Below are 51,092 nucleotides of genomic sequence, written 5' to 3'. Positions count from 1 at the left end.
GAAGTTGCTGCGGTGGAGGTCAAGGAGGTTGTTTCCTGCTTTCTCCTCTAGGGTGTTGATAGTTTCCTGTCTCACGTTCAGGTCCTTGATCCATTTTGAGTTTATTTTTGTGCATGGTGTGAGAAAATGATCTAGTTTCATTCTTCTGCATGTTGCTGTCCAGTTCTCCCAACACCATCTGTTAAAAAGGCTGTCTTTTTTCCATTGGATATTCTTTCCTGCTTTGTCAAAGATCAGTTGGCTGTATACTTTTGGGTCCACTTCTAAGTTCTCGATTCTGTTCCATTGGTCTATGTGTCTGTTTTTGTGCCAATACCATACTGTCTTGAGGATGACAGCTTTGTAGTAGAGGCTCCTTATAGCCTTTCTTGATATCTGAATTTATGATATTTTTAAGTTCAGTTCTTTAATGGTGTGTCTCTCCTAACTAAATGTAAGCTTCATGAAGGCCAAGACTATGTCCAGGTCCTAGAATGGGACCTGGCATATGGTACATGTTCGAAACATAGCTGTTGAGAATAATGACACCTGGTTAAGTCAGAGTCCTACTGGTCTTAGGAAAGCAGATGAAAATGTCTAGACTCTCCCTGCGTAGAATAGTTCCTCAATTATTTCTCTTCAGAGTCCACACTTATGTATCAAAATTCTGGTTGCTAATTAAATTTCCTAAGTGTTTGAAACTGGAAAATTAACCTTGAAGAGATGACTCAAATCTCTTGGTCAATAGATACATCTCCCATCATAAACTAATAAGCTGCCATTGTAGTTTATAAGTGATTAGGAGGCATAGCTTTGGAGGTGGGCAGACAAAAGTAGGGGCAGTCATTTTGTCATGTACAGAAGTTGAACTGGACTAGTTACATAAATTTACTAAGCTTTAATTTCCTCATCTGTAAAAACTGGGACTGCCAATGCCTGAATTTCGGGACTGATATAAGGACCAAGTAAGACACTGCATTCAAGAAATTGAACAATTTGCTCAGAGAGTTTGAAAGCAGGGAAGCCAAGTTTTAAATCCAATTCGTTATGATGCTGGATTCTTAGCCCCTAACCTCTACTTTTAAAAAGGCCCCTGTGGCTATACTTGTCAATCTTATAGTCCTAATGTGTTAGAACATCCCCCCAACTAACTTAGAAAGAATACTAGCATTCATCCATTCAATTTATTTATGCCAGACATCTAAGCTTTATTTGGTGAAGCAAGACTCAGCATTTAGGAACTAGAGTGCTGTTAAGTCGTAGAATTAGAGTATTTGGTAGGAAGACTAGCTTTGGGGTTGGAAGGAGTACTGACAGACTCAGTAATTCAGGTTCTAGTCCACCCTTAACAGTAGAACAATTTGGCCCTGAGTGGAGTACTTTAGCTTTCATCTTGAAAAGTTAAAAAATGGGCTTCATTGAGAAATTCACTTATTTAAAATATATACAACACCATATGTCAATTACACCTCAACCATCACTACAAGCAATTTTAGAACATTTCACTATCCCAAAAAGAAATTGCATACCCATTAGCAGTCACTCATTTCTCTGTTCCTTTCCCACAACTTACCAACCTGGCCATAGACAACCATAATCTACCTTCTACAGGTTTTCCCATTCTGGGTATTTCATATAAATGGATTCATAAATTGCAAATAGAACTGTAACTGGCTTTTTTCACTTAGCATAATGTTTTCAAGGTTCATCCGTGTAGCAGTACTACACTTCTCTCCATGGCTGAATAATATTCCATTATGCATATATGGATATACTATATTTTGTTTATCTACTCATTGGTTGATGGCCATTTAGGTTGTTTCCATTTTTTGGCTATTATGAATAATGCTGGTATGAACATTTGTTTTTGTATGGGCATATGTTCTAATTTCTCTGATATATACCTAGGAGTGGAATTGCTAAGTCATATGTTAACTCTGTTTATCCTTTTGAGGAACTTTCAGACAGCTTTGTGAATTAGTAATGCCATTTTACATTCTCACCAGCAAGGGTAAGGCTTCCAATTTCTCCACATCCTTGTCAATACTTATTACTATCTGCCGTTTTGATTATAACCATCCTAGTGAGTATAAAGTGAAATCTCATTGTTGTTTTGATTTGCATTTACCTGATGGTTTCTTTGTTGCTAATCATGCTAAGCTTCTTTTCAGGTGTTTATTGGCCATTCTATATATCTTCTTTGGATAAATGTCTATTCAAATCCTTTTCCTAGTTGGGTTTTTTTTTTTTTTAAATTTTAGAGAAAGAGAGAGAACGTGAGTGGGGAAGAGGGACAGTGGGAGAGACAGAGAGAATCCTAAGCAGGCTCGATGCTAAGCATGGAGCCCAATGTGGGGTTCAACCCAATAACCCTAGGATCATGACCTGACCCAAAATCAAGAGTTGGAGGCTCAACCAACTGAGCCACCCAGGTGCCCTCTCCTTTTCCTGTTTTTAAATTGGGTTAATTTTTTATTATTGAATTTTGGTTCTATATATGCTAGAATACAAGTCCCTTATCAAGTGTATAACTTGCAAGTATTTTTTCCCATTCTGTGAGTTGTCTTTTCATTTACTTGGTGGTATCTTTTGTAGCTCAAATGTTTTCAATTTTGGTGGAGTCCAATTTATCTATTTCTTCTTTTGTTGCTTGTGCTTTTATATCACATCTAAGAAACCGTTGTCTAATCCAAAGTTATGAAGATTTACATCCCCTATGTTCTTAAAAGAGTTTCATGGTTTTAGCTCTTAAATTTACATCTTTGATCTGTTTCAAGTTATTTTCTGTATATGGTGAGATGCAGTCAGGGAATTTAACCTTTTGAATGAAGAATATCACAACTAAAATAGCAACTAAAACTATAGCTTATACACACTAAGTGCCTATGAGATTTTTTTTTATTTTAAAAATCATTTAATTACCTAGTTTTAAAACTATAATCCTTCTATTGGAAAGCAACTGCAATGGTGAATTAGGTCAAAACCTAATAGATTTGGAAATGAGAAATTGTGGGTCAGGCAAACTGTACTTGACTGTTTTCTGGTCCAATTAGGCAACAATCATTGATGACTGCTTAAACTGTTAAGTGACAAACTCCTGGGGAACTCTGTAATAGATCGATCATTCAATAAAGCCAAAATCTGCCGAGTAATGTTAATATCACTAACTGTGGGACATCCATACATTGTGTTTCTTCAAATATGATGTGATAGAAAGTACCTATCACTGCCTAGAAATACTTTCACCAAAATAGTTGAACCTAGATCTAATCAATCTCCTAGACCTACCGGTTTATAGAAAGTATGGAGGCTAGAGGAACAAGAAAAACAGCATTGCGTGGATACAATCAGCCAAATCCAGAAGGAAGAAATTCCAGAGGACAAATGATCCAGTTTCTTCACCCAAAATATGTCATGAGAAAAGAGAGGGAAATGTCGTGAACTAAAATAGTCTTAAGAGACATAGCAACTGAATGTAATGTGCAGGCATTATTGAGATCTTGATTGAAAAAACCAAATGAAAGAGGACATTTTGGAGATGACTGGAAAAAGCTAAATATGGATTGAGTATTAGCAGATAATAAGAATTTGTTAATTTTGTTGTCTATAATAATGGTATTGTGCTTATGTTTTTCAAGTCTTTATCTGTTAGAAACACATACCAAACTACTTAAAGGAGGCAAAATATGACGCCTGAGATTTGTTTTAAAATACTCCAGCAAACAAGGACAGCTAAATTGTGTGTGGAGGGAAATAGATGAAACAAGAAGAGCAGAAGGCTGATCACTGCTGAAGTGATTAGCTGCTGGGCTCATAGGGTTCATTTACTATACTTCTATGTGTGCTTGAAAATTTCCACACTAAAAGCCAAAAATAGTAATCAAATTGATTATTAAAAAATAACGTAAAGCATTAAGTCATAAAACACATAAATTCTTCAGAATTATTTCCCTCCATTCCTGAGATGTACTTATGTTATACAGAGAATCCAAACACAAGTAAGAGGCTAAATGAAAATGGAGCTTGGCTAGCTCAGTCAGTAGAACATGTGACTCTTGATCTGAGGGGCATGAGTTCAAGCCTCACATTGGGCAGAGAGCATAATATAAACAGACAAACTAACAGACAAAGTAAGGGAATTGGATAGTAAAGCATTCAGTTTATTAACTTTTATATTTATTCCCTCCCCCAACAAAGATATGTAATCACAGATCAGAGACCCCTACTTGTGTGTGTGTATGTATGTGTGTGTGTGTGTTTGTGTGTGTGCGTGTACGCACGCATGCGTATGTGTGTTCATAATAATTGTGCTCATCCTAGGCTAAATCAAGGCATTAGCTATTGTACTCTTTATAGGCTAAATCAAGACAATAGCACTATTTACAGTATTGCAAGATTTTCACTTGGTACTGATATAAATACAAAGCAAAGAATATCCATGCACCACACCTTGTCTATAACAACATTATGTATAAACATCACTTAAATTTTAATCAACCATGAGAAAGCAATCAGACAAATCCAGAACACGAGACATTTCTATAGCTAAATGATCTGACTCCTTCAAAAAGTTAATTTCATGAAGGAAAAATGTGAGCCTATTCTTGATTAAGAGATTAAAGAGATGTAACAACAAAAACAATATATGAAGCCTGATTGGATCTTGGTTTAGAAAGAAAAACAGAGGCGCCTGGGTGGCTTAGTCGGTTAAGCGTCCGACTTTCGCTTAGGTCATGATCTCGCGGTTCGTGGGTTCGAGCCCCACGTCGGGCTCTGTGCTGACTGCCAGCTCAGAGCCTGGACCCTGTTTCAGTCTGTGACTCCCTCTCTCTGAGCCTCCCATGCTCACGCTGTCTCTCTCTCTCTCTCTCCTAGAAATAAATAAAAAACATTTTTAAAAAAATAAAAAGAAAAAATAAAAAAAAGAAAGAAAAACAGCTGTAAACACTGTAGGGACAACTGGGAAAATATGAATAGGCACTGAAATCATATGCTTCCATATGATATGGAATCTAATTGATTGCTAGTTTTTCCTAGATATGATGATACCATGGTTTTGTAAGAGATTGCATTTATTCTTTATGGGAATGCTGAAGAATTTAGGAATATAGTGATATGATGTCTGAAACACTTTCAAATGGATTAACTTACTTGCATCTAATTTGATTTGACACTTCTAACATAAACATTTCTCTTAGCAACACAAATGGGAATGACCTGGAAATGTTAGATAATTGACAAGATGGAGAAATACTTTTCTGGAATAAATACAAATATTTTGACTTAGTGACTTTTTAAACTAAATAATTAAATAAGTGGCATGGATGTCCTCTCCCTGAGTTCTTCAGGTACAGAATATGGTGTAATATATGATGGTAACACTACGAGTTTCAAAATGAGTAAACATCTTTGGAGTGAATTAAAGTTCTGTTCAAAACATTCCTAAGGAGATTTTATGCTCATTAGTTTAGGTACTGCAGATACTAATAACAGCATTTTTAAGGAAATCATTCTTGTGAAAAAAAGTTTTTGAAAATTTCAATTCCAGTATAAGTAACATATGGTGTTATATTAGTTTCAGGTGTACAGTACAGTGGTCCAACAATTCCATGCATCATCCATCCAGTGCTCATCATGACAAGCACACTCCTTGATCCCCATCACCAGTTTCACCGGTTTCCTCACTCATCTCCCCTCTGGTAACCATCATTTTGTTTTCTATAGTTAAGAGTCTGGTGTGGGTTTTTTTTTTTTTTTGTCTTTTTTTCCTTTGTTCATTTGTTTTGTTTCTAAAATTCCACATGTGGGTGAAATCATATGATATTTGTCTTTCTTTGACTGACTTATTTCACTTGGCATGATACCCTCTAGATCCATTTATGTTGTTGCAATGGCAAGATTTCATTCTTTTTTATGGCTGAGTACTATTCATATCTATATCTATCTATCTATTTATATATGTATGTATGTGTTTGTGCCTGTGTCTGTCTGTGTATATATCACATCTTATTTATCCATTCATCTATTGATGGATACTTGGATTGCTTCCATAACTGGCTATTGCAAATAATGCTGCAATAAAATAGGGGTGGATGTATCTTTTCAAATTAGTGTTTCATATTTTTTGAGTAAATAGTTAGTAGTGGAATTACTGGATCATATGATAATTCTATTTTAAATTTTTTGAGGAAACTCTATACAGTGGAAATCATTCTTATCTATAAATTCTGGAGAAAAAAGAATTCAGTATTTTTATTATTTTACTTCAATTCGTAGAAGACATTGTTTTCCTTTTCAATTCAACTATGATACATACTTGAATACAAGAATACAAACACTTGTATTTTAACAGTCATTATTTTACTCTACAACCATAAAATCATACTAATCCATTTCCACTTAAGCACAGAAGATAAATCAGGTCCAAGTGAAATGCTAGAATGACTCCAAGAAAGTCATTCTCCACTGGGATGCCAAGTGGGGCTTCAGGTTTTCATGACAGACACGGAGTTTCCAAAAATCCTCATGTAGATGAACAGCATACCCACAGGTGTGTCCCAAAAGGAAGCTGAAGTGAACAAGGATCCTCTTTGATGAGATCTGCTAGGTACACATTTGCAAAGAGGATGGACAGCATTACTATAGCTTGTTTGGAAGTATCTAAAAACCATATCTTCTTTCATGCTTTGGTTCTTTGGTTTGAGCTTCAGTGTGCTGAAGGCCACTGCCTCGAGTAGCCTCGCAGGAAGATGCTGAAACTGTGCAAGCGTGGAAGACTCTTGCCTGGCAGCTCCCACCAAATGGCAGGGCCACCTGCCCTGCAGTCCCAGCTGTTCCTGGTGGGGCAGCTCCAGGCAGGGCCCTGTATTGCCTGCCTGGCGGAGGGGCACCAAAGCCAGCCTACCCGTGGCTTGCTGCCTGCAGGCCACCATTCTCATTATGGTTTTAATTTATATTTCCCCAGTGATTAATGATGTCGAGCCTCTCTCCGTGTGCTTGTTAGCCATTCATAAAACTTGTTGGGTGAACTGTCTATTCGAATCTTTCACCCACTTTAAAATTAGATAATTTATCTTCTTATTATTAGTGTTCTTAATTTATTCTGGATAGGAGTCCTTTGTTGGATATATGATTGCAAATATTTTCTCCTAGTCTGTGGCTTCTTTTTTTCTTTTCTTTTTCTTAATACATCAATTAAAAGCTTTAAATTTCTATTAAGTCCAGTTTATCATTTTTTTCTTTTATGAATCATGATTTTGGTGTTATATCTAAGCAATCTTTGCTTAACTCAACATCAAAAGATTTTTCTTGTCTTTTCTTCCAGAATTTATAGAGTTTTAGTTCTTCTAAATTTAAATCTATGATCCGTTTGAATTAATTTTTGTGTATAGTGTGAGGTGAGGGTCAGAGTTCTTTTTTCCTCCACATACAAGAATATCCAATTGTCCCAGCACTATTTGTGGAAAAAAAAAAAAAAAAGATTACCCTTTTGCCACGGAATTGTTTAAGCAGACTCATTGAAAATCAATTGGCCATAAATGCAAGAGTTTTCTTCTGGGCTGTCTATTCTGTACCATCGATCTACATGTCCATCCTTGTGCTAATACCACATTGTCTTCATTACCATAGCTTTATAATAAATTTTGAAATCAGTGGAAGTCTGATTTTGCTTTTCTTTTTCAAAATTGTTTTGGCTATTCTGATTCTTTTACCTTTCTGTATAAATTTTAGGATCAAACTTGTCAGTTTCTAAAAAGAAAGAAAGTCTGCTGGGATTTTGATAGAGACTGCATTTGAATTTATAGATCGGTTTGGAGAGAACCATCATCAATGAATCTATGGACATGGTGTATTTACTTATCTAGATCTTCTTTGATTTCTCTCAACCATGTTTCATAGTTTTCAGTATATAAGCCTTGCATTTATTTGGATTTTTCTGATGTTCTTGGAAATGGAATTGTTTTCTTAATTTCATTTTCAGATTGTTCACTAATGACATATGAAAATATATTGATTTCTGTTATGTAAGCTTCTATCCTACCACCTTGCTGCACTTAATTTTTTAAAGCTCCCATTTCTCATGTGTAAAACAGGGATACTTACCTAGTAAGATTTGTATATGGGATAATATATGTAAAATAACAACAGCAGGCTAGAAATGAAGTCTCCCTACTCTCCCCCCTCCCAAAATAATTGCCTTAAAATGTGTGGTCACATTATTTTTAGGAAAGTGAAATGACCAGGTTGTGCCTGGTGTAGAAGGCAGGTGCCAGCTATCAATAGTACTGAATCTGGATTTGCATAATAAGGGGTTTGCTGCATTTTCATTAGTGTAGTGAACAGATGTTTGTAGATATTTTCTACAGTCTGCATGTATTGTTTCTATAAATGTAAGAAAACAAAACTGACAATTTCTTTAAAAGTAAAAAAAAGTATGAAATTTAATTTCATAGAGAGGAAAATTAAAAGGACACAGAAATGCTTGAGTTCAATTTGCTGAGACCAAATCAATATACTTTCAGGAAAATGGTGCAGTGTCAGGCACTGGGGCCTCAAAAAGGAAGACGTGTAGTTTGTGAACTAATGAACTGTTTAGCAGGCTGAGGTACCTCAACAACTACTGAAGCAGGTGTGGGGAAGACATATTTCCCTGAGACCTCCTATCCAACCTAATTTCTCAAACTTCCAACAATTATGGTAGCTTTATTTTAATCTATTTTATATGTTGTTTCCATATAAGATTAAATTAGAATAAAGTCGCCTATGCCTTTGTAAAAGGTTGAAAACCACTTGTCTAAGAACCGAACAAAGTGAAAATTGAGAGGCAGCCAGACTGAGGGGTTCATGATCCAGGCTTTATTCTAGTCACTGTGCATGTACAGCCATATGAAAGGCACAATTCTAGTTCTCACCTCTCAAAAACGATGGCGTATTTCCTAGATAAATTTTAATATCACTTATCCAGTATTTGTTGAGAATAGTAAGCACAAAAGTGTTATTCACATATCCACATTAAACTAATAGTGAAGAAAGAGAGTAAAGAGCATCTTGAGGGTTATTAGCCAAGTCTTCATAGATGTGACAGCTGGGTTTCGAGCATGAGCAGAAGTCTCCTGATTAAAAAGGTAAAGGCATTATAAGTAGAAAGAACTGTATATTTAAAAGTATGTAATTAATAATAAATAGCCACCACTGAAAGGATACTTTATGCATTTTATCCTCCCAACCACTCAGGGAAGTAGAGGTTAGTATTTGCATAAGCAAGGAGATGTCCAAAATCACAAAACTCTTGAGTGGCATGGCCATATCTGAAACTGGGGCTGTCTGATTTCAAACCCAAGGCTCTGGGTTCAAAGAGGTACATACACTGAAGAAGAGTTAAGCAACGTGGTACTGCCGGAAGGGAAGTGGTGAGCGAGGACGCTGAAAAGGTAGGCTCCCACTCCTGCTCGCTCGACTAAGAGCAAAGTGGGTAAAAAAGGTTGGGCTGGAATTGGGAGATATCAAATATAAACGCATGATTTCACGTGTATGTATCAATTACCGCTCTGTTCATTAAAAAGGCCTAAAAGCAATGCCACACCAAGCCATTTTCATTGGTGGGGTCAGCAGGGAAGTCCAGGTTTGCTTCCCATGCCCTCCGCCCTCCCGGCTGTCTCCCCTCGCCACACTCCACTGCCATGTCGCCACAATTCCAGGGTCCTTCTCCTGCCTGCCCCTTTTTGCAGACCAGTAAGCAGCCCCCTCAACTCCTGCGACGCCTTTGGCCAAAGCGTCCGCCAGATCTGCCGCCATTAAGGCCAGGAGAAGATCCAGGAACTATAAGCAGTCAGGAAGAACCTGGGAGGGCGGTAACCGGCACGCCTGAGCTGGAACTGAAGCTGAAGCCGGGGTTGTAGGCGGGGCCCCAGCAGTTCTCTATTCTTATTGGAGCTCACTGCTGCCAGTCTCGGCCTCCTCCCTCCCACCTCCTCTCCTTCCGTGCAGACTGTATCTTAAATAGCGGGTGGGGCCGGGCGGTGACTTCCGGTTGGGGGAAGAAAGTTGGGCTGAAGGAGGGGCTGTGAAGGAGGAGGAAGAGGAAAGGGCCGGGCGGCAGGGGCTGTAGGTCGTTCGGCGGTGGCGGCGGCTCTCTTCCGGGCAGACGATGGACAGCCAGGGCAGGAAGGTGGTGGTGTGCGACAACGGCACCGGGGTAAGCGCCTGGCGGGGAAGCCGTGGCCACAGGCCCGGGTGGGGATGTGCTAGTGGCGCTCTGGCCCTCGGCGTCCCGGGTTGCACCCCTGGGCCCTCGCGCCGCAGGGGATGAGGGGCGCGGGGCAGCGCTTCCGGCCTCTGCGGGCGTGGGGAGCTAGCGGACCCAGTCCAGCGCTGGTCTCCCCGAGCCTGCCCGCCCCGCGGCTCGGGGTCAGGGCGGCGGGCGAGGCCGACGCTGGAGGGGCATTCAGTCAGCTGCCCGGCAGGGGCCGGCTCTGCGCCCGAGCGGGGACAATTTGGCCAAAGGGCTGGAAGGGTAAAAGGCTGGGTGGGTTTGTTCGATGAAGGGTCCATTCCCCAGGGTCGCTGGTTGTGTAGAAAAGAAAGAACCAAGAGGCCTTCCTCTTCCTGGTTAGTTGAAGATACCGAACGGGAGGCAGGAAACGGGTTTAAGAAAAAAAAAAAAAAAGGGAAGTGCTGTCATGCAATGAGCCGCAGCCCTTTCGCAGTTTTGGGAGGGGGGGCGGGGGAGTTTAGCAGAGCATCATTTACTTTTTGTTCTGCATGCTGGGAGTTTGGCCAGCGCCTGGTGCAGCCCCTCAGAGTCAATATGTTCCATTGATATTGGGAGCTCTAGGACCTTTCAAGGCCCAAGTGTTAATTTTGGACCTTAGAGGAAGTGATCAGTTTTGGTATTCTCTCCAACTTCATTTTTTTTCCTTAGGTGCAGAACACAGATTATGTTAGACTTTAAGATTCTAAAAGGGAAATGATTATAAAAATCTGGCTAAAACACTGATTTAGAAATCATTTGGAAGTTGTTACTTTCAACCCCCCACCTAAAAGAAAACTTACTTAGGACAGCACACTAGGAGACAGAAATGTTACTTATTCGGGTTGAGTTCGGTAGTGAGCATTTCCCCCTACATTACAGTGATTTCTAACCATTTTGGAGTTGAAATATTTTGTGACTTTTCTTCTCGTTTTTCCATGAATGTGACATAGGAATTGAAAAAATAGGCTTCCACTTACGGAATGAGTAAATCACGGGGATGACAGGTACTGCACAGGGAATATAGTCATTGGTATTGTGATAGCATTAGACAGTAATGAATGGTAGCTACACTTGTGGTGAGTGTAGCATAACCTATAGAGTTGTCAAATCACTATGTTGTGCCCTGAAAAAAAAAAGATTTACTTGAAAGCATTTTGGAAACTGGATTGTTGAGGGCGAAAAAGGAGCTGATATTTACTGCTGTAATATTGCCCTTACGGTGCTACAGACTTTTATAAGCAATAACTATACTAGTTTTATATGAACTAAGTTGAAAACACGAGAGTAAGAAGAGTTATCATATAATGGTACATCCATACAAAATGGCATACTTAAAAAAAAAGATCCACTGCTATGCAAACATGTCTAAGATTTAAGTTGAGAGAAAGTTTTAGAATGATCCCATTTGTGTGTTGTTTATTAAATATGTTTATGTAAGACCACAGACTTCTACATGAAAGTTTTAGAGGGAAAGGTATGTTCGTAGTGGTTACTTGTGAGACTGGGTTTAAGTGTTTATTACTTTCACAGTTGAAGGTGCTTTTATTTAAAAAATATAGTAACCTGATTCCCCCTGTAGTCTCAAATTGACCTCTAACTAAATTTAAAGCTTTATTTTATTTTTTTAAATAATTTTTAAAATTTATTTTTTGAGAGAGACAGAGACAGAGAATGAGCAGGGAAGGGGCAGAGAGAGGGAGACAAAGAATCAGAAGTAGGCTCCAGACTCTGAGCTGTCAGCACAGAGCCTGAGCGGGGCTTGTACCCACGAACCGTGATTTCATGACCTGAGCTGAAGTCAGAGGCTTTACCGACTGAGCCACCCAGGCGCCCCACATTTAAAGCTTTAAAGATTGAATTTAAAAGATTTTGTTTTGTAAATACGTCTGATAATTCTCTTTAGAAATCATGGGGTGCCTGGGTGGCTCAGTCGGTTAAGGGTCCGATTTGGGTTCAGGTCATGATCTCGTGGTCCTTGGGTTCCAGCCTTGTGTTGGGCTCGGTGCTGACAGCTCGGAGCCTGAAGCCTGCTTCAGATTCTGTGTCTCCCTCTCTCTCTGCCCTTCGCCTGCTTGTGCTCTGTCTCTCTCCATCTCTCAAAAATGAATAAACATTAAAAAAGTTTTTAGAAATCAGAGCAGTTGTATTTCAATAGATTCCTCCTCTTTGAAGGGTAATAAACCCTGTATTTGTAGTGTATGAGTTTTTCCGTTATTCAATTAGAATAGAAATGTTAGCTCTGAGTTCATTTATGTTACTATTTGACTAGTTTACCTTTGTTAGAATGCTGATTGTATGGTATTGATTAATCTTATGGCTAATCCATAATTTAAGAATCTTGTACTAGGGCGCTTGGGTGGCTCAGTTGGTTAAGCATCCGACTTCGTCTTAGGTCATGATCTCATGGTTCTCGGGTTTGAGCCCTGCATTGGGCTCTGTCCTGACAGCTAGCTCAGAGCCTGGAGCCTGTTTTAGATTCTGTGTCTCCCTCTCTCTCTGACCCTCCCCTGCTTATGCGGTCTCTCTCTCTCTCTCTCTCTCTCTCTCTCTCTCTCGGAAATAAATAAAATGTTAAAAAAAAAAAAAAGAATCTTGTACCTTAAAAGAGAAGATAAATTACTATGACAAAAAGGAAAAATGTAGTTAATTTGAACAAAAATTTATGTACTTGGTGTTATATTTCTAGTTATTTAAAATGTTTTTTCCAGATTTTCCATAGACATGATTGTCTTCAAATGAGGAAACAGTTCTGGTGTGATATGTAGCTAGGAATGCTGTGATATTTCTGACAATTTAAAGGATTCTAAATTATTTAAAAATGTTTGTTTATTTTTGAAGGAGAGAGAAGGACAGAGTATGAGCTGGGGAGGGGCAGAAAGAGAGGGAGACACAGAATCTGAAACAGGCTCCAGGATCTAGGCTCTGAGTTGTCAGCACAGGGCCTGATGCAGGACTTGAACTCAGGAGTCATGAGATCATGACCTCAGCTGAAGTCAGATGCTTAACTGACTGAGATACCCAGGTGTCCCATAGAGGATTCTAAATACAGAAATTTTAGATTTCTTACTGCTTATACTTCATAGTCATCTTGATTTTGTTTAGGTACCTGAAGTTATAGTGAGTTATCTACAATTAAACATTAAAGAAGGAATTCAAATTTGATTTCCAAAAACTTATGTGAACAGTTATTATCCTAAAGCAACTTGCTTCTTACACATTTTAGTTTTTAACTTAGGCTGTTTGAGAAGTTGATTTTTTTTAACCCCTCTGGTCGGCCCTAATTCGAATGCCCCCAGAGTGGATGAGTTCTTAGGATCACATGCCAGATGTTGGTCCTGCCTCTTTTCCTCACTAGCTCCCAACTAGACCAGGGTCTCCCTCATTAGGGTAGCCTAGAGGAGGAAAGAAAACTCATCTGATTCCAATAACTTATGCATTTCATCTTTATAACCATTCAGACCTAAACTAGACCTCCCATCTAAATAGAGCCACTGAAAACGGCCAGATAGGTGAAAGCCTGGAGATCTGCTTAGGTTTAGATGTCTTTCATGAGTTGGCCCAGACCCCTGATGTGCCTTGTTCCAGAAGTTGGGTGATTTCATCAGCACTGAGATAGCTCACTGACAGGGAAGACTTCTGTGCCTACTGTGTGACTGGTACAGGTTTTAGAGTCTAGTGATACAAAGTAGCTTATAGTGCTGGAATAATTATGCTTTCATTTATAACTCTCAGATTTTTTATTGTTTATGAACTGCTTTATCAGATTTATGCTAATTTATATGTTGAACTTAGGAGTGCTTGAAGTGGAAACAAACCAAAAGCAAATTTGTCTTCACTCTGCAAAATGCTTTGGAACAGAATAAGTATTTTGGTGGTTTAAGATCAAAATAATCACTAGGCAGTTAAATTAATGGATATATCAACACCATCAAATTAAATTAATAAAGGAAAAATACACATTAAATAAGCCCAAGTGAGGCTTTGTAAATCCCAGCTTATTTTTTGAGGGAATAAAAGTACTGTTAGAGCAAATGTAGATGGATTTTTTTCTTCCTTTTTGCTTGAAAGAACATTATACTGTTCGTGTTCTTACCATTTGATGACTCAGTAGCAAGTAAGGGAGCCAGTTCAAACCACAGTGCTATGAAGAGGAAACTATATATGGTAAAATCTATTTCTTAAACACAGCCTATTGCACACAATGAGAGAACTAAGTGCAAGTCTTAAAAAGATTAGAGTAGGAGAGGTATTTCAAGGATTAAAAGGATACCAATTGAGTAGTCTAGAAAAAAATATTTTCTTTGCATTTTATCACATCATGAATTAGATTTTTTTTAAAGTACTGACTTTTTGCAAGAAGGGAAACGCTGGATTGTCTGTTCATTTTATGTTATTAAGAAATTGATTATTTTAATTAAGTTCTTTTATTACAGCTATTAATGCTTTCACATTTGAAATAATGCGAAGGAGTGCAGCTATTCCCGTTTTGACCAAGTATCTAATACATTGTAGGAACGCTGTAGCTGGGTTGCTATGGCAGCATCTGTTTCCAGTAAGCTACTGCTTAAGCTGAATAAGTAATTTCATTAATAAGTGATTGATATCTTTGAATTAAAGCCATATTTCCTTTTTCTTGTAAAGCAAAATTAAGTAGGTTTACAATCTTTTTTATAGTTTGAGAAGGTCTCAGATTTCAGGGAGGTCTCCTTATATTAGTCACTTGGCAGCTATTTTATCCCTTAAAATAAGCTCAAAAAAGAATTTTAAGATATAAACCACCCATCTGAATATTTATAATCAGTAAACGTTGACTAATGTGATTATTTATGGTTTTGCCACATTGCATGTTTCTGAGTATGTGTAGCTCAGAGAGGGGAGGCATGTCAACCTTCACAGCCTCCCCCCTGCACCAGGACTTGATTTATTTCCCATGCCAGGCTCATTCTCCCTCCTCCAGTTTTTAATGATTTCTCTCTTAAATCATTTGTTTATATTTAACATGCTGAAGATGGCCCTTAAAAACTTGTTGATTCTTTTTTCAGTCATTCTATAATTTCTTTAAAAACATACCTATATAAGTGAGCATTTTCTGTGAAAATGAATGGACGCTTTTGGCCCACCCAGTGTCCTTTACCTGTTTGTTACTCTGAGGTAAACATAAGAATTTAATATCTGCATAGTATTTATTTTCTATATTTGAAATATAAGGTAAATTATGACCAGTGCAGGTACTGGGCTGATCTGATGCTCATGACAAATTTTATTTATATAGAAATTGGGTATGGTTGGAATAATAATGAGAAGAGATTCTCTATCCTTCCATATCGTTTCAGTTCATATCTAGTGAACTGAATTTTGACTTAAGGACAAAAGAGTTTATGATTTAGAAGAGTGTGAGAGGTTTTATTTTTTTTCCTCTTAATTTGAATATACTTGAAAATACTAGATATTATTCATTTCCTCTGTGGCAGTTGTCTCTCCAATTCCTTCTGGGTCACATTGATAAATATTTGAGAAGACGTTGTGGAAAAATGGATTAGTACTACTGAATTCTGTTTAACACTCTTTTAGGGTAAGAATGTATTGTAGTTCTTCACTGTCAACCACTGTTCAAGAGGAGAAGTAGGTATGAGCAAACAAGTAATCTGTTCCTTCGGCCATCATATGGTACCACTGCCTTGAAAGATAATCCTAATAAGGAGTTATAGAAATGGGTATCTGTTTCCAGTGAGTTTTCACTCATGTGGATCAGAAGAAACTTGACAGAGGACCGTAGGGGAAGGGAAGCGGGGGGAAAATAATTAAGGAGAGGGAGGGAGGCAAACCATAAGAGACTCTTAAATACTTAGAACAAATTGAGGGTTGATGGGGGGGTGGGGCAGAAGGGAAAATGGGTGATGGGCATGGAGGAGGGCACTTAATGGGATGAGCACTGGGTGTTATATGGAAACCAACTTGACAATAAACTATATTAAAAAGAAAAAAAGAAATGGGTATCTATAACTGAAAAATACCCCAGCCTTGGTGGCTCAGAGTTAAACTGACCAGGACTAGGTTTTGTGGGTTTGGAAGAAAATGTATATGGAGAGTATGTTTTCTGTAGATTCTAGAGTGTCAATGTGAACTGAGATGATAGGAATTCAGGTGGTGTTTCAGACAGATTTTTCATAGCTTTCATTTGCATAAGTCATGACTTTAACATATTTTAAAAGCTCTATTTATAAATGTCTTGCAATTCACTTGAAATTCTGGATGGCAGAATGTTCTAGGCTATTTATAATTAAATGTGGTTCATCAAAATTTCCAACAAGGTTGTTGTAGAGATTTTGAAATATGAAAATTCTGTATTTTGGGGAGTTAGTCAAAAGTCAGTAAGTTTAAGTTGCTAACTTTTACCACCATCAAATAAAACTGTTCCTTGTAGAAGGGCGCCTGGGTGGCTCAGTTGGTTGAGCGTCCGACTTTGGCTCAGGTCATGATCTCACAGTTCGTGGGTTTGAGCCCTGCATCAGGCTCTGTGCTGACAGCCAGCTCAGAGCCTGGAGCCTGTCTTCGGATTCTGTGTCTCCTTCTCTCTCTGACCTTCCCCTGCTCATGCTGTCTCTATTTCTCTCTCAAAAATAAACAAAAAAACATTAAAAAAAGAAACTGTTCCTTGTAGATAGTAGCTTTCTGTCAAGGGGTAGGTTAAAAGTTTCTGTCAGTCTTTTTGTTATTGCTGTCATGTGTCACATTCAGATACTGTTTTTCTCTTTAATTCTTCTCAGAGAATATAGTGCCTGGAGCCATGAACATTGCTCTTTTTCTCAATATGAAACATATGCTCTGTATTAAAAAGTAATCACATGGGGCACCTGAGTGTCTTAGTCAGTTAAGCATCCAACTCTTGGTTTTGGCTCAGGTCATGATCTCATGGTTCATGAGATTGAGCCCTGCTTTGGGCTCTGTGCATGGGGTTCTCTCTCTCTCTCTACCTCTGTCCCTCCCCTGCTTGGCTCTCTCTCAAAATAAATAAATAAACATTAAAAAAAAAAATCACAGTGTCATTCTCTCAAAACAACAGCAAAACTTCTAACTTTTATTGATCAGTTATATAGTATGCACTTACCTATATGCCAGACACTGTTCTAGGCACTTGGGATTCATCAATAGACACAAAAGATCCTTGTACAAGGGTGCCTGGGTGGTTCAGTCGATTGAATGTCCGACTTCGGCTCAGGTCGTGATCTCACCGGTTTGTGGGTTTGAGCCCCGTGTTGGGCTCTGTGCTGACAGCTCAGAGTCTGAAGCCTGCTTACTTCTTAAAAGTAAGACTGTGCTGACTATATTATTGGTGTAAGAATTAAAAACCCTTGGTTCAGGGTGCTGGGTGGCTCAGTCGAGCGTCTGACTCTGGATTTCGTCTCAGGTCATGATCCCAGGGTCGTGGGATTGAGGCTTGGGTCAGGCTCTGCACCGAGTGTGGACAGCCTGCTTAAGATTCTCTCTCTCTCTTCCTCTGCCCCTCTCCCTGCTTGCACTCACTCTCTCTAAAATAAAAAACAGGGGCACCTGGGTGGCTTAGTCGGTTAAGCGTCCGACTTTCGCTTAGGTCATGATCTCGCGGTTCGTGGGTTCGAGCCCCGCGTCGGGCTCTGTGCTGACTGCCAGCTCAGAGCCTGGAGCCTATTTCAGAGTCTGTGTCTCCCTCTCTCTCTGACCCTCCCCTGCTCACACTGTCTCTCTCTCAATCTCCTAGAAATAAATAAAAACATTTAAAAAAAAAGGAAAGAAAATAAAAACAATTAAGAAAATCAACAAAGCTATTGACCTTGGAGAAGATCAATAAACCTTGTAAACTCGGTGATAGCAGTATAGATTGTACANTCGAGCCCCGCGTCGGGCTCTGTGCTGACTGCCAGCTCAGAGCCTGGAGCCTATTTCAGAGTCTGTGTCTCCCTCTCTCTCTGACCCTCCCCTGTTCATGCTGTCTCTCTCTCTCTCCTAGAAATAAATTAAAAAAAAAATAAATAAATAAAATAAAATAAAATAAAAAACAAAACAACAAAAAACCTTGGTTCTATTTTCAGTTTTACTGTAGTTGGTAAATCTCCTAGTATATCAGTTTCTTATGAAGCATTATCAGAGTCAGTGTAATGCCTTCATTGAAGGGGTACATTGCCTGAATATAAAACTATGTTACCTGGTATTACTAACCATCTAAATATGACAATATAAATGGTAAAAAAAAAAAATGCCTAATGTTAATTTTAACATGATGCTAGTCCAGATACCATTCCCCCCCACCCCATTTTGATAAATATTGCTTAAGTGAATTGCCAAAGATGAATGAAAGCCTGCTTTAGAATTGTAGCGTCAGGGGGCACCTTGGTGGCTAGTCGGCGTCCGACTCTTGAATTCAGCTCAGTTCATGGTCTCACAGTTTGTGACATTGAGCCCTGAGGTGGGCTCTGTGCTGACAGTTCATAGCCTGCTTAGGATTCTCTCTCTCCTTCTCTCTCTGTACCCTCACCCCTTACACTCTCTCTCAACATAAATAAACTAAAAAAAAAAAAAAAAAAAGAATTGAAGGTTTAGTTCTGTTCAGTTTCTAATATTTCTCTTTAAAAAAAATTCTTAGCATTTGTTGAGTCAATCTGTCCCATTTCCCGCTTGTGTGCCCACTGTGTGCTGAGATATCTTTGAGTCATTGGGCTCTACCATGAACTCCTCACCTTAAGCTCCCTGCTTTCCTGAGACTTTCCCTGTACTAGGGAGACATAAGCGCTAATTAAGCAGTTAACTGGTAAATAAACATGAGCTCTGGAAGTAGTTACTGCCATAAAGGAAATAAAAGGAAGATATGATAGATTGGGTGACTATTTTGGATAATTTGAAAGCACCAAAAGTTTAAAATATTGTATAAGTGCAAAGTGATATTTTTCAGATGCGATACTGTTTTTATTTTTGTTCTTTATTCTTTTTTAATTTTTTAATATTTATTTTTGAGAGAGAGAGTGTGGGGGAGGGTCAGAGAGAAGAGGGAGACACAGAATCAGAAGCAGCCTCTAGGCTCTGAGCTGTCAGCACAGAGCCCAACTCGGGGCTTGAACCCACAAACTGTGAGATCATGCCCTGAGCCAAAGTCAGACGCTTAAGGGACTGAGTCACCCAGGCGTCCCTCAGATGCTGTTTTAAATGGACATAGTAAGTACCTTGATACTAACCCACTTTTACTGTTCTCTTCCAGTTTGTGAAGTGTGGATATGCAGGCTCTAACTTTCCAGAACACATCTTCCCAGCTTTGGTTGGCAGACCTATTATCAGATCAACCACCAAAGTGGGAAACATTGAAATCAAGGTAATATTTGATTTATTGATAAATGAGGATAAAAACTTGTGAGGGGTTCTTTGAATTAAGTAGTTTTAAGATATGATGCCATGAAAAGCAAAGAAGAAGGGCTGAGTTTCTTGTATTTTTAATTTATATCAACACTTGAAGAAAGGCACAAAACCTGAATGCTGACTTTAAGTATCGCTGATGCCATTACTCTGAATGGAGTAAACTCTTAATAAGATTCTTATATTGATGTGAGTATTATATTAGTGACTTATAGTTCCATTACATATAATGTCTAAAAGAAATCAGCCTGGTATTTTTATGTCTTTCAGTTCCATATATTTTTCATTATATGTTAGTGTCTATTTGGGACCTAAGACTTTTCATGTTCTCATGGCCTGATCTTCCTACTTATTAATCTAGCTAGTCTGGAAAACATAGCATATCAATTTTTCACTTTTTCACTGATAAAATAACTGACTTCCATAATGTGCAGGAGGAAGCCCTGCAAGTCTTTATTTGGCCTTGCATTATTTATCTTCCCATGAGGAGAGAGGAGGAAAAGTTGTCATTGCCTACTCACTGTACTTAACATGAGAGACTGGACATTAAGGATGATAGACTTTTCTCCGTATTCAAAGGATTGGAAATCAAGGGGAGTTAACAATATTTAAAAAAAGAAAGCAAAATAGAACAATCAGAAGGTCATTGGTCACCAATACTTAAATTCTTAAGGTGGCCTAAGGATCTGATTATAAAAAATGCAGTCAAATTTAGGGGCCCATTTACTGAATGATTTATGAACAAGGTAGCATTGTTGGTCCTGTCTGGGCAGTCTTTGGCAAAACTTCAGTTAGATTATGAGTCATTTGAAATAGGAGTTAGGGTGTACCTCTTTGGGACATTTGTTTGAGGTATCGAGGAAGGTGGTAATAGCTAGTAGAGATTAGCTACTTGGTAGCTCTCTGCCCTTGTTACTAGAGAATTGAGTTACACAGTAAATAAAAATACCAACTGAAACTTAGGTTCTGTGTTAAATTTTTAAAGGCTTAAAATAATGAATGATTCTGGCCTCTTGTTTTGTTATTTTCGGAACATTCAATATGATAATTTTTTTTTTCCAAGGTCTTTTCTTTTGGGAAATTTAGGGTATACCTTATTCTCTTTTGGGGAGTGCCTTTCATTCTGATTGCATTTAATCTTAAATGAACCACTTAAAATTTAACTGATAACAGCGATAAGGACAAACTTTTTTAATGAAGTTGGAAGTCACGCTTTTTATTCAGTATTAGGCTTTTAAAGAAGGTCTTTTTATATACTCTATGGATAATAACATTTTTGAGGTGTAAAGATACATCATGTATAACTATGTTTATTCTCTAACATGGCAGACATAATTACATATCTTTTCACTCCCACTTTCTTGCTTTTTAAGGCCAAGTGATAGAAATGAAACTAGTCTGTATTCTATGACATTTTTGCTAAGGAATTCCCCAGTAGCATTTGCTTGTATGGTTTGTTATTCTGTGTTCTGTTGGCTCAGTTTGGTTCAATCTGCTCAGTCTTTTAAGTCTCTCAAGTTAATTTGTTCTTCCAGTAGAAAATAGTAAAAGAAATCCGTGTCAGATTTAACTGGACTACTAGAGCTTGGTAAAAGCATTCTAAACTCACCTTTTACCTACTCAGCTAGACCTTTTCTGTTATCATTTATTTTCCTTATTTAAGATTCTTAAATTCAGTAAAGAATTAAAGAAACTTGACTTTTTGGAAATCCTATGCCTAGTGGATTGACTTATACTTTCTGTGTTTTGTTAGCTAAAATGTGGTGATAGACTAAAAACTGGAAATTTAAATTGTTTATTGAGTTAATTTTCATTCAGGAGTGATAACTGTCCATGTTACTTTGGCCCTAATTATTAACTCCGTAAAATATAGTACTGCATCTGACCTCTACCTAATTTGTCTCTATTGCTTGTTATGTTTAAAAATTTCAGTGAGGATTTTATTTAGGCCTTTTCTGACTCTTACTTCTACCTTCTCTCTCTTCACCTTTCTTGACCTGTTGAAGTAGAATAACAAAAAGATGGTAAGTGAGGTTACACACATGCTCTCTGTTTGTTTTCCACTTTTGCTTGATGGGACAGTAGTTGTTGTTTTGTGTCCCTGTAGTATTGGGGAGGGGGGTAATTCCATATTTTAATTTTAAGTACTTTGATTTTTAACCTTTTTCATTGCTTCAATTGGGTAGCAACTAATTAAGTCCTGTACTTTCCTGATTGCATACAATGGTCCAAACCAGAACTAATTACTAACATAGTTTTGAATTGTTTTCCTTGTGTTTCTTGTAGATGAATGTTATAATTAAAATGGAATGTGGTGTGCATAATATTAGAAGCCAAGTCGCTTTATTTAGGATATGTATGATCCAGAGACTTGGGGTGAAGTTGTTACATTTGGATAAATCTATTTTATTGGTCAGTGTTAAATTGAACATTGCCTATCATAGTCTCTATATATTTGCATCCAGTTTGGTAGCATATATTTAATAAACTGAGTACAGTTTTAATATGCAAATGAACTATAAATAGTAAAAGAGGAGGTAAAGAGATTGACTTGTTTCCTATACCATTTTATCGATGAGCAGATTTTCCAACGTTACCTCAGGATAAATAAGAAAAATGTGAAAGTCTTATAAGACTTTTCCATAAACAATGGATCCTCCCCCTAAATAAATATCATTGTGTGGCTCCTTTTTCTTTTGAACTCGAGCTGGGCGCATCCCAGACGATTCACTCTTTTAATACATTTTTCTGTGATAGTTCTTAAGTGCATCAGTAGTAGGTATTTTCAGGTTTGTCTGTTTTTGATATTATTTGTGAGCAGCTTTGACAAAGACTTTGGTTTTAAAGTGTGTTCACTCTGTTTTCCAATTTGAAGTGACATTGTTCAAAATAATTCTTGGCAAATATAAACTACACTGCCTGCTTTTCGTAAAATATAAATGCCTTTGAAACAGCATCTCTGACAGTTACTGTGGTTTCTCATTCTTTCAGGTAATAGGTGATAGTTTAGGCTTGAAGTCCAGTGAGGAGATGGGTGGTCAAAATCTAAGGGTCTGAGGTATGAGAGCAAGTTATATAAAGCTCTTGGCATTTGTAGTTTTTGGAAGTACTTTTTGGAAATGTTCTAGGGATGATTATACGTTTTAGGATATTTTTAATTAAAATTTTTAGATAGAGATAAATTTTGAATTAGGTACTTGATCTACTTAAAAATTTGTGTACTAATTTAATTGGTTAACACCTGTTTTCCATTTTAACTGTCCCATTTCTTTGTTCAGAAGAATGGTAAAATGTTCAATGCCAGATGTTTCAGTTAATTCTTTATAGTGTATAGGTTCTAGAAGTAGATAGATGAGGCTTTAATTTTGAGTTGGTGTTGGGTCAGACATATGTAAATCCCTATTCCTACATGGAAAAAAAAGTAAATATTCTGATGAAATCAGATCAGACCTATTCTAAATTTTTTCAACTATAATTGTGAATGTATACTGATTATGTAAGCCATCTAATTAATTTATTAACTTTGTACACTACGTAGAAAGATATATTCTAGAGGAAAGTACGAAAATTGTGTATTATATTTGTTAATGGTCAATAGTAACATATGTTCTTGTAGGTACAGATTTCCCCCTTAACGTTTTATTAAGAAGTGTTGAGAATGTATAGGAAAGTTGAAAGAATTTACAGTGAAACCCGTATACCCATCGCCTAGATTCTGACATTAATATTTACTTTACTGACATATCACATATTTAGTCATCTCTCCATCAGTCTATCTCGTTTTTTGATGTATTTCAAAGTATCCATGTACTTCTCCCTAATTAATTCAACATATGCATGTCATTGACTAGAATTCACAGATACAGATTTTTAGTTTTGCATTTTCCTATCAGATGATTTAAACAGTTAATATTTAAGAAATTTGATTAAGTTATGGTAAATTAACTTTATAAGAAATTAGTTGCAACAGAGAAGTTTTAGTGAACATTTCTAGCATCTGCTTTAACTCTGTTTTTCCTTTTTATTGTTGCTTTCAGTGGATTTTCCAGAAATCTTTTTTCGAGACTTCACCTCTTTTTCTTTAATTATTATTTTAAAAAATTTTAAACTTCTATATATTTAAACCTCATTTTGAGACATTTATGTTAATTTTAATGTTTCCTTTCATTTCCTCATGTTTTAAACTTAAGGTGTTGTAGCAAATAGTAGCTATTTCTGAGGTTATTTTTATTGGATTCATCAGTATATGTAGAAATCAGGATTATTTAATATCTTGACCAGCTGATTTCTAAAATAAGCTTAAATTCTAGGACATCACTAGCTTTATTATGCATACAAAACTTGACTTTTCAAATGTGGGTCATCTTAAGTTTGCTCTCATTGGAGACAAGACTTGTGAGTACTCCGCTTCATGTGTGATTGCATAGTTTTCCAGTATTATACTTTAAGACTGAAAATATTGCTCATGAGATAACTTTTAAAAATTGTTTCCCCCATGTTAATTTTTTTATATCTCTGCAAATTTTCATTGATCTTGGTGAGGCATATATAGAAACTTGATTTCAGTTCTAACTAAGGTATATGGAGGTAGAAATTTGTGAAATTTGCAAGTTATGTGGTGCATATCTGCATTATTACAGTATAGTAAAGAATCATTTAATTTTTAACTTCTTTCATTATGCTTTATAGTCCATTAAAACATATCATTTACCCATACCATTTCGATATTTAGTACGAAGAACTGTGCTGCATGCATTGAGCATTTTTCTACACGTCTTTTTTCCCTGATGTGCTATTTCACATATCACAGGCCTTATTTTTTGAACATTTGAGCAAAAGAAACAGATGAAACCTCATACAAAACCCTCCAAAATATGAAAATATGGGGTTTATTTGTGCTAATGCTCTTCTTTTGGAAACATATGTATTAAAGGTAAGGTCCATTTATTGATTTAAACCACGTTGTACATAAAAATTTATTATTCATGATTAAACTTTCCAAGGCATTGTTCTTGAAAGAAAAGATTTTTTAAACTTGTGGAATGAAGAACTTTATCTGAAAGTGCCAGAAAGATTAAAATTAATTATTCCCAAGTTTTCCAAAATATCATGGGAATGTAATTTTCTGAAGATATTTTATGCAAAAATTTGGACTAAAGCTTTGATATTATAATTTTCTAGGATCTTATGGTTGGTGATGAGGCAAGTGAATTACGCTCAATGTTAGAAGTTAACTACCCCATGGAAAATGGCATAGTGCGAAATTGGGATGATATGAAACACCTGTGGGACTATACATTTGGACCAGAGAAACTTAACATAGATACCAGAAATTGTAAAATCTTACTCACAGAACCTCCCATGAACCCAACCAAAAACAGAGAGAAGATTGTAGAGGTAAGTTTAGATTGGATGTGTATATATGTGTTTCTGTGATGTGGTGTTAAAGCAAATGCTCTTTCTTTTATCTTACCATTGTAGTTAAAGGATAAAAGAAATAGGGGCGCCTGGGTGGCTCAGTTGGTTGAATGCCCAACTTCGGCTCAGGTGGTGATTTCGTGGTTTGTAGTTCAAGCCCCACATCAGGCTCTGTGCTTACAGCTTGCCCTCTCTTTCTTTCTCGCTCTCTCCCCCAAAAATAAACATGATAAAAAAGATTTTTTAATACAGGATAAAGGGAATAAAAATAATTGTTTACCCCAGATCCTATTTATTGAGCACCTAACTAGTCATTATTTCTAAGTAGGATGTATCAGTAAACAAAACCCTGCTGCCATGGAACTTCTATTCTGGCAGGGGACTACCCCCCCCCCCCCCACCAAAGTGAGTTAATTGAATGGTTTGTTAGAAATAATAGATACTAAATGTGGGGAAGTTGTGGGAGGTTACATTTTTCACAGGGTGTGGGAGTAGGCTTCCCTGAAAAGCTGATGTTTAAAACAAAGAGTAAGGGAATCAGCCAGCATATGGGGGTGGGGGGGGGGGGAGGCATTCCAGCAAAGGAAGTAGCCAATGTGAAGGTCTTAAAATGGGAATAAGCCTGGTATTTTAGAGAGTCAGCAAAGAAGCCCGTATGGTAGAGCAACAGGGGATGAGGTCAGAGAAGTAATGGGGCCAGATCATATAGGTCCTTGCAGGCCCTTAAAGGGAATCATTCTTTTATTCCAAGTGAAATGAAGGGCTGTTACACTGAAGGGACATGCTCAGATTTAGGTTTCTGTGGGTGCTGGGTTATGAGTAGACCCATAAGGAGAATAGAGTGGAAGACAGACCAGTTTAAAGGCTTTCAGTTATCTAGGCAGAAGACAGTGATGGTTAGGATTAGGGTATGAGCAGTGAAAGTCATGAGAAGTGGCCAGATTATGTATCTTTTTTGAAGGTAGGGCCAAAGCATGTTCTAATGCAATTAATAAATATGGGTAATAGGAGAATCAGGGATGACTTCAAAGGTTTTGTCTTGGGCACCTGGAGGATGATGTTACCATCAACTGACGTAGGAGAAGATGAAATAAGTAGAACAGGATTTGGGGGAGAAGGATCAAGAGTTCAGTTTTGGACATGCTGGGCCTTCATTAGACATCTGGTCAGAAATGTCAGTCAGGTAGATAATTAGAGGTATCCCCCACTTTTCAAAAGCTCATGTTATGCCACTTTGCTTTTTAACAAAGAGATATGTTAGTACCTGTTTTTGCTAACTGAACGAAGTCTGAAGATTTTCACTTCTATGAAAAAGAGGGAAAAGCGAAAATTGGATTCAGCATTGATTTTGCACCAAGCTGTTACAGAGGCAGTGTGTACCTGGAGCACGTGAGTGGTGCTGCCAAGCTGGGTCCCCAGGACCAAACTCAGCATCTGAGTATGAAGGTGCCAGGGCTTTGAACTGTGCCTGTGAGCGTCTGTGCTTTATCTCATTTTATTTTGTGCATCCATTAGGAAGATGTGCCCTGAGCTAGCAGAAAAGCCTAAAAGAGGTTATTTTGGGGTCTGGGAGCACTCATATAAATTAATTTCCATATAAATTAATGGTCCTTGCTTCTTTGATACACAACATTTCAGCTTTACCAAATATTTTCATAGGAATGCTCTACTTTCATATAGGAGAAGTCTATAAAAAAGATCAAGTTCAGAAAAAAAGTCTGAGGCTAGACTAGAAACCTGGAAGTCATCAGGATATAGATAATCCATTCACCAGGGAAGAGAGATCAGACAGTGGTGAGAAGTCTAAGTACTAAGGAGAGGGAAGCTAGTGGGAGCAGACTGAAGGTCTCTGAAGGAGCAGACATCGAGAGCAAGAAGTCTGCATTCTTCATAGTTTAGATAAGTAACTTTTCAAGGCTGTCTCATTATAGTTGCTTATATATGAGGTAGAAATTGTCTTTGTTTTTTGTTGTATATGAGATAGAAACTGGCAATAATTATTTCTGTTTTAGGAGCTTTGCAGACACTGCTTACTGTAAATATTTTGTTTTGCTCCATGACCATGTTTAGATGTTGTTGGAAATTTTGGAAGGATTTCAAAAGAGATTGTTGTAACACAGTATTTTTAAATTCTGGATAGAAATTTAAGTCTCATATTAAGTGCTTTAAAATTTTAAGATCCTGGTTTTTAGTTACGGAATCCCTCTCATTTCTTTATGGCTTACAACTGTTAATACTTTGTGATGTATAAGTAGTCATGTGTCATTGGTATTTATTTTTAGCAGTGCATTGTAAAATCAGAGTAGAGGTATTTTTGCATTAAACCGAATGATTCCTAAACATGAAAACCTCTTTAGGAAAGCAACACAGGGGCACCTGGGTGGCTTAGTCGGTTGGGCGTCTGACTTTTGCTTAGGTCATGATCTCACTGTTCGTGGGTTCGAGCCCCATGTCGGGCTTGTGCTGACTGCCAGCTCAGAGCCTGGAGCCTGTTTCAGTCTGTGACTCCCTCTCTCTCTGACCCTCCCCTGCTCACGCTGTCTCTCTCTCTCTCCTAGAAATAAAAAAAAAAAAAAAAAAAAGGAAAGCAACACAATGTCAGAATGAAAACCAAGTTTTTGTTCAGATCAGATGAAAAATTAGGGAGATGACATTATACCTGGATGCCTCTTGCACTAGCTAGCTATTTGACCAGGACATGTAGTTTTGTTTTTGTTTTTGTTTAAATCTGCAAGAATGACAAGAATTGGTCTCACTGTGCTGTAAGGTCTCACCTATTTTAATATTCTTTTTTAATTGTTGGTGCAAATTTAGCTGTGACTGATAATGCCTACTTTAATCCCATCCGGAAAGCTGATTTAGTACTACAAATACTTTTTCATCATCCTTCTGATAAAAACAAATTCTAATGGACTTTCAGGGTGACAAATGCAAATACAATTTCACTCTTCCACTTTCTTCTCTGTGGAGGGGAATAAAGGATGATGGAATAGAATACTGTTTAGAATATCTAGTTGCTTAATTGATGAATATGTGTTTCAGAGTTACAGCATTTAAATCCTGTATAAGTCTCATAGCGATCAGTTATAAAATTTCGGAGTATCTAGATTTGCAGACTGGTAGTCAGCCGTGCCAGTCAAGGAGTGCTCATGGTAGATGACAAGTCTGCAGGGTATTCCCAGCCCACCTGGACTACAGAGAATGAGCATGGTTGTGACCAGAGGAAGTGAGGAAGCTCCTCCCCGCAGCATAGCTCTGCGGAGAGGCGCCACAGCCAGGGCTCAAGCTGGGAGGGTGGGCGTACCAGCTGGGCAGTTCCTGTATCTGCCAGCACTCAGAAATTCTGCAGACAGTTGTGTCTCTCTGCCCTACTGTTTTACTACCTACCTTCTTCTGCTTTTTTTCTTTTTTTTAACTGCTGGAGGTAGAGCCACAGTCTTGGATCAGCTTAGAGGAGAGAAATCAAGGGGGAGGTTCAGCAGTTAAGCAATTTCTGTAGTTTGTCTTTGAATTAAAAGATATTTCCATGATGAATCACTGAATTCTACTCCTGAAACCAGTATTGCACTGTATGTTAACTAACTAAAGTCTAAATAAAAATTTTAAAAATAAAATATACTTCCACTAAGGGACATTAAGAAAGGCTTGTTTAAGTGCAGAACTCTTTCTTCCACTCTAATTAGCCATTAACTAAAACACTCAAAATTCTTTGCTTTGGGGCTCCTGGGTGCCTCAGTGGGTTAAGTGCCTGACTCTTGATTTCAGCTCAGGGCATGATCTCATGGTTTGTGGGTTCGAACCCCATGTCAAATGGCTCACTGTGGAGGATTGCCTCTCTCTCTCCCTCTCTTTGTGCCCCTCCCCCATCTGTGCTCTTTCTCTCTTTCAAATAAAATTTTTTTTTTAATTTTTTTTTTAATATTTTTAATTATTTCTAGGAGAGAGAGAGAAAGACAGCGTGAGCAGGGGAGGGTCAGAGAGAGAGGGAGTCACAGACTCTGAAACAGGCTCCAGGCTCTGAGCTGGCAGTCAGCACAGAGCCCGACGCGGGGCTCGAACCCACGAACCGCGAGATCATGACCTAAGCGAAAGTCGGACGCTTAACCGACTAAGCCACCCAGGCGCCCCTCTCTCTTTCAAATAAAATTTTTAAAAACCTTTGCTTTGTTGCACTTTTGAAATGCTTGAGGACTCAGTATTTATCCAGACATCTGTTCCCAGCATTGGAGCTCTGTGATACCTGAGGAGAATGGACTCTTCTCGGTCCCTTGATTCTATTTTGGCAACTAATCCACTCTATGACAGTCAAGAAAGCACAAATATTCATTACGTAACTTCTAAATACCATGATTTCTTTCTTTTTTTCTTTTTGCATTTTCAGGTAATGTTTGAAACTTACCAGTTTTCTGGTGTGTATGTAGCTATCCAGGCGGTTCTGACTTTGTATGCTCAAGGTAAGTGAAACTTAATTTTTAGAACAACAATTCAGACATTAAGTGCATTTTATGTCACAGGAATTTGATTTTTCAATAAGTTTGGAATCCCAGAAAAGCCCAATATTTATAGATTTATTCAATTATTTTCAAATATTCAAATATTTTCATAATTTCTAAAATTTGTCAAAATATCACATACATTGTTATTTTCTCCATTAAACAATGAAGGACCTGAGGTAAAAAGAGAACTCAATTTTTAAGAAATAGGAGGTTCCCTCTTTTAGACTATATTAAAATAACATCTTTTTGTGCAGTGGAAAAAGAACATGGAGTTTGTCCTTAGAATTGGTAGAGTTAAAAAAAAAAAATACAGAGATCCAAAAAAGTGAGTAAAGACCACGCTTGCCTTATCCATGGTAGATTAAATACAAAGTAGAGAGTAGACACTTGGCAGTGCCTTCCTAACTTTTATGTTTTCTTGGTGCTGCCGTTAGTAACTGACTTCCTTTTTATTGAGAATAAAAGTTGGCCATGTGTGGAGAGCTCTTTGATGTTCTGATGTTCTTACGAAGAATTTGTGGGACTGTCAAATATGTGCCACGCAGTCTGTTAGCTACTTAAAATGTGAAGATGCCTGCAAAGAAAATGGAGTCTAATGGGGAAAAAGATAGTGAGACAGATTTTAATTCGGCATGTCAGAGAAGGTTTCTGAAGAAGACACCTGAGCTAAGTCTCCAGCCTTAATAGCTAGCTGTGTATATGACATAGTACTTAGAAAACTCTTTTTAATATCATGGTGTTCCATCTAATTTTATACATATTTAGTAAAAATCAGCTTGTGAAAATACATATTGGCTTATTAACCTGTCTTCTGTACTACATAGAGATTCTTAGAAAATAGTTACTTAGGGGAATTAAATTTTTAAAGAAGCTTTGTTCATTCACTAAGTGTAATGTACCTTGCACTCTGTTTACTGCAGAGGATATAGCAGTGAGTAAGCTGGACATGGTCTTCTTGACCTTTTGTTTTTTGGGGTTTTTTAAGATTATTTTCTTAATATTTATTTATTTTTGAGAGACACAGAGTACAAGCTGGGGAGGGGCAGAGAGAGAGGGAGACAGAATCTGAAGCAGGCTTCAGGCTCCAAGCTGTCAGCACAGAGCCCTACATGGGGCTCTAACTCAGGAACTGTGAGATCTTGACCTGAGCCCAGGTCGGATGCTCAGCTGACTGAGCCACTCAGGTGTCCCAGTCTTCTTGACCTTAAGGTGATTACAGTCCAGCTGTGAATAATTTTTCCTTTGAGGAAGAAATTAAAAATTACTTGATACTTTACAAGGAGTGTTTATATCCAGGTAATTTTATTTCATTTTTAGAAAAATAAATTTTAGAAAATATATTGGAAAAAATAGATACTAAAAATTTTGAATCTAAGCTTTGAAACTGGTGATAATAGTTTCATTGAGGGGGTGAGGATGGGACAATTCTGCTGAAATGAATTTTTGTTTGAACTGTATTTGAATAAATACAATTGACCTTAATGGATTTTTCTAGCAATATTCATAAATTTGTTTGCGTCCAATCAGAAGATGCCCTCACTTAATTCCTGATACTTAACCATTTTTGTTTAACTGTTGACTCCTTAGTTTGAGAAATGATAGTCCAGTACTGATCAAAAGAACTCTTGAGCCACAGTAAAATTCTCCTTCAAGGTGGCTAGTGCTGCCAGTTACAAAAGCGAAGGTAGGAAGAAGCATTCAGAGCCTTGGAAGGGTTGTGAATAAGAGAAGTGACGCTATAAGTTAGGAAGCTATGTTGGACTACGCGGTACACATAGGACTAAGCAGAATAAAGGGAATTAGGGAATCTGAAGGTTAGAGTTGTCAGGAAAGGTGTAAATTAAAAGGTATGAACTAGATTGAACCTTAAAGAATCCATGGGAATTGAAGTGGAAGGAATGGGTAATCCAGTGACAAAATGCTGTGCCACTGAAAATGGGTCAGATTGTACAGGAAAGGTCTAGTGTGTAACCTGGTGGGAGTGTGAAAAACTAAGTAGAAGTTGGATGGGAAGGTCTGTTTGGAAAATATAATGTAAATCCCTGCTTTAGTTGATGCTACTGGGAGTATTTTTGAATTAATGATGTAGATTCCTCTTTTTTTCAATGAGAATTTTCTTGTTGAAAGGAATGCAGCGTTAAAAGGTAATAGATGATTTTTTTTGAACCTTTTTATGAAGATTTATGTCCACCGTCAATCAAGGAGAGACATTATATCAGCCTCCAAAGGAGGTAGATTAAATAAATGTACTCAAAGACAAATCATTATGATGAAATTTTATAGCACATTCAAGTTTGTATTAAGAAAGAGGGATGGGGCACATGGGTGGCTCAGTTGGTTAAGCATCTGACTCTGGATTTCAACTCAGGTCATGATCTCACAGTTTGTGCAATCTATGCTGACAGCATGGAGCCTGCTTGGGATTCTGTCTCTCCCTCTCTCTCCCCCTTCCCCACTAATGCTCTCCCGCTCTCAAAATAAATAAACAAACATTTAAAAAAAGAGAGAGGGAGAGAGGCTTCTGGGTGGTTCAGTCATTTGAGCCACTGACTCTTAATATTGGCTCAGGTCTAAGAATGAACCGTGTGGGGCTCTGCACTGGGCATGGAGCCTGCTTAAGATTCTCTGTCTCCCTCTGCCCATCCCTTGTTTATGCACACGCATGCGCATGCTTCCTCTCTCTTACTCTCAAAAAAATAAAAATGGAGAGAGCCTCTTCAGGGATAAGAAAAGGATAATATAATGGTTAAGAACGTTATAAACATTGCATATTCTATAGTTAGGAAAAGGGGTATTTTTTTGGTTAAAAACATTATTGAATGGTCTATTAACTATTAGAAAATTTGAATTAGAAAAAGTTATATATATTTTTTTCCTGCATTAACCCTAGTGCAGAAGGTAACTTGTGTAGTCATTTGTACTAAATAGTATATACGGAAACATGGCAGCTTCTTTACTGTTCTTTTATTGTAAGGTTTAACTGATGTTGGCTTTCTGGTTTCTGGTGAATACTTGAAGTGATTCTTTGGCTAGCCAAGATTAATTGTTCTAGCTATCCAGTATCAATAGGAATTTTTCCAAAACACAGTTTTGAATGTATGACAAAAATAATAATTAAATGTGTGAGAAAAAATAATACATTATTTTCAACAGATTCACTATCAACTTGTGTAGTATTTACCTCTCACAAAGGTTTTCATAAAAGTTACCATGGTGCTTTAGAAAATTGCACTTGAAGGGAATTCAGGGATGAAGATTAAATAGGAAAGAAAAAGAATTGTGCTTAGCTTTAAGAACATATTGTGTTTTTCATTCCTAGGTCTCAGAGTCATTTCTTCCCATCTCCTGGGAGGGCACATAATTAGACTAAGAATCTCACAAGAGACTTGTGCGAGAATACTCACTTTAGTGTCTAGATATTAGAAGTAAGCTGCAGAATAGCAAACAATAAAGTAAATGCTTCTAGACCATTCTGGTTGGTGAAGTTTCTAGTTGGCTTCTGTACTAACTTTTGAAATTTGCTGGCTTTGATTTTTCTGATTTGGCTTTTATTTAAAACCTCATGGTTCTCACACAGGTTTATTAACTGGAGTAGTGGTGGACTCTGGAGATGGTGTAACTCACATTTGTCCAGTGTATGAAGGCTTTTCTCTCCCTCACCTTACCAGGAGACTAGATATTGCTGGGAGGGATATTACCAGATATCTTATCAAGGTAAGCAAAAGAAGGTATCATAGAAACTAGCTTTTGTAGTTTGTTTTGTTGTTAAATTTTGACTTAATACAATATTTGAATATATCATCTCAGGACCATAGCAGATTTTCTGTACCGCTGAAGAAGTGACACATTTATCCCATTATTTATATAAAAATCCGTATAAGATTTACACACATGCTCCCTGGTATAGTAATGAGAATAGAACACATCATTACATAATTATGCTTGCTATTCCCGGGAACTGGGTAGTCAGGTATTTCAAAGATAGAAGAGACCTTAAAACTTTCTTGAACCTTAGAGCAGGCTTTTTCTGCCATAAAACTATTTTTTTTGACAGGTATATTTTAAAGCCCCAGGCCTGATTGGGTTGCCTTTTCTTGTCCTTCAGCAGAAAATACAGTGATAGCAAATTAGTGATATTTGTTTAAAAACAGGGCCCTGTTGCACCAAACTTTAATATTTAGTAGCTTTCATGGAATAAATCCAGTTTTTAGGGGTGCCTGGGTGGCTCAGTCAGTTAAGCACCAACTTCAGCTCATGGGTTCAAGCCCCTCAGTGCTCATAGGTTGGAGCCTACTTTGAATTCTGTGTCCCTCCCTCTTCATGCCCCTCCCCTGCTCGTGCTCTAACTCTCTCTCAAAAATAAAAAACCATTAAAAAATAAATAAATTCAGGGGTGCTTGGGTGGCTCAGTCAGTTAAGCATCCGACTTAGGCTGACGTCATGATCTCACGTTTCGTGGGTTTGAGCCCCGTGTCGGGCTCTGTGCTGACAGCTCAGAGCCTGGAGCCTGCTTCGGATTCTGTGTCTCCCTCTGTCTCTGACCCTCCCCTGCTCACACTCTCTCTCTCTCTCTCTCAGAAATAAATAAAACATTTAAAAAATTAAAAAAAAAAAATCCAGTTTTTAGTGTTTACTATCTTAAACTTTATTTTTGGATATAATTTGTTATAAACGTTGCTGGAGAAAGTATGTAAGACCATTATTTGAAGGCATGTATATTATTACTGGGAAAAAATGTTTAGGCTATTGTCTCTATCAGAATTCTGTAGTTAGAATATTCTCTCCAGGTCAGTGGCCCTCAGCCAGGGCTGATGCTGCCTCCCAGGGACATTTTGCAGTGTCTGGAGACACGTTGTGGTTGTCATAGCTGTGCGGGAATGCTACTAAACAGCCTACAATGAGTGGGGCAGCTCCCCGGCAGCAAAGAACTGTAAGGTCCACAATGTCATTGGTGCTGCTGTTGAGAAACTATTCTAGGGTGATTATCTGTGTGATAAAATGGGTTGTATTAAGTGTTTACCGTGACATTGAGAGTAATAGTGAGATTAAGTAAATGAGAATCATACTCTCATTCTAGGCCAGAATTCTGTCTGAGGAATTTCCAAGGGTTTTCTCACAAAGATTGGGGGATTTATTTTTAAAGTTTTTATATGCAAAGTCCAATTTGTTTATGATACATATTAAGGTTTAGGTTTTTTTCTCTGTCAGCTACTTGAATTCTTATCATTTATTTGATGAACAAATGCTCTAGTCCATCTAACACGTGACAGACCTACTAGAAGTTAGGGATACAGCTTTCTAAGACCTAGGGATATTTCATGAATATGGCATTTGACTGAGCAAGCGGCAGATTGTGGGAGTCCAGGACTCAAATAATATTTATTAATACATAGAGTTTTGGGGTACCTGACTGGCTCAGTTGGTGAGCATCCAACTCAATTGTGGCGCAGGTCCTCATCCTAGGGTTGTGGGGTCGACTCCTCGCTGAATGTGGAGCCTACTTAAGATTCTTTCTCTCTCACGCTCTCTCCCCTACTCGTTCTCGCTCCCTCTCTAAAATAAAATTAACATTAAAAAAACTTAAGACTTGATTATTTAACAAAACTGTTAAACATTGGTACTCAAACAAGAGTCTTTTTTTAAAATTAGCTTTTTTTTTTTTAAGCGGTTTTACTCAATTATTATTCAGGAACTGTTAAGAATTCTTTTATCATCTGCAAAACAAATATAAATCCTTTTATGGACAGTAAAATTCCATTTTAGAAATATTCAGTAAGTCCTAAGGATCCACTGTCCATTGCATTTGTTACTGACATGAACTATTTAGTGAGTAGTGATAGTTTTTCCAGAGTTCAACTCAATTCAGGTTAATTGTGAATTTACCAATTTTTTGTTCCAGCTGCTGCTTTTGCGAGGATATGCCTTCAACCATTCTGCTGACTTTGAAACGGTTCGCATGATTAAAGAAAAACTGTGTTATGTAGGGTATAATATTGAGCAAGAGCAGAAACTGGCCCTAGAAACCACAGTATTAGTTGAATCTTACACAGTAAGTATTTCCAGTGTATAAAATGTGTGGTTTTAAAATGGAGCACCATGATTATTGGTGTGTACTTAAGAAAGAGATTTTCTTAGAATCAGTATTTTTGTTTTGGGTTGTTATAATACGTGTATGTGTGACCTTTAATGTCTTTCTACAATAAGATCTTTGATTTAGTTATTTTAGGACACCATATAATGTGAAATAAGGCAAGAATCATAAATAGCTTTTCTCCCTTAGGATATAATTAGATAAGAGATGTTATTTTGAGAGTCTAACATCTGGAATAACATTTTTCAGCATGTTATTTCCCTCAAATGTTAATAAGTATTTTCACAGAAATTACAGTGAAGTTTACTTTGTCCAGGAAGTTTGGGAGTGTTTCACTTTACTGAAGGACTTTTCAGAGCCTTTGATGTGCTAATTTGTGTGTGCCCATGAGAATATAGCATACTGCCTGTTTCTCAACCTTAGTAGACTACAGGATTCCAGCATTTCATGAGACTCAGCGTTCTACAAAGCATATTTTGGGAAGTGCTCATCCTGTAATACTGCTCTGATAATTCGCTAGGTGGCAGGGGCGCCTGGGTGGCTCAGTTGGTTGAGCGTCTGACTTCGGCTCAGGTCATGATCTGACGGTTCATGGGTTCGAGCCCCGCATCGGGCTCTGTGCTGACAGCTCAGAGCCTGGAGCCTGTCTTCGGATTCTGTGTCTCCCTCTCTCTGACCCTCCCCTGCTCATGCTGTCTCTCTCTCTCTCTCTCTCAAAAATAAATAAAACATTGAAAATTTTTTTAAAAATTCAGTAGGTGGCAGTCTTTTCCTGACTTTTGTGTTTTTATAATGAGTTCTTCAAAACAAATGTTAACTTGAAAGTGTAACTAGTAAGAATTAGAACCTAGTTACAGGTTACACTATAGGAGTTGGTCCAACCTGAATTTTAAACATATTGTTCTCAACTCTATTATATTCATTTGGGTATAAAATACTTCCATATCTTGTCTTTGATCTAGTTATTACTAAAATGAAATCAAGTAATAGGCAATAAAAACAAGTACAGTATTCTTAAAACTATTTGATTCATAAATAAATAAAAACATACTATTTGATTCATGTAAGCTCTACATATCACAAATATGTATAAAATAGTTCTTTTAAAAATAAGTATTAATTTTATAAATTGTTTCATTTTTAAACAATACTGATCCAAATAATTGATAAACAACTTAACGATCTCCAGATTTGCCCTGGGGATTCTTTTCTGAAGCTTTTTCGACAGTTTCTCTGGATTTATAGTTTTTCATCTACCTGACTTGTTTGGAAGGAAGAAAGTAGCATGAGACAAAGGAGGAGGGAACTAGAAATGTAAGACATGTTTTGTTTATTTCTCCCTCCTTTCTCAAAGAATTTGAGTTGGGTTAAAAAATATATACAGTTGACCCTTGAACAGCACAGGGGCTTGGGGCACCAACCATCTGTACAGTGTATAACTTTCAACTCCCCTGAAACTTTACTAGCAGCCTGCTGTTGACCTAAAGCCTTGCCAGTAACATAAACAGTCAATTAACACATATTTTGTATGTTACAGGTATTTTATGCCGTATTCTTATGATAAAGTAAGCTAGAGAAAAGAAAATGTTATTAAAATCATAAGGAAGAGAAAATACATTTACAGTCCTGTACTGTATTTATTGAAAATATCTGTGTGTCAGAAGACCCATGCAGCCCCGACCCATGGTGTTATGGGGTCAGCTGCACAAAAATAAAACCAGTAAACTGGTGAAACTGATGAGTAAGTGGAGAGGGAGAAGGTCTGGCAAAGAAAGGATGGGAGAGGATTTGATACAAAAAGAGGAGAATCCTACCATCTTGACAGTCAGTGTCTAGAGATAGGTAGTTCCTAGTCCGGAGGGCCCTGTGCTGGCCGGCAGCCAGAGTACAGGAAGAAGCCGTACAGTCAGAGAGGCTGGAAGTGTGAGCTGCAGAGGTTTTAGCAGCAAGTGTGCTGTGCAGTTTTTCCAGATACCTTAGGTGACTTCGTGTGGTTCCTAAACTCACCTGATAGTTTTATGTTGTTAAGAGTAAATGTTTGAATCAGTATCCTTGAGGGTTTTTGTTTGTTTGTGGGTTTTGTTTTGTTTTGCTTTAGTTTGATATAATTTCTTTTTTCTTTTTTTTTTTTTTAAATGTTTTATTTATTTCCAGGAGAGAGAGAGAGAGACAGCGTGAGCAGGGGAGGGTCAGGGAGAGAGGGAGTGACAGATTCTGAAGCAGGCTTCAGGCTCTGAGCTGGCAGTCAGCACAGAGCCCGACGCGGGGCTCGAACCCACGAACCGCGAGATCGTGACCTAAGCGAAAGTCGGACGCTTAACCGACTAAGCCACCCAGGCGCCCCTAGTTTGATATAATTTCTTAAAGACTGTTGTGGAAGTTTTGAAAAATTGATTGCTTTTGCACATATCTGTAAACAGATATGTTTATAGCAAACATGTATATAGCAAACATGAAGTAAATGTTTTAAAAGCTTGGTTTGTGGGACTTTGTCATACTGAAAAGTCATTTTTAGAGTCTAAATACAATTACTGTAATTATAACATTAGAAATGTTAATGTAAGACTAAATCTTGTATCTCCTATAGGAGTGGGTCAAATGCCAGCATATACAAGCATGCTTAAAATTTAGGTCAATCCAATGAGTTGTGAGGTGGTTTTAAGAGGAGTTTTTGGGGCGCCTGGGTGGCTCAGTTGGTTTAGTGTCTTACTTCGGCTCAGGTCATGATCTCACGGTTCGTGGGTTCGAACCCCGCGTCAGGCTCTGTGCTGACAGCCAGCTCAGAGCCTGGAGCCTGTTTCGGATTCTGTGTCTCCCCCTCTCTCTGATCCTCCCCTGCTCACGCTGTCTCTCTCTCTCTCTCTCTCTCAGAAATAAATAAAACATTAAAAAAAAATTAAAAAAAAAAAAAGACAAGACACTAAGAGAGGGAGTTTTGGTGGGGGCCACCTGGCTGGCTCAGTCAGTGGAGCATCTGACTCCTAATGTTGAGCTCATGAGTTCAAGATGCACATTGGCCATAGAGTTTTTAAATAAATAAATAGAGGAAATTTTTACTTAACATTTCTCATTTAATTAAATATAAACATGATGTGACCTAATAGTTTTCTGTACAAGGTCATGTTGTAATGATATCTGACCTATTGTTTAGATCTTATTTGCTTAAATTAAAATTATATTTATCCATTATTTAAAATTTAATAGGGGCTAGAGGGGAGCCTGGCTGGTTCAGTAGGTAGAGCATGCAACTCTTAATTTCAGGGTTGTGAGTTCAAGCCCCACATAGGGTGTAGAGATTACTTAAAAATAAAATGTAAAAAAAAATGTTTTGGGGGTACTTGCTTAGTCGGTTAAGTATCTGACTTTGGCTGAGGTCATGATCTCACAGTTCGTGAGCTTGAGCTCCACTCTGGGCTCTGCACTCTCTCTCCCTCTGTTTCCCTCATAAACAAATAAGTAAATAAAATTTCAAAAAATTTATTAACAGGGTCTGGTAAGTAGGATACAGAATTGCTTAATAAAAATAGTCTAGGGGCACCTAGGCAGCTCAGTTAGTTGAGTGTCCATCTCTTGGTTTTGGCTCAGGCCATGATCTCACAGTTCATGGGATCCCAGAACCTGCTTGATTTTCTCTCTCCCTCTCTCTGCCCCTCTCCCGCATACACACGTGCTCACTTTCTCTCTCAAAAATAAATTAAAAAAAAAAACAAAAAACACAACTTTTTTGATTAAGTTATTTGACAGTTTTGCACATGATACATAAAGTGTTTTGATGGCAAAATAGTAAATTTTCACGGTATAATTATTTGGTAAATTATTTAAAATTTTTAACTAAATGTGTGTATGCTACATGGTAAAAATATCCATAAAATCACAGATGTGTTACAAGAAGCAGCATTGACACCAGCAGTAGCCCAAATGCAGTGGTTTATTAACACGCCCTTTTTAAGCTTAGCTGCACATGGCAAAGGAACATAATGCGCTCGTGCCTTGGTGATTGTTCCAAGAAATCCCTGCTGTGCTAGAGCATGGTGGGATGGCATGTTCTGCATTGAAGAGCAGAACAACCATCTAAGTGCATTTTATTTTACCTTTTTCTTTTCCAAAAATTTATTGTAGGAGTAATATATTGCAGATAATGATTTTGGTTATAGAACAGATGTGTTTAATAGTGTTCTGGAAGCACTAGGAAATTTTTAATAATGTTTTGCTGACTAATACCTGGTTATTCTTGGTTTCTAGCTCCCAGATGGCCGCATTATCAAAGTTGGGGGAGAGAGATTTGAAGCGCCAGAAGCTTTATTTCAGCCTCACTTGATCAATGTTGAGGGCGTGGGTGTTGCTGAATTGCTTTTTAACACAATCCAGGCAGCTGACATTGACACCAGGTACATTATAAATGATGGCTTCAAAGTTATTTATCAATAGATGGAATGTGTACAGTTAAAATGACCAAATTGTCTGTTGGCTCACTCATGCTTTTGAACAGGTAAGGCAAAGTAATTTTTTGAGGGTGGCACTGGATGTTGAATATATATATATATCATTATGTCTCAGAAACCACTTTTTTTTTTTTTTTTTACAAATAGTTTATTGTCAAGTTGGTTTCCATATAGCACCCAGTGCTCATCCCCACAAGTGCCCTCCTCCATGCCCATCTCCCCCATCCCCCCCCCCCCACCCATCAGTCCTCAGTTTGTTCTCAGCATTCAAGAGTCTCTCATGGTTTGCCTCTCTCCCTCTCCCCCACTATTTCCCCCCTTCTTCTCCCCCATGGCCCTCTGTTAAGTTCCTCCCAGTCTTCCTATATGTGCAAACATATGGTATCTGTCCTCTGTCTGACTTATTTCGCTCAGCATAACACCGTCAAGGTCCATCCATGTTGCTACACATGGCCAGATTCCATTCTTTCTCATTGCCATGTAGTATTCCATGGTATAGATAAACCACATCTTCTTGATCCATTGATCTGTTGATGGACACTTAGGCTCTTTCCATGTTTTGGCTATTGTTGAGAGTGCTGCTATGAACATTGGGGTCCATGTGCCCCTATGCATCAGCACTCCTGTGTCCCTTGGGTAAATTCCTAGCAGTGCTATCGCTGGGTCATAGGGGAGTTCTATTGTTAATGTTTTGAGGAACCTCCACACTGTTTTCCAGAGGGGCTGTACCAGTTTACATTCCCACCAACAGTGTAGGAGGGTGCCCGTTTCTCCACATCCTCGCCCGCATCTAGAGTCCTCTGATTTGCTCATTTTAGCCACTCTGTCTGGTGTGAGGTGGTATCTCAGTGTGGTTTTGATTTGTATTTCCCTGAAGAGGAGGGATGCTGAGCATCGTTTCATGTGTCTGTTGGCCATCTGGATGTCCTCTTTGGAGAAGTGTCTGTTCATATCTTCAGAAACCACTTAAAAAAAATTTTTTTTTTTAATAATTTAAATCTTAAGGAAAAGTTTTAGGAATAATACAGAGAACTCACGAATACTCTATTCAGTTTTGCACTGTACTAACTGTAGCATTCTACATCTTTCTTCTGTCATTCTCTCTTTTTTCTTGAGCCATTTGAGACTATGTTGAATGCATGAGTCCTCTCTACTCCTTAATATTCACTTTGTATTTCCTGATAACAGAGGTATTCTCTTCTACAGCCACAGTGCAGTTATTGAGCTCAGGAGATTGATAACTATACACTGTCATGTGCCATCCATTTGTCACTTTCATCTGCTGTCCCAATAATGCCTTTTATATAGTTTTTCTTTTCCCCAGGAGATTATCAAGTTGAGGATCACACAGGGTATGTCATTCTCATGTCTCTTGGGCACAGTTCTTCAGTCTTTCATAACATTGACATCTTTTTAGAATACAGGCCCATTACTTTAGAGAATTTTTCTCAACTTGAGTTTGAACTTTTTCTCATGAATAGATTCAGGTTATGCATTTGGGGCTAGAATACTACTTAAGTGATGAGTCCTTCTCAGGGTATCACATCCATATACGAGATCTGTTTGGGGTTCCTTACTGGTGATGTTAGTATTAAGTTCTTAATGAAGTTTCCTGTTTAGTTTTTGTAGTTTTCCTTTCTTAGTTTATAAGGAATTTCTGGGAAAATACTTTAAGACTGCGTTAAGCCTCTGTTCCTCATTAAACTCAGCCCCCTACCCCTTTTAGCATCTATTGATGATTCTTACCTAAATGCATTTTCATTGTGGTTGCAAAAAGGAGATTTTCTAATTCTGTCATTCCTTCTGTATGTATTCGTTGGGATTCTAGCATAAGGAAGCACTTTTTTAAAATTTTGTTTGTTACCAGCATGGACTCATGATTTTGTACAGTAGATTATAATTCATTACCATTTTTATTTATTTTAATGCTCAAATTATTCCTGATTTGGTCAGTGAGAGCCCCTTCAAACAGGCTCTGTGTCCTTTGACATGCTGTTATCTTTTTGAGCACATTCTGTTTTGTGGCACAGGATATTCCTGCCTTTTCTTTAATTTTGTAGGTAAAGCATTAACCGTATAGTTAAAACTATACAAGAAGTGTAGTTTGAAGTATTCCTCTCCCTGCCCCTTGTTCTCCGCCCTATTCCCCCTCCTTCTTGTAGGTAAATGGTCTCATTAGTTTCAGGTGTATCCTTTCTGTGTTCATTTTTTTCTTATACAAAAGGGAACGTAGTATAAATGCTTTTTTGCACTTCTTTCACTTAACATATCCTAAACAATCCTGTACCATTTCCTGGGGATTATCGTCCTTTTTCCAGTGTATACATATCAGTTTAGTCCGTGTATCTTGGTTATTTAGGTAGATTCCAGTATTTGTGCAAATAATGCTGCAATTAACCTTACATATACTTTATTTTTGTATTATTGGGCATGAACATTCTGAAAAAATTTCTAGAGGGAGAATTGTTGGGTCAAAAGGAAAATAAATGCATGTAGTTTTGTTACTGCCCAGTTCCCCTCTGTGGGGGCTGCACCCTTCTTCCTACCAGCAACAGATGAGGCCACCTGAGTCCCCACAGCTTGTTCACAATGTGGTGACTTTTTAACTTTTGTTAGTCTGGCGAGTGTAAATGATACCTCAGTATAGTTTAATTTGTATTTTCCTTAAGAGTGAAGTTGAACATATTTTTCTATGTTTAGAGCTGTTTTTATTGTTCATGGCTTTTGCTTATTTGTGTATGGAATTTTTCCAATATTTTCCCCTCACGTTTTAAAAGTTCTTTTGCTACTATAGCTAGTTCTGTGAACTGTTGTCGATACTTCTGATTTTCCGTTTGTCTCTTGCTTCTGGTGTTTTTGGCTATGCAAAACTTTGTTTTTACATAGTTATTAAATAAATTTATATCTTCTATTGCATCTAGAGTTTGAGTCATACTTGGAAAGCCCTCCTGTATAGCTAAGTTATAGAGGAATTCGCTCAGAAGCATTTTGTAAAGCAGATGTTTGCTTACTTGTCTTTTTAACTCTCCATTAAATAACCACCAAACTAATTTTTGTGGGATGGCTAAGGAGCAGGATAATAAAGGAAGTTAATAAAAATAGCAGTTGGCTTATAACAAGCTATAAATCAAAAATCAAAAAAATAAAAAAATCAAAAATCAAAAAAAGTATAGATCAAAAATCTAGACTTAGAGGGGGGAGTAAATTCTCATAGTAGGGATTCAGTAGCTGCTTTTGTCCCTTGACTTAGTGATCATTGACAATAAAGTTGCATGTAAAAGTGCATGTCTTTTGGTGGTGTCATTGGCGTGTGCCTGCAGCGCCGGACTCAGGGTCAGCATCCTTTCGTCAGAGCTGCCGTTGGGAGGCGGTACAGCTCAGCTGTTGTGTGTTCTGAGTTTTGAAAGTGTTCATGCAAACACTAGTGGGCGCCTATTACCTCGGTTGCTTGGCGCAGGCTGCATTCATGTGCACACTTCTGCAGGTAGATAGAAAATTCCACTCTTCTAGAAGCTGGGGTTACAGTGCTCTGAGCCATTGAGAACCTGGAAGCCATTTTGAATGAGGCCAAAACAAATGTGACTCAGCTCCTGAACTTTACGACAAAGAGAGCTCCTCAGACCCTCACTCGGTTAAAATACTTTTAGTACATAGCAGTTATTTTAGATGTGAGTATCGGTATCATAACAACAGCATACTTAAGGAAGAGAGGACTGCTCTATGAAGCAAACACATCAGTCTAACCAGAAATAACAGTGGGTACTCTCAAGGCAAAGGAACAAAAGGCAAATGGAAAAAGTGAACTGAAATCCTAGTAGAAAATGGTTACTTATAGTAAACAACCACATCACACAGTGGCTCCGGGGAAGCACTGTGATAACACAGTCCAAACATGGAAGTCTGAAATGTGAACTGTGGTCATTATTAAAAGGTTCAGTTACATTTAAGAACGTGTGTCATGTGTTTTAGAAGTATTCTCATTACAATTACAAATAGTTTACACGTAGAGAGGGTTTGTTACCCAATAACAGTGTTAATAGTAACATTCAGCCTTGTGATTTCCATGTTGAATTTTGCTTAATTCTCCCAGCAGTCCCCTGAGGCTGACCGATAAAAAAGGAACTCTGAGAGACTGTTTCCCTCATCTGAAACCCCAAATGAATACCTTTTGTGTCCTTCTAGATCTGAATTCTATAAGCACATTGTGCTTTCTGGAGGGTCTACTATGTACCCTGGACTGCCATCACGGTTGGAACGCGAACTTAAACAGCTTTACCTAGAACGAGTTTTAAAGGGAGATGTGGAAAAACTTTCTGTAAGTATCGATCAATAATCCAACTTCTAAACATACTTGTTAACATACTTTTAAAACCCTATAAAGTAGCTTATGAATCTTGACAGCCACCAGAGGGAGCAAGAAGCCTTCCTAAACTAATTATTAATCCAGTCACTTGCAGCCTTCGAGGAGGAAGTGAATGGGTCGAGGTAAGCTCTCTTTCAGAATGGTTGTGCTGCCCGGTCACTGCTGACTCGGCGGCTGGAGGCAGTGAGGTCCCATCCAAGTGTTCTGGTCCCTCTGCAACAGCCTGGAGTCAGGGTGCCTCTAAATACCCAGGAGGAACCTGACATACAGGAGGCCCCCCCTCCCCCACCTGCTTTCTGCAGGGGATGCGTTCGAAGGCGTCCAGTGGGTGCCTAAAACTGCAAATAACACTGAATCCCACGTATACAGTTTTTTCCTATACATGAACACATAAGATAAAGTTTCCTTTCTAAATTAGGCGCAATAAAAAACGATAATAAAACAGGACAGTTATAACAATATACTGGAATAAAAGTTATAGGAATGTGGTCTCTCTCTCAGAATGTCGTATTGTACTGTACTCACTCTTCTGTGGTGACGTGAGATGACCAGTTGCCTTCGTGAGGAGATGAAGTGAGGTGTCCTGGGTAGGCATTGTGAATGCGGTGATGCGGCAGAAAGAGGATCCTCTGCTTCCTGACCACGGGTCACTAGAGCCACAGAAGGCAAAAGCGCAGTTAAGGGGGACTGCTGTGCTCTGCAAGAGAGAAATGCCTCTTTGGGGCTTGGGGTTTTTTTTTTTAACTAAGTTTTTGGATATGTAACCAGCCTTCGGCGCCACCCTTGGATTGTCTCATTTCTGATTCTAGGCTATTTTTCTGGCTGTTTCTTGCATATGTCTTATCTCCCTAATCAGATTGTAAAACACCATGTGTCAAATATTTTGTCTCCCCAGCTATCCTAGCTCTTGAAACAGACTTTAATTGGTAGTTGTTGATGTGTAGAATAGGAAGAAATTTTTAAACTAGTATGTAATAGTTGATGGTTATTCGGGATTGATTATTTTTTCTACAAACACTGGCATGTGTGAAGTACACTGTATATACTCTGCATTCAGCCAGGAGTCATTCAGTTCTGAGGTCTTCTCTGACTTTGGCTGTTAGATAATGAGATTACATACTACAGAGGACTTGTGTATTGGAGATACTAATGTCACATCTTTCATCTGTGGCTCAAATTGTGGAAATTAAATTGAGTATGGACTCACATACATTAAACAAATTAAAAGACTCAAAAGGAGCCATGTTGTCTAAGTACTTCACTTATTTGTCTGATTTTATTGAGTTATACATATAATTTAAAATTAGCCTCAGGTGATTATTTCCTCATTCAGCAAAAATTTCTTGAAATCCTTCTGGGTGTCCAACACTTGTCTAGGTGCTAGGACAATCAAAACAGTAGTAAGTAAAAAAAAAAAAAACCCTGCTTTTATTCTATGAATAATATTTCAGTAGTAATAAGCACTATGAAGAAAACTAAAGTAAGGTCAGGGGCTCACATGTGGTAGTGTTTAGGGAGATAGCATTCTCGTTCATGTCGTGTGAAGGTCAGGGAAAGACTCTGATGAGATCAGTTCTGAGCAGAGATGTGAATGGAGTGAGCAGGTGGGCCATGTGACTATCTGTGGGAAGAATCTTCCAGACAGGAATCACAAGTGCAAAAAGCTTGGGTTGTCAGGAGTGTGTAGGTGTGGCTGGAGCAGAGTGAGTAAAGGTAAGGCCTAGGAGGTGAGATCAGAAAGGTGGTCAGGATGTAGGTCTTGTTGAGTCACAGTAAAGAATTTAGCTTTACTCCTAACGAGATAGAAAGCCTTGGGACGGTTTTGAGCAGAGAAGTGATAGGATCTGACTTTTTTTTAATAGTTAATTTATTTTTGAGAGAGAGGGATGGAGTGCAACCAGGTGGGGGCAGAGAGACACACACAGAATCTGAAGCAGGCTCCAGGCTCTGGGCTGTCAGCATAGAGCCCGATGTGGGGTTTGGACTCAACGGACCGTGAGATCATGACCTGAGCAGAAGTCAGACACTTAAACCCACTGAGCCACCCAGGTGTACAGGATCTGACTTGGTTTTAAAGAATCACGAAGCTTGGGGGCGCCTGGGTGGCTCATTCAGTCAGTTAAGTGTCTTGACTCTTGATAGCTCAAGTCTGATCTCAGGGTCATGAGTTCAAGGGTTTTTTTTGTTTTTAAAAAAGAATCACTAAATCTGGCATGATGAATCGATTGTTGGGGGAGGGAGGAAGAAAGAACGATATAGAGAATGAGTTAGGCTCGGAGGGAAGGAGGAGACGAGCTTTATGAAATTGAGGAGGAGGTGTGAGATGGTTGCCTTGGAGAATAGAATAGAGAGGAGACATGTAATGGGGTTGGCGTGCTGCACTGAGGCGCTCAAGGAAGGTAGGCGATGCAGTTAAACCAAGACTGAGTTTCTCACCTGTCGTGTTCATTCGCTTGAGGACAGCTGCAGAGTAGAGTTGCACACCTGAGTTGGTGTTTTGTCACATGAGTATGAAAGGGAGAGGACAGAGTCGCTCAGGATACCACCAGGAAATGGTGGTAAGAGCCCACCCCTGTGCACAGTAAGGACAGGGATGAGAAGAAATCCGAGGGTCCTGTAGGTGACTTGGCAAGGAGGAGTGGTAGATAGAATGAATGGTCTGGCAGAATGAGCTTCAGCTTGGGAGTTGTAGGCAAGAGGGAGAGGGACGCAGCAGTGAAGAGCAGGAATTGTTGATCCAAACCCCCAGGGTTAGGAACGTGGTGCGGGGAACCAGCAGCCAGCTGGGAACTGCAGGGGCTGCAGTGTCTTGAGGGGCTAGCCAGGTTTCCCTTAGAGCATGGGTGGCCAACTCCAGGCCTGGACCAAACTGGCTGTTCTTATAAATAAAGTTTTACTGGAACACAGCCAGACACATTTTTTATGTAAGTAAACTGGTGTTTTTATGTGTCGTATACTATCAGATCTCACAGTTCATTTATGTGACGCGAAGACAATTTAACGTGACATAGTTACTTGGAGACTTGCAGGATTTGTGGCACAGTAAATGATGCCGTCTTAAGGTTTCTCTTTGAGGCATGGACTGATCACACAAATGGAGGTGTGTCTTTATCAGGCAATCAATAGTGGCTACAGATCATAAAAAATTTTTCCCACTTACTTTAATTTTGGTTACTGTGTTCATATTTTCCAGCATCCCCAAGGTTTATTTGACCATATTTGGACTTGTTTATTTTGAGAACATTTCAGTTTGAAACAATAGAAACTGAGCTTTGCTTATAAGAAAAGAATTTCAGTCTTACTCTGGCATGGGACTGCAATCGTAGAGGCGTTAGACCTTGAAGAAAACAGAAGTCCTCTTCTCCTAAGTCTTGACTTGACGTCTGGCTAGGTGACGGGCTCCTTTGGTTGTCGCCAGTTGATGGGAAACCCTGCCACCAGCAGGACTGTGGTGCTTGGGCTCTCAGTAGGCTGATGGTGGAATTTGTTGTTCAAATCACGATACTTCTGAGAGTGACAAAGGGTGTTGTTAATAGTGATGGGGCCACGAGTGTAAATCAGGACTGTTCTAAACACGCTGGGGTGGGTGTGCCGTCTCCTCGATGACCAAAAACGTCTCTGTACCTCACATACCAGATCACACCGTCCTGCTTACCTCTCAGGACTTTTGTGAGAATTCAGCAGGAGGTTATATGAAAAAGTCATTTTCATAAAGCAGAAAGCATTGTGCACTTGTGGCATTTTACGGTCTCCTCTCTTTCTCCTTTAGAAATTTAAGATCCGCATCGAAGACCCACCACGCAGGAAGCACATGGTGTTCCTTGGGGGGGCCGTTCTGGCAGACATCATGAAGGACAAAGACAACTTCTGGATGACCCGACAAGAATACCAAGAGAAGGGTGTCCGTGTGCTGGAGAAACTTGGTGTGACTGTTCGATAAACTCACTCCAGAGCTTGCTCGCATCACACCCCTAATGCTTTCTTTTTTCCTTTTTGCCAATCTTTGAACTCATTTAACTCCAGGACATGGAAGAGTCCTCTCTGTGCCCTTTGACTGGAAAGGTCAGGTTTTATTCTGGTGTCTTGGGGGAAGCTTTGTTAAATTTTTGTTAATGTGGGTAAATCTGTTTAATTCAGCCACTTCCTACAAACATGATGAGAGGGCAAAGGGTCCCCCTGTCTGCTGCTTTGTTTCTTCTAAGTAGGCATATAGATCATTCCTGTAGGCTTCCTATTTTCACGTTACTGCTCTAATGCTGCTAGTTTTAGTCTTTAGCACACTAGGTGGTATGCCTTTATTAGCATAAGAAAAAACTTTAACAGGAGCTTTTACATATTATTGGGGTGGGGGTGGTAAGGGATGGGTGGGCAGCTGCTGAACCCTTGATGGCATTTCCTCTGTAGTGTGGTGCTTTCAACAGTTACTGCACAGTTTTAAGTACCTTAAAGCTTCTGGAATTAACATTGTAGGGAAATGTTAGGCTCAGAATTAAAGTGTTTGGTGGAGGGATTTGGTGTGGGGGAAAGGGGTGGTCTTTTGATTTTGACTTTTTAATTTTTGAGCTTTTCTGCTCTGAGGAATGGAAGATGAAATTTATTTACAGTCCTTTGATTTGGCAGGTTTTCTTCTACCTTCGGTCTGCCTGCAACTGTTTCCATACGATATAAAGAGCAAGTGTAAATATTCCATTACCATGTGGCTTAGGGATTTATTTTTGTTTTATTATTATTTTTTAAATCAACCATGTTAGCTGGTAGTAGACTCCCTAGAATCTATCAGTGGACAATTAACAATTTAAAAATGCTTTTGGAAATTCAGAAGACAGATTTAAAAAGTGCTTAAAAGTGCTTCTTTCTGTCCCGGAAGCATTAAGGTACTCCAGTGCCAAGTACCATCCTTGCAGCCACCCTGCGGCATCACTGACCAGTGCTGGTTTAATAGGAAGTAGACACAAGTAACTACTGGCAGTAGGTTATAATTGTTGGGTTAAAAATAACGTTGAAATATGGGACTTGTTGCCAGTTGGGTAATTTTCATTAGTCTTTTTATTTTAATTTGAAACCTGGAAGTGGTGTATAATTTGACTACTTAAAATGTTGGCCAAAAAAAAAAAAATCAAGATTTAAATTTGTATTTGTACTGAAAAAGTAATCATAACTAGTAACTCTCAGTCCTCTTATGCCTGAAAGAAGAATTGTTGATTTTGTAAATGGTGGCAGACTTTTCCTGTCTGTGTCAGAAAGTTGTATTTATGAATCCTGTCGGTACTGTTTTGTATCTGAAAAAAATATCAAAGAGTACTCAGATTTGAATTCTTTCCGGATTTGAAAAATAAATAAGAAACTGTATCACGCTAAGTACAAAATGCAGAGTCTGGGGGAAACAATGTCTTCCTTCATTTCAAAATATTCTTGACTAATAATGGCTTTGAAAGAGGAAGCTTACTTTTTTTAGGTAACTACATTTGCAAAAATTATTGGCTTTAAGTCTCTTTTTTTGTGAAAAACTTAAAAGTCAGTTTACATGAAATAAGCAGCACAAGGAGGTTAGTTTTAATAATGCAGCTTCTGTTAATATTAAGTATTTTTTGTCTGTTTTACCTCACTTTGAACAAGTAAAAGAAGTTTGCCTGCATGCCGGACATGCCTCAGTACACGTGACTAGCCGATGAATAAGGTGTGCTAGATTATAGGGACATGGCTGTCAGTCACTTGGGAATTCTAAAGTGTTCCTAAATCGTGTTCTACATCCCCCTAACCTTTTGAGTCCTGGACTTGATCAGGGACACAAATGTAGGACCACTACCTGTCAGCTGTTCATTTCAGGTAAAGGGATGAACTCTTGGCCTTTGGTCATGATTTTAGTCTATGGGGGTAGAAAACAACAGGGACAAGGATGGACTCTTAGAACAATGAGAGAGCATTTATCATTTACCCCTTGAATGTAGAATTTGGTTTTAATTTCGATATTCTGCTAGCAAACAGGACAGTTAAAATGGTGTGTGTGTGTGTGTATATATATATATATATAATTTTAAAATTCCATTTTCTAATTTTCCTATTCCAAGGTAAAACAATGCATTTAGTAATTTAGGGGGTAGTTGAAATATTAGGTTTAACTGGAGTTGTCAGGTAAGAGTCCCTCAGAAACTAACATTTATTATTTTAAAAGAGATCTGATTTTTAGCTCTTGAGAACCATGGTCACTTAAATTTCCAGTAATGATTAAAATTCTTTTTAAATTAGAATTGCCAATGCTTTGACCTTCGAGAAGCGTTTCCAAAAATAAGTCCTACATTTAAACTTTTCTTTAAAACATGGTATTGGATGTTGACTTTTACACAGTTCTGAGCACTGTTAACAATATCTGGAGTGTTTTGCTAGATCAATGGAAAGTTAAACATTCTACATTTAACGTGAATACACTTCTTTTTGATTCAGAAAATAAAATCAGATTTTTGAAAGTAAATTTGAATTTTGTCTTGGTTTTGCGTATTAACATTTTTCTCCTTAGTTTCATTTTCATATTTTTATTCATGTTTTCATTTTTGCTAATGCAAGATGGATTGACAATTTCACACTAGTTGTTAGGCCACGTTCCGTTCAGTGTTGTGCTGTTATTTGGCCGGAAAAGTCTTCATTTTTGGTGTGATTTTAAATCTGTAAGGAG

At 38.2% G+C, this 51,092-nt stretch overlaps 1 protein-coding gene across 1 annotated transcript; it reads left to right on the top strand.

Annotated features, from left to right (window-relative positions):
* The first annotated feature begins 10,018 nt into the window (after positions 1 to 10,018).
* ACTR2 (actin related protein 2) lies at positions 10,019 to 50,891 on the top strand. Its single transcript, XM_039243151.1, has 9 exons — positions 10,019 to 10,174; positions 19,461 to 19,571; positions 24,794 to 25,009; positions 29,412 to 29,484; positions 33,104 to 33,240; positions 35,426 to 35,575; positions 39,860 to 40,005; positions 44,242 to 44,374; positions 48,192 to 50,891. The coding sequence occupies exons 1-9, from the start codon at positions 10,127 to 10,129 to the stop codon at positions 48,360 to 48,362; spliced, it is 1,185 nt and encodes a 394-aa protein (XP_039099082.1). The 5' UTR covers positions 10,019 to 10,126; the 3' UTR covers positions 48,363 to 50,891.
* Positions 50,892 to 51,092: the final 201 nt, after the last annotated feature.

The sequence above is a fragment of the Hyaena hyaena genome, unplaced genomic scaffold, assembly GCF_003009895.1.
Source record: "Hyaena hyaena isolate Hyena2069 unplaced genomic scaffold, ASM300989v1 scaffold_224, whole genome shotgun sequence".
NCBI classification, from domain to species: Eukaryota; Metazoa; Chordata; class Mammalia; order Carnivora; family Hyaenidae; genus Hyaena; species Hyaena hyaena.
Note: the sequence above shows the minus strand (reverse complement) of the source record. Positions and strands in the feature narration are given on the sequence as shown.

Coding starts and splice junctions, on each gene's coding strand:
- ACTR2 (XM_039243151.1), top strand. CDS start 10,127: ATGGACAGCCAGGGCAGGAAGGTGGTGGTGTGCGACAACGGCACCGGG. Junction 33,241..35,425: donor TTACCAGATATCTTATCAAG/GTAAGCAAAAGA, acceptor TTTTTGTTCCAG/CTGCTGCTTTTGCGAGGATA. Junction 40,006..44,241: donor GCAGCTGACATTGACACCAG/GTACATTATAAA, acceptor GTGTCCTTCTAG/ATCTGAATTCTATAAGCACA.